Source organism: Hydractinia symbiolongicarpus, chromosome 12 (genome assembly GCF_029227915.1).
Source record: "Hydractinia symbiolongicarpus strain clone_291-10 chromosome 12, HSymV2.1, whole genome shotgun sequence".
NCBI classification, from domain to species: Eukaryota; Metazoa; Cnidaria; class Hydrozoa; order Anthoathecata; family Hydractiniidae; genus Hydractinia; species Hydractinia symbiolongicarpus.
Genome location: NC_079886.1, coordinates 5,779,195 through 5,849,145, shown reverse-complemented (window position 1 = coordinate 5,849,145; position 69,951 = coordinate 5,779,195). Strand labels below are relative to the sequence as shown.

At 33.6% G+C, this 69,951-nt stretch overlaps 10 protein-coding genes across 16 annotated transcripts in view; 2 read left to right on the top strand and 8 right to left on the bottom strand.

Annotated features, from left to right (window-relative positions):
- Positions 1-4,003, bottom strand: part of LOC130621792 (zinc transporter ZIP10-like) — a 9,106-nt gene extending 5,103 nt beyond the window's left edge. The window contains exons 1-3 of the mRNA XM_057437141.1: positions 3,539-4,003; positions 578-764; positions 315-484 (exon numbers count right to left, since the gene is read on the bottom strand). Of these exons, the coding sequence (XP_057293124.1) occupies positions 315-484; positions 578-764; positions 3,539-3,934 (753 nt within the window). The 5' untranslated portion in view covers positions 3,935-4,003. The remainder of the gene's footprint in view (positions 1-314; positions 485-577; positions 765-3,538) is intronic.
- Positions 4,004-11,210: 7,207 nt separating this feature from the next.
- On the bottom strand, positions 11,211-22,172 carry LOC130622095 (cGMP-dependent protein kinase 1-like). Its single transcript, XM_057437499.1, has 3 exons — positions 19,126-22,172; positions 13,133-14,124; positions 11,211-12,568 (listed from the first exon to the last, which is right to left on the bottom strand). The coding sequence occupies exons 2-3, from the start codon at positions 14,091-14,093 to the stop codon at positions 11,316-11,318; spliced, it is 2,214 nt and encodes a 737-aa protein (XP_057293482.1). The 5' UTR covers positions 14,094-14,124; positions 19,126-22,172; the 3' UTR covers positions 11,211-11,315.
- Positions 22,173-24,956: 2,784 nt separating this feature from the next.
- Positions 24,957-25,433, bottom strand: LOC130622430 (piggyBac transposable element-derived protein 3-like). Its single transcript, XM_057437894.1, has one exon. It carries the CDS (start codon positions 25,431-25,433, stop codon positions 24,957-24,959), a length of 477 nt encoding a protein of 158 aa, XP_057293877.1.
- A 2,523-nt stretch (positions 25,434-27,956) lies between these two features.
- LOC130622005 (calponin homology domain-containing protein DDB_G0272472-like) lies at positions 27,957-36,351 on the top strand. 3 transcript variants are annotated; one of them, XM_057437399.1, is made up of 5 exons: positions 27,960-28,437; positions 29,271-33,487; positions 33,656-34,628; positions 34,965-35,548; positions 35,716-35,884. In XM_057437399.1, the coding sequence occupies exons 2-5, from the start codon at positions 29,294-29,296 to the stop codon at positions 35,737-35,739; spliced, it is 5,775 nt and encodes a 1,924-aa protein (XP_057293382.1). In that variant the 5' UTR covers positions 27,960-28,437; positions 29,271-29,293; the 3' UTR covers positions 35,740-35,884. The 3 variants fall into 3 exon arrangements, with proteins under 3 accessions (XP_057293381.1, XP_057293383.1, XP_057293382.1); XM_057437398.1 differs by having other exon boundaries at positions 27,957-28,437; positions 34,965-36,351; XM_057437400.1 differs by lacking the exon at positions 34,965-35,548 and having other exon boundaries at positions 27,958-28,437; positions 35,716-35,905.
- Positions 36,352-39,707: 3,356 nt separating this feature from the next.
- Positions 39,708-45,163, top strand: LOC130621804 (major facilitator superfamily domain-containing protein 6-like). Its single transcript, XM_057437154.1, has 3 exons — positions 39,708-42,531; positions 42,723-42,875; positions 43,045-45,163. Exons 1-3 carry the CDS (start codon positions 41,538-41,540, stop codon positions 43,962-43,964), a joined length of 2,067 nt encoding a protein of 688 aa, XP_057293137.1. The 5' UTR covers positions 39,708-41,537; the 3' UTR covers positions 43,965-45,163.
- LOC130622429 (hepatitis A virus cellular receptor 1-like) lies at positions 40,387-41,174 on the bottom strand. Its single transcript, XM_057437893.1, has 2 exons — positions 41,129-41,174; positions 40,387-40,898 (listed from the first exon to the last, which is right to left on the bottom strand). Exons 1-2 carry the CDS (start codon positions 41,172-41,174, stop codon positions 40,387-40,389), a joined length of 558 nt encoding a protein of 185 aa, XP_057293876.1.
- Positions 44,865-55,763, bottom strand: LOC130621805 (checkpoint protein HUS1-like). 3 transcript variants are annotated; one of them, XM_057437155.1, is made up of 7 exons: positions 55,102-55,763; positions 52,599-52,664; positions 49,393-49,520; positions 48,088-48,261; positions 46,667-46,774; positions 46,415-46,489; positions 44,865-45,931 (listed from the first exon to the last, which is right to left on the bottom strand). In XM_057437155.1, exons 2-7 carry the CDS (start codon positions 52,648-52,650, stop codon positions 45,620-45,622), a joined length of 849 nt encoding a protein of 282 aa, XP_057293138.1. In that variant the 5' UTR covers positions 52,651-52,664; positions 55,102-55,763; the 3' UTR covers positions 44,865-45,619. The 3 variants fall into 3 exon arrangements, with proteins under 3 accessions (XP_057293138.1, XP_057293139.1, XP_057293140.1); XM_057437156.1 differs by lacking the exons at positions 46,415-46,489; positions 55,102-55,763 and having other exon boundaries at positions 52,599-52,690; XM_057437157.1 differs by lacking the exons at positions 46,667-46,774; positions 55,102-55,763 and having other exon boundaries at positions 52,599-52,690.
- A 495-nt stretch (positions 55,764-56,258) lies between these two features.
- On the bottom strand, positions 56,259-60,898 carry LOC130621637 (troponin C-akin-1 protein-like). 2 transcript variants are annotated; one of them, XM_057436963.1, is made up of 4 exons: positions 60,717-60,898; positions 60,014-60,574; positions 57,753-59,831; positions 56,259-56,592 (listed from the first exon to the last, which is right to left on the bottom strand). In XM_057436963.1, exons 2-3 carry the CDS (start codon positions 60,245-60,247, stop codon positions 59,547-59,549), a joined length of 519 nt encoding a protein of 172 aa, XP_057292946.1. In that variant the 5' UTR covers positions 60,248-60,574; positions 60,717-60,898; the 3' UTR covers positions 56,259-56,592; positions 57,753-59,546. The 2 variants fall into 2 exon arrangements, with proteins under 2 accessions (XP_057292946.1, XP_057292947.1); XM_057436964.1 differs by having other exon boundaries at positions 60,014-60,198; positions 60,717-60,816.
- Positions 60,899-61,049: 151 nt separating this feature from the next.
- LOC130621639 (putative gamma-glutamylcyclotransferase CG2811) lies at positions 61,050-68,068 on the bottom strand. Of its 2 annotated transcripts, none has more exons than XM_057436965.1 (3): positions 67,906-68,068; positions 63,403-63,592; positions 61,050-62,169 (listed from the first exon to the last, which is right to left on the bottom strand). In XM_057436965.1, the coding sequence occupies exons 2-3, from the start codon at positions 63,589-63,591 to the stop codon at positions 61,936-61,938; spliced, it is 423 nt and encodes a 140-aa protein (XP_057292948.1). In that variant the 5' UTR covers position 63,592; positions 67,906-68,068; the 3' UTR covers positions 61,050-61,935. The 2 variants fall into 2 exon arrangements, with proteins under 2 accessions (XP_057292948.1, XP_057292949.1); XM_057436966.1 differs by lacking the exon at positions 67,906-68,068 and adding an exon at positions 67,247-67,268.
- LOC130621636 (phosphatidylglycerophosphatase and protein-tyrosine phosphatase 1-like) lies at positions 63,885-67,220 on the bottom strand. The gene has a single exon (XM_057436962.1). The coding sequence runs from the start codon at positions 64,954-64,956 to the stop codon at positions 64,393-64,395; it is 564 nt and encodes a 187-aa protein (XP_057292945.1). The 5' UTR covers positions 64,957-67,220; the 3' UTR covers positions 63,885-64,392.
- Positions 68,069-69,951: the final 1,883 nt, after the last annotated feature.

Genomic DNA, 69,951 nt, shown 5'->3' with positions numbered 1-69,951 from the left:
CACAGACAGTAATCATGTGAAAACACTGCAATGCGTATGTTAATTGTATACTGTGCTTAAACAAAGTCAGAAGTTTTTCACTGTCATATTTAGTTTTGTGTTAAAAGTGTGTTATTTGGGTGTGGACGTTTTTTGTTCTTTTTTATTAGTGACACTGTTATAAAGTCTGGCTAGTATATTTTGCTTCTCTTGTGCCTCGAGTCTGCTAATACAGCTTAACTGATGATGATAACTCTTTTTTTACAGTGTTCAAATGTTTTGCATAATTATAATACACAGGTGTTTAAAATAGAAAAAATAATTAGACAACTTACATGTGGAATTAAGTGAAGCAAAGCATCACCAGATAAAGTGCCAACAGCCAATGCAACCAAGTAGGCCATCACTTTGTGATAAAAGGATTTTTTTAAGCATGGAATCATGCTAATGACGGAGAGTGATAACAAACTAATCACAGTAATGGAGAGTACGCCATAGCCCCAGACTGAAATAGAAAAAAGATATTATTAAATAATAATGAAAGTACCAAGCATTTTGTATTTAGGTTTAAGGTTATTTTCATATTAGGCAAAACTACCTTGACTTTTAGTTGGCTCTCCATGCGAACCATGCGAGTGTTCAATTTCTTTTACGTGGGTATGCACACATACTCTGCTATCTATCTGTTGTATCAAAGATGGACACAACCTGAGAAAGTCATCCCTGCTGATTTGACTTGTGTCATTGATGGCATGAATTTTGAAGAGGTCTTCTGCTTTCAAGCACTATTATGTCAAAATATATGTAGATTAATATGTAAAAGTTTCTAAGAACTTGTCAATATACCTTCTTTTAATTTTGCATTTAGAATATTTTTTACATATAATGGTATATTCCAATATTTTTTCAAAGAATATTGTATTCAGATTTGCATAGTCCTGTGGAAGAAAAATGTAATGAAAAATCACCAAAAAAAAAAAGATTTATAAATGTCATCAATAAATAAAAACCTGCATATGATTAATCAATTTTATTTAGAAGAAGAGGGATAATTTAAGACATCAAAGTTATTGACACGAGGCCACATCCTTGGTATGTGCATTACAAATCAATTACGTTGTGTCATAAGTGTATTGCTGTGTTTTTTATCACACTTTGCCGTATATAGTCCTTTACAATGGAAAAAAATGTTATCTGCAACTTCTCTCAGGTAAAGTCATAATTAACATTCAAAATGAAAACAAACTGACACTAAATGGTGTGTTGAGCCAAAGTACCATGTTATTTACCTTCAAATAAATACATGACTGTTTTGTTTCGAAGGGTTAATTTGATGTTGCATATCTACTTTTAACATGTAACCCCTTCCGAAGTTCTTGACTTTATGTGATGACAGTGAATACTTATTTTGAATAAAAAAACACATGAAACTAATTAATTAAAAGTCATGCTAATGCTAGAATTTTGATGGCAGTTTAGAGCAATGACTAAAAGATGCCTATCAAAATACTTTGAAGGCTTATCAAAAAAGCTACAATTTATGATGTAATTTCTATATGCATAGATGATGTAATCATGACCTTTCTTCCAATTCCAAAATTCTTTCATCTTAATTAATGTTGGAGATATTATAATGATTTTGTAATTAAATTAAATCAGTATAAAAAAATAATAAAGAAAACTAATTACAATCTTTATAAATCTATAATTGGCCAGCAAAGGTTTAAGCACATAATTAAAATTACATCACAGATACTATTATGAATAATAAAATTCTACTAACATAAGAAATGACAATTGTCTTTACTTATGTTATGCTAGGGTGCTACCCCTGTAAAGAAAATGATTAAAATGATTTTTAATATATTATATTATATTTTGTTTTGGAATGTAAAGGCCTACTGATATTGCTTAGATTGGATATCAAAGTTTTGTATATATTAAACGTAATTACTTCAGATATTTATTTAAAGTACAAGCAATAAGTAAAAAGCCAATATTTTTCTTAAAAGTGTTTAAAAACAGTTCATTATAGAGTGTACTGAGCTGTCATAACAAAAAATTTCAAAGAAAATTGGAAAATCTGAGAATCCCTAAAACCAACCAAGAAAGCTCATTCGTTAATTCATTATGTAGCCTTGACAGAAAAACGAAAACTTAAACCAGAAAAAAGGGCAATAATAAAAACTTCAAATTTGAGAACATAGAAATACCAAATAAGAAAATAAATAATAAATGGGCTGATGCCTAAATAAGATTGAAATACCCTGACCAGACAAGCTCTGAAAAACCATAAAATAAAAGAATATGCTGATTAGGCCATCCATGAAAAATTCTTTGGTTGATGTAACCGACCGATAGCTTGACAAAAATTTTGGGTCAGGGGGCATGTAAATTCTTTTTTTTGACCTTTTTCACCGACCCCTGAGTTGATTTTACCTAAATCGCTAAATTTTTTTCTTGTTGTATTTATGCTTAAGTTATATATACTCACACGAAATAAGGGCAGCAGGTTCGACCTCTATTATTATTATCATCATAAAAATTTTACTTTGATGAGGGTTTTTGAGAAATTTTATTGGTTGGAAAGAGGACTAAAAAAATAATTCCCCCGACTGGCCGACTTTTGAGTTCGGTTACAACAAGCGAACAATTTCTTATTATGGTAATTTGAAATTTCTTGGGTGTGATGGTTTTGTGCCAAAAAAATCAACAGGCAATTAACATTTGTTTTCATCTAGACAATTCAAAGTTTTTTTTTTAAAAGAATTCATAATGTACATGATAATGTCCTGTTTTTTTTTGTTTTGTTTTTTAAATGCACAGACCCACTGGTGTTGCTTGTATTGGATATTAAAGTTTTGGTACTCAACTTAAATTTCTCATAACTTACATTTAGAGACAGAACATTATTATATTAACTTGTGATTTTTGTAGATTTTTCCACATGTGATAATAAGTCTAATAAATTTTGCCAAATTTGGAAAATTTTGTAGTTTTGAGCTGGCCCCAGAATCTGGCAACATATTCTTTACATCAACATGCATTATTTATATACATAGAATAACTAATTGGCAGTGTATATAGTGGAATTTGTAAAAATTAAAAAAAATCAGCAATATATACAAAGATTTTTATGGGTAAGCTAACATATGCATACATTTGTATGCATATTGCACATAGTATATAGGACTTACAGCCCTTTTAATTAGCATGGGAAATTATCTATTAAAATTTACTTTTGCATCTAAAACTCTCTTATCAATTAAATTATTAATGTTATTATTAATATGCTTGCTTAAGTTCAGCACCACAAGTTTAAAATGCAAACCAATTTTCATGCACATTACAAGACATGAAAATTAAAGAAATGAAGTAAATTCTATGTAAAGTTTTGTTTGCATAATTTTATTTTGTCCATTGCACATTTTTATTTCTGTGTGAAATAATAATGAAAAATATATAAATACCGCTAAAAAATTGCCAAATCATTTTCTGAACGAATTTGAGCTTTTACTACATAATATACAAATGAATAAGATTTGAGTATGACATGTACCTTGTTTAAATGCTCTTTCCAGTGCTTTGTATGTTTTTCTATTTCTTTTTCATGGTCCTTATCTGGTACAGCTCTTCGTTTTCGCTTATCATATAAACTGTCGCGGTTAGATATTTTATTGGCACCAACACCATGGTTTGTTGCAAGATTTTTTTCACAATCAGTATCGCCTGCTTCACATTCAACAAACACAGAACCAACAACAATACTCTTTAATAATTTTTGAAACTGTTTGTTACTGATGTATGTGGACGAATTTCCATTGTTACCATACTTCGTAAATAACTTGTTCAAGTAAGATACTGTTCCAACAGTATCCTTGAGCTTACAACTACCTTCTGATTTCACAATAACAACAAAAATTCCAATAACTAACCATTTAATGTTTTTATACATTTTCCTTTTTTTATAATAATGTAAAATTAATCCCAGTATTTATAATGTATATATTACCTAAAGAAAAATAATATGCATGCTGAATTTCCAGAAAAATATTCTTTATGGTAAAATATGCATAAAGTGCACTAGAAATTTAAATTTATTCATTTGTATCACTGCCAGTGCCTTCCATTTTTTATTTGCAATTCCACAGTCTTTGCTTCATCTTTTTGCTTCTAGATTATTCATTATAGTTTATATAACTATATAATAATTTTCTTCATAAACTTGTACACATGGAAAATGTGCATGATAACTCCTTATATGTGAAGTTTCTGTATAAAAATCTTTTATCACATAAAAATTGACCCTACTGTTCATACAACTTTATGATACCACATGTATGACTTTCCCACGCTATTATAATACATTCTATAACAGCCATATAATAATGCTCGTCAAAAAAGAAAAAAGAATGCAAATTAATACAAATAAATGATTTAATGTTATAAGATTCAAAAATGATTAAAACAACAACTTTTCTTGCCCATTAACAACCAAAATACCATTTTAGAATAACAACATTTTAGCAACCTTAGAAGCCTTAATATTGTTTGCAAAATTTACAATTGCAAATGTCATTATTATAATTAATCTTATGACTCAATAAGGCTCTTAGCAGTGTTTCTATCAAAAATTATGCCATAAGGACTTGTTTATAAGAATACGATTGACCCATTAATATAGCTTCTGTTTAGTAGCTAATCAACTGATAGATAGCTATCTATGCTTTCTTATCAAACAGCTATCTAATTTCAGTAAGCTAAAATTCTTAATTTTTTTTAAAAATCAGGTATTATGGCTAGATTTAATCACAACATGTTGCTACAGCTGGCAAGCTAAGGACATGACTTTCAAACAATATGTCAATATGTGAGCGACCTTGGTATATAGCTAGCTATATATAGCATTTCTCTTTTAAAAGCTACAGATTTATTAAAATTTCCACAACAAATCAAGTTAGTGTAAAATACTCCTATGCTCCTAAATCATAAACTGACCAGAAAATCTCAAAAGTAATATCCAGTTTCTTTCAAAACTGACAGAAGAATGTCGCGATTTCTTCTTTTTCGCTTTCGTTCACTTGTTTGTTTTGAAATCGTATTTTTGTTAGTGTCCATTTCTCTTTTAAATTATGAATAACCATGGCGAAGAGCACTCTCCACCTTCGCAGTTTTACAATTAAAAAATAAGATAATGCTCGACCCCAGCACCTTTTACGTTGGCGGCAAGAACTGTCAGAAAGCGCAGCGCCGTTGGGAAGCAAAATAGTCCTGGAGACGAAGTTGATGAAATATGTAAAATATAAATTAAAAAGTGCAACCGAAATTTAGATAATAAACTATAAACATTTAAATGCATACGGAAAAATATGAGACGCCAAACAGAAGGCTTGATAAATCCCGCAACCTTGTACCCCAGCACATTTTGTTCTTCATATATAGTCTGTAAATTTTTATCTTCGTTGCACAAGACAGCACAAATACCATTTTACGTTCTCTACACAAAATAACTTATTTATTAAAACATAAGCACTGAAAAAAAACTTAGTTTCTCAACAAAAAATTGAAAGATCTTTGAAAAATCATTTGATCATTGAAAAATGTTGTTAAAAATAACATATATTCACACCCTACATAAATTTAAATAAACTATAACCACTACCACAATGGCTGAGTGTTAAGTTGTTCTCCACCAAATGTCACCCAGTTGTAAATAATAAAATCAAATTCTTAAAACTAAGACAAAAACAGTGTTACTTCTTCTTCTTTTTCTTAAAACTTTTCAGCTCAAAAATGATTAAGTACTTTTCTTCCTTTTACGCACTTCCTTTCTGCGATTCTAAGAAGGTCATTACACCTTTGTACGCCTCAAATTATTATTCAATGACCTCTTCACATTGTATTGTTACACTGCCATAAAGAGGAAAATAGTTGCATTTTCAAGATCAAACTTTTTGGAGCTGCTTTTTATTATTCAGTTATTACTTTTTGTTTGCATCTTTTAATTTGTATCTTAGAAAGATACAAAAGTTACTTCTTAGATGCACAATAACTGGCAGCATCTTTCTTATGAACATGAAAATACACACAATGGACACTGACGTTTAGATTATGTATAGCAATGAAGAGAGTAGTTGTTTTATAAAATAAAATAAATAAATAAATAAATAAACGCTTTGGTAAGACTGTTATATTCTTTTAACTTCCTGTCTATTTTCCCATAATTTCCTTAAGTTCCATATTTCCATTGTGAATTGTTGGCGAGATTTTTAAAGAACTAAATTTCAGAGCATCTTCATTTCCATGGCTTTAAGCCAGTGCCTTATATAGGCACAAAAAAATTTGGAAACAAAGTCGAAAAAGACTGAAAATGAGAACAAAGAGGTGTGAATGATTTCATGTAACTTGCAAAAAAACATGTGAAATTACCCACCGTGAATCCAGTGTCTATTTATTACTTTTTCAAACATATTGAAAAAGCCAAACATGTCCTGAGAACGAGGGTTGTATGTGAATATGGGATGCTATAATATATTATAGATCAGAAAATTTTAACGTTACATCCTGTAAAAAAAGATTATCCGGAAAGTACGTCCTGTTTTGTGTTTTAGCTAGGTTTCAGGAAGTACCAACCTCATTACCAGGGGTTCTTAATTTCTATATTGTCCACTAAAACATGGAAAACCCTGGCAATAAGTTTGCTTATGAGCTATATTTTGAAATATACAATACGTCCTTTGTTTCTCATTTCGTGAATATGCTTGGTGGTTTTACGTTAAATACAATCAAAAGTTGTCGTATTTTAAAGCAGTATGATTTAGCAGGAGGAATTCTCTGAATAATTTTCAACTTGTTGGTGATATTTTGACGACGAATATTTAGCAACTAACAAAACTTCTCGGCTTATGAAATACCAGAAATTAAAGATAAACTTAAATGAATTACACGCTCTTTTTATAGGAACTAGTAAAATTGAATATTTTTCGAGCTTTTTTCAGCCTGACTTGTTTTTTTTCGTTCTTAATAGTAAGAACACAACTTCAAAACTCAGGCTTATTTTTTCTTACTTATGTTTTGTTTTTTTCTCAAATTTCTTTAAAATGTGTGAAAAATAGGTGGTTTTTGTTACCAAAAGGCCTGTATTTGTTTTAATAATCAAGCCAACGAAAAGAACATACCACTTTATCATTAGAAATATATCCTGGATTGTTCTTATTTTATGCATAATTCACACTCGATTTGTTCTTAGTAATGAAAACTATGATTTAAGCCTGAAGCTGTTCTTAAATTGTTCTTATTCTTTGGTAGAAGCTAAGGCTCGTGTTCTTATAAAATTGTTCTTAAAAAAGAAAAAGCGTGTAATTGGCCCATTCTCATCTCCAGAGCTCTTTGAGATTGAAACCTCGAGGTTTATCTCAAAGAGCTCTGGGTTTGAGATTGTAGTTTGGCAGAACTTTCTATAATCCAGCTGCATATCATCCACATTTTTAAAACGTGTCGAATCATTTCACCTTTTTTTATTGAAAATATCTCACTTTGAAAATTATCAACTTGCTGAACCAACCCTCTTTTGTTAACACATGACTTATTACAGCCCTTTGAAACTTCTGAAATGTCAATCTCATCCACATAACTCCTTTTTTGATCTCTGACGTCGATGAAAGAAAAAGGGAAGTCTTTAAGGAGGTTGTTTAAAAGTGTATAATACTACTTTTATATCAGACTACTGCCAATTCTATGTCACGTTATCAAAACATTGAAAAAGAAATGATAATAAACGTTTTGGTTTGATTTTAATCATGTGAGACTTTAAAGAGATGTGGATTTTATTGGTCATGTCTTAATAAGTTCTTCCGCTTGAATATATTTTTCTCACGAAAAGAATTTTCAGCAAAACGTCAAATATTCTTTTAACAAAAGAGTGAAGCCTGTTAATGGATGTTGTTGTAATGTTTTAACCTCTTCCCTGGGCTTCCTTCTCTTTCAACATTTAAGTAGATATGATTATCTGAGTTAATTTTGTGCAGGACGCTGTGTCTATCATTATTATTGTTTACCTAGGATATTCTCTGTAGTTTTTTTTCTATTCAATGTGGGCGCACTTAGGGCTTCCATTTGAGCTACATAAGCACAGCTAAGCAACTGCCACAGATATCAATGTTAGTTAAACGCAAATTAAAAAGGATAGATGCATATTTTTATAGTTTCTAGAATGGCTTGCTCCAAGAACTAAACTCACGATCTTCCGCACTTGAAGCAAGCGCTTAAAGTTATGTTAAGTAAACCTGCGTATCAGTTTTTAAAGTGCTATACCATGACTTTTCCAATCATGACGATTCCATTTTTGTGTGACTCGCTTAGTCAGACGTTTGCACTGCTGTTACTATCTCTATTTAAATAATACTGTGTTGTTTGTGCAGATAAAAAAGTAGTGTGATGGGCACACAAAACAGCAATTGCGATATATTTTTATCCACTTTGTTTGGACGCATGAATTCCCGTGGAATGTTAACCCTATTAATACCGGGACAGGTAAAATCAACTCGCCTGCTATTAAAGAAGCCATTTTATCTAAATAATAATACGCCAGTTCTGTTTGACTTTTGCAAAGTGGAAAAAATTTCTTTGATAAAGTCTATAAAACATCGTCTATAAATTTGTTCTGTAAATTACCAAACTTTGACGTTAAAGCAATATTGACGTCAAAGGAAAGTATATAAAGATTAGTGAAGCCATTGCATTGCACTTTTAAATTTAAGGCTAAATAACTTGGAAACGGGTGGAAATAACTGACGTCATCTCCTGCATTGCTGGCGTCTGCAAAATTTTTAAACCCTTATATATCCTTAGTCGTTCGTAGAAAATAAATGATCCTATACATTATTTTGATCAGCGTTTCAACCTCTACACGTTACAGGCAACGAATAAACTAAATTTCGCCAATTTTTTTAGGATTTGCAATGCTGACGTCAGCAAAACGTATAAAACAACCGACTTTTTCAATGTCCTATTGCCTAAGTGGATTTTTCCACGGGTCTTTATCGACTAGTCTATGTAATAATACGCCAGTTCCGTGTCTCTGTGACAGGCAAATTGGATGTCTTCATTTTCCTTTGATGTTGCTGAAAAATTCATGTCTAACATGTTAAATTTCCTGACGTTACGGCGCGACGTAATAACACTACTTTAACGTCAATATCTCATAAAATTAGTGAAGCCATTACAGTGCACCTAAAACTTTGAGGCCAAATAACTTGGAAACGAGGTGATGACGTCAATGATTTTTCACCGCGTGGGTAACTAGGGACCACCTGGGACCAATTTGGGTAAATCCTTCCAAACCTGGGTCCCCGAATCCGTTTCGGAATGGACGGGTTGATGATGTCATCACAAAACCTTCAAACTCCAATATCTCTGCAACCGTTTGTCAGAAGTTCGTGTTCCTATACATTTTCTTGATCAGCGTTTTAAGATCTACACGATGAATGCAACGGGTGTACGAATTTGTAAAGAAATTTTTTTTGAAACTTTTGGTAGAGACTTTGCTGACGTCAGCAAAATTTTTAAACCCTTATCTCCTTAAGCGTTTGTCAAAAACATACGATACCATACATTATTTTGTTCAACGTTTCAACCTCTACACATTACAGACAACGAATGTCTAAATTTCACAAATTTTCCTTTCGTAGAAGCACTGCTGGCGTCAGCAAAAAGTCTAAAGCATTCTATTTTCCATTGTTCTTCTGCCTTAGTGGATTTTTCCACGGGCTTTATCGACTAGTAATAAAGATAAGCCAAGTCAAATTGAATTTTGGTAAATTTTTTGAGGATATTCTTTAACAGAATTTTTTAATAAAAAGTCATTGCAAAATGTTTTTATCGCCTTTTATCGGAAAGCGTGTTACACAAATTTGAAGTGGCAGACATAATCTGATCTTATCTGAATTTTTACCACATTACCATAGTTTCAAGCCATTATTTAAATTTTCACTAAAGTTTATGCTAGTTTTATATACTGCTGACTTTGCTACGCTTTTTTAGCTTGCTAATATATCCAAATAAAACAGGTATTTTAAGTAAGCATTTTTTTGGTTTTTCCGCTGTCACCTCTCTGCAAGACCGCCATATTAAATCATTAGTTTACAGACATGATTTCTCAATTTGGTAAACAAACAAAATAAATTTAAAAAGCCTTATTAAAACGTTTTCACTTGGATCTGTTTAACACAACTTCGTTCCCAGGGTCTTGTGGTCTCTATGTTATTACGGAGTGGCCAGACAAAAGTCCCTGGGAACGAGGATGCGCTTAACGTGTGGATAATCTTCGTCACATTTCAAGGTGCGTGTATTCACTCACCATTTATTTACATTAAAAATAATAATTCTTTAATACACGAGCAAAACTCCGTATCTTGGGACAAAGTTGTCTGATATTTCTGTAATTTGAAAAGGAGAAGCACCAACAATAAAGCACCCAATCTAGTCTTTTTTCAAAGCTCAACCATGGTGGACGGCATTTTGTCACCCCTCCGCTCAGAAAGCCTTGCCATCGATCCTCGACCTGCGGTAGATACCAGCTGCTGAAATCACATATTCTCTACAACAGTTTTTGTCTGCAGAATTAATGACAATCAAAGCAAAATTTTGATGTCATTATGAAATAATTTAAAAATCTTTTTGTGCTCTTGTATAGGTACGTTCTCATAAAGACTGTACAACTTATTTTCAAGCTTTAACAGAAATCCTCACACCTTTGTTACTAAGTTTTATAACATTGATAACAGAGCCTGTAACCGATTTATTATATAGGCTCCGGAATCGAGGTTGCTACGTTTTTGTTTGATAAGTATGTGAATTTGTTTTTGAATAAAAGATAAAATCATTAATTATACATACATCAAGTATCTATGCAAAAAAGAAGGCCCCCAAAAGAACTATACCAAACCTCGTGCCAGTGGTTCTTGTACGCCTATAATATGCTAAAAAGAAGGCTCCGTGTAAGCTGCTCCTAAAATTTGTTTATAAATGACCTTACAACAATATTACTGTCCATGAAATAACCACGAGGTATACCCAGACCCTAAGGAAAGAGTCTAGGTTACCAAGCAGTTTTTTCTGGTCAATAGCTGCTTTGAAAGATACAGATTAGACATCGAAAAGAGGAGCTGCTGGGGACAAATTTGATTTTTATGAACTTTTAGTGGTATATCGATTAATTAGAACCAACAATAGAAAAAGGAATTTAGTTGTTCTATTAAATAAAATAAAAATTAGCTTTACATGTTATAAATAAGAGTGCTTTTCTAAGCGGAATTTCTTAAAAAGTCGCTTATATATTAGAAGTCTTTATCCCATCCTGAGTTTTCATCCGGAGGAGAATCCTTGCTTGGTGAAAAATAATCAAAGTTTGAGTTGTCTAGAGGTCCTTTTATTTTCGGTTGAATTGGCGGTTTTAAAGTTCGACTTCGCACACCACTCCAATGGAAACCCTGAAACCATTTGTGTTTACGAACGTCCGTAAAACCATCTTTTTGGTTACCAAGGCGCTCCATCGGATTATCCTTACAAAGTTTCTTAATAAGGATTTGTGCGTTTCGCGTGATTAGTGGTGAGAATTCCAAAGCGTCTATTCCTCTTAGAATAATATTATATGTACTCATAGCATCGGAACTACTAAATGGCGGATTTCCGGTCATGAGCTCGTATATTAGGATCCCTAGCGACCAGCAGTCGGATGAACAATCGTGTCCTTTGTTTAAAATAATTTCGGGGGCTACATATTCTGGTGTTCCACAAAATGTCCAGGTTTTGCCGCCATTTTCAATTTTTTTAGCAAAACCAAAATCAACTAACTTTACGTAACCGATACTATCCATCATTAAATTTTCAGGTTTTAAATCACGGTATACGATACGTCGACTGCGTAAATAGTCGAACGCTTCAACAACGCATGCGATATAAAATTTTGTTGTGGGTTCGTCAAAATTATCCTTATCCCGCAAAATCGTCCAGAGCTCCCCTCCTAAACAAACTTCCATAAGAAGGTACACATGCTTCTTATCTTTGAACGTTCGGTATAACTTCACGATGAACGAAGAATCCAACTCCAACAAGATCTTTTTTTCGTTAAACACATGTTCTTGTTGTTTTGTTTCGACCACATGCTTTTTGATCAAATATTTTAATGCATATGTTTGATCCGGGTTACCTTTTTCGTGCACTAATTCTACGCGACCGAAACCACCCATTCCTAACGTTGCAACAAGTTGGTAATCCGTTACTTTTTTGTTTTGAAATTCAGGACGAATTGGGCAAACTTTTGGGATTGATGACCGAGATAAAGCAATGGCCTTTCTTGCTCTGTCACCGTAATCCTTTTCACGTATATGCTCCAAATCGCCGATAAAACTCATGAAATGATCCCTTTCGATAACTAAGCAGTTTGCGCCTCCCTTATTAGCAACGATACTTGCTGTTCTAAGATCTTCACTGAATAAAGCTTTTTCTCCAAAATAGTCACCTGAATTTAATTCACGTATTTCTTGAGGTTTGTCCTTACCTTCGACCAGTTGCAAAACTTTCACAGATCCTAAAAAAACAAATAATGTAGACCACAACAATCGACACTAGACAACCGGCAGCTGGTTGCTCGCACATGACGCAGTGTGTGAAGTCCACGAATGTTTTGTATAGCCAACATAGAAACCAGTTCTTGTAGCGTTTTTTGATAAGAAGATGCATTCTCAAATCAAAAAACACTACAAGCCCTGGTTTTGAGGTTGTTGTAGAGAAACAGCGCACATCTACTTTTCTGACCAATAACATACACCTAAAGAGGGACAGAATTACACACATCTTCTTAGGAAGATTTAGAATGTCCTGCGTATGAGGGTTTAAGAAAGCAATCTTTTTGTAAATCACCTTCCCCCCAGGGCTTCCAAGGTGTTGAGGATCCGTCCTAATTTCAGCAACATAAAAAATGTATGGGATGGAGTTTGTTTGTATGCTAAACAGCTATTAAAATCATTTTTATTTTGAAAAAACTTTATGCCCAGGGCTGCCTTTGTTCAAACTGACACTTACTCTATGCAAAACAAAAAACATTGAGAAAATATCGATAACAATTGTGTAGTTAATTGATCTAAATACGCACCTCCCATTATAATGAAGAAGGAGTCACCACGCTCTCCTTCTCGGATGATGTATTCATCCTCTTGAAAAACTTCTTCAGTTACAACTTCACCAATTTTATAGAGTTTGTCTTTACTGAAACCAGAAAATACACCGACACTTCTCAAGAATAAGAAATGTTCGTCTCGCCTCATTGTACCAGTTCTTTTCATAACAGCTTGAAATATTGTTCTCTCGATTGACCAAACTTCAACATCTTCCAACGCCCTTACCGAGGCTGTCCTTGTGCAGTTGTACAAAATTGCCAATTCTCCAAACAGCATTCCAGGGCCTAAGGGTTTGCCCAAAACTTTGTCACCTTGACGAACTTGTAACGAACCCTTGTTAAGGACAAATAAAGCACTTCCGGAATCCCCTTCCTTGATGACGTCATCACCTTGTTTAAATGTTTTCAAATCCATGCACAGAACAATTTCTCTCACTTGCGCTTCTTCCAGGTGTTTTAGGAAATTGTTTTTCAAAATTGCGTCACCGATAAGTTTTCTAGATTCAGAACTCTTCGGAATTTTTTTGAAGTCTGTATTTAAGGTTTCCGAGTTTTTTCCACTTTCTGCAGAGACAGCATATCGCTTGTTTCGCACTTTAGTGATAACTTCTTTAAATTTGCGCAATGAATCCGTTCGAGTTAAAGCGGTCACGTTCGAGTTAACATCCAGTTCTTTGCCTTCTGGAATTGAATCATATTTTTTAGGTTTAACCACGGTTGCTTCAAGAACATCTTTTAATTCTCGGATTTCTTTTTTTAAATTAGTAAGTTCGAATTCGTATGAGTTTATTTTTTTCTCCTGCTCGGATATTAACTCGTCCTTTTTCTTGATCTCTGATCGAAGTTCTGGATATAGCAATTTCAGTCTAGCAACTTCGATTCGGTCCCCATCGATCGTGATCACTGAACCAACTCGTGAGCTGGCCCCGTTACCCATAATGTTTTACTTTTTAAATTCTGACATTGCACTAAAAAGAAAACAAAAACATCATTAAAGATTTGAACATGGATAGAAAGGGAACGACAAACAAGGCACTTACCAACCTCATTTCTAGGGCCCTTTATGTCTTATTTACGGGCGTGATGTGACCGATAGCTGAATTTTTTAAAAAACTACATTTTACTTTTCTTATATAAGTAAAAGCACAGCTTGTTTGGACTTCATGAGTGATATTCCTACATCTGAACATTTTTACTGCGCTGTCGGTAGTTCAACAGTAAAAGTTAAAAAAACAGGATAAAATGAGACAAAACACTATGAGTTGCGGATAAAGATTTTCATACAGATTTGTTACGTATTATCCGTTGTCATGCAGAAATCTTCTCCGTTGTGTCAAAGCAAAATCTATTAACATAGCAAATTCTCAAGTGGAGTAGAGGAAACTATCCACACAGTAATGTTGTCTTTTTTAGCGATGAAAATCGTCTTGGACGCTTTCTCTGTGCGCGTTAAAATAACCTAGCGTAAAACAACATTTTCACCGCCTTTAAAAATAGTGTAAGTCGTTAATACCGAACATTTTGTGGCGCATAAAAGACGAACATGGTCAAATGTTGATATTTGTGATATTAGCATACTTTTTTAAAAATATCTTTTGACATATGCTTGTAATTAGTTTTATCGTCAAATTATTTTTACCTTTCATGTTTACCATTCGGATTTCAAAATTAATTAAAACGTTTATTTGAAGCGTTTTTTCGCCACATTTTATAACCAACTGCAATTGCAGAGAGAAAAAACCAAGTGTTTGGTTTTGATTAGCATACTTGCATGACAAAATAAGGAAAACACGCGAATTTGGTATTTTCGTAGCAGGAAACTCATCAAGCAGCACAAGTAAGTATCCGTTGAACCTGGAAACAAAACAAACTGGAGCAACATTAAGCTTAAGCCGAAGTTTTGTGTTGCTAGGGAGAAGAAAAAAATATAACCCGAAAAAGAAGTCTTGAAACGAGGTTGCTATTTAACTGAATTCTGTATATAATAAAAAAAGTAAATTTACTTAGTTATACGTTCAGCGCAACTTCGTCCCTAGGGCTTCTGATTTTCCAGTAATCTTCTGGGCTCTTTTCCTTTCAAGTATACGAAACAATAACCGATGAAGGTTGTTGTTTAAACTTGCAAAATATCAAACTTAGTTGATAAATCATCTACTTCTTTCTTTCGTGCAAAAACTCAATCTTATTCCTATAACAAGCCACTTTATAATTTATCTCAAAATAATTTTTTGGTCGATAGCAATTACCTTATATTGTATAAAAAACGTATACTGTACAAGTTGAATTCACGCCATCCAAAAACTTAACAACACTTCCCCACATTTAATTTATACACAGACTAGCACGTTAACAATAAACTTCTCCGCAGGGCTTTTCACATGTCTACCCTGCATTCAAAGCATCTGTGAAATTCTTTGCAACTCGCCATTTTAGGGTTACTTGGCCGTGTCTTCGTGTGATTTTTCGCTGTCAAAATGTTGTAAAACAAATACAGTCAGTTCACCTATAAGGATTTAATGTTTTAGTAGGACGTTATTTGGATATATCAATATTTTCACCGACTAAAATTTTTTACCGACTTTTTTTGCTGATTTTTTATACTTAATTTTTCGCTGAACAGAAATTATTCTGGCAGAAGTGTAGGTCGGATAAAAACAACGTATAAAATGCGCTCGTCAAAATGTGTGCGGTGTTCGTATTATGGAACAAATAAAAATCAACGCAACGGCCCCCTAACAATCGTCTTCAGGTGTTTTGTATTAGACATGTCAGAATCATTTCCATATTATTTGATCATTGTAAAGACAATTTCATACCGAGAAAATTTGACATAAAAACCTTGCGGGGCAAGAGCCTCCTTTCCAAGTTATTTACACTTCAAAATAATAGCTAGCCTCGTTTCCATGTTATGTTAACTACTCTAACCGGGACACCCCATGTGTTTTAATAACCCGGATTTTTCGAACTTCGATTTTTGAACAAATTTTTCAGACCCGAGAATTATCACCTACGCAAATACATCGTGATTACGATAGTGATTAAAAATTATTTAATACTAGTCGGTAGCCCGTGAAAAAATCCACGGGTTCGCCCGTCCTTTATTTACCGCATTTCGTGTTTCCGTAACAAAAAGACAAACAGACACACGAACAGACCAGACGAAATACGGCTATTATTAAAGAGACTAGTCGTTAGCCCGTGGAAAAATCCACGGGTTCGCCCGTCCTTTAAATTCACCTGTCGCAACAAAGTGGACAAAAATATATCGCAATTGCTATTGGTGCGCATTATAAAAATTTCGTGATTCCGTTACGGGACGTGGTTCTCGCGGACACAAGACAAAATACGGCTATTATTAAAGAGACTAGTCGTTGCCCGTGGAAAAATCCACGGGCTCGCCCGTCCTTTATATTTACCCGTTGCAACAAAGTGGATAAAAATATATCGCATTTGATATTCTTGTTTCCGTAACATCATTTTTTAACTCAGCGGGGGGGGGGGGGGGGGGGGGGGGAGGCACAGAGATAAAGAGACGGAATACAGCTATTATTAAAGAGACTATATACTGTGAGAAATATTATGTATTTTTTTTTTTTGTTATTTTAAGCATATAAAACTCGAAAATCCACTGCCAGTCTTGCCAACAGGTTGATTTTACTTCGGAAAGAAAACAAAGTTTTCTTAAGAGTCTTAAAATAAGTAAGAAAGAATATCATGTTAACACGTAGGTTTTCTGTTCGTTTTTCAGAGATTTTTAGGCAACCCTCGATTTCACAAACCCGCAATTTCTCGATCTTTTTCAAAAATTCGGGGTACTATACTCCTGTATATTGTATTCGATGTTTATCAAGTATGACTGACAACAACAGGTGCTAAATACTTTACAAACTGATTATACCTTTATCATAAATGGCATGCAACATCTTATTAGATTTGATTTTTTTAAAGGTACAAAAGAAATATTTCGAAATGTTGATAATGCAAGAATAAGAATGTATAGTTTATAAGAACAGGCTTGCTGAAATTTAAGAATTCCTTAAAAAAAATTGCCGAGCTTGAGTTTTACTTATAATATGTGTGTAAGCCTTTCTTGCAAAGTCCCTTTATTTTAATCCGCTGTTATTTCAAAGCAAGTGAAACTTTTCACATGTGTATAATTAATGACATTTCTGAGAGAACAAAAATGCTGTCTTTAAGAAGCTTTAGACTTTCTCACTGTTTATATCATGCTTAACCCTATTCGGTCCGAGGGCGGGCAGACTTCGCCCTCCCCCGTGCCAGTTTTTACTATGTTGCACAAGTATACCACCTGCTAAGTTTTGTATTTTTCTTTTACACACCAACTTGCCATTTTTTTATTTCCCATACCTTTTAAAACCTTAGATATTTGCCATTACTTAAAACTATCCTTTAAAATTTCGTTTATAAAATCCTTATGACCAGTGAAATATAATCCAAGGCTTCAGTTAAGAGAGAATCAGCATACTTTTATTTCATCAAGAGGAGGTATTGCACGAAGTTCTGATACGTCACTAATCCCATTTCTCGTTTTGGAGAAATGTCGGATTTTCAGACCAATAGTATTTTATTACAAAAAATATGTAGAAACAATCAGTAAATAATGTTAGCTATCGGAAACCAAGCAGAATGAAAAAATTCGTTCCAGAACTAAATTTATTACATTTTAAGTATAGAGTGTGGTATATTAGACACAAGCTTATGATGACGTCAAAGAAAAAAATTTGATTCCACACTTGGGAAAGCTGAACAAAAGTTATGAAGGAAAGGCGAAGTCAGGCTCTTCCTTCCCTTCTTCAGCCATAATATGTTCGAAAAAAACGATATCGAATGGGATTTAAAAAATAAGCTCTTAAAACATACCTGGTGACGAGGTTGAGCTCTTGTTATTACAAAAGGAAAATTTGAACACATATTTATAATTTAGGTTGCAGTATTTTATAACGTATTTATAAAAGCAATAACACTCATGATTTCAATTTTCGATGGCCAGATTAAACTTATCACCCTTTTAACAACCTGAAAACTTTATGAGAAGGACTGGGAACAAGTTTATACATAATTTTAACCTCCTTTTCAGTATTGAATCCTTTCAAAAAGATCTGGGAAAGAGGTTGGACGAACCCTTAACCTTTTCCTTAGTACTTACTAAAGTTTAGGAACTTGAAATCGTGATGAGAAGGTTGGGAACAAGGATGAACCGTTACAATTAAAATCAGTAGAAATCCTAACGTTGTTTTGAAGTATAGTTAAAAGACTTTTTCACACTCCCTCGCATGTGAACACATTTATTTTTTCTTTTGTATTTTTTATTCCGTCACCCTTAACTTGTGTGTTTTTGCACAAAGTTCAATGAATGCATTTTTTACATTTTTTTCTTGTGTACAGTCGTCCCCAGTCTGTCACGTTGTAGGTATACAACCTAGGAAGTTAGGTTGTCTACCCATGCACCAAAACAAGAAGCACCGAAGCATTCTCGTCCCCAATACTCCATGAAATAAAATTTCAAGGTTCATTTTAAAGAGTCCTGGAGACAATAATGGCACGAAACAAATTCTGTAACATCATCTACAGCAAAAAAAAACTTATTGGCGTCCTTTTAACAAAGTATATATTTTAGTCACGTGTTACGTGTCACATGGTGACGCTTACGTGCACTAAAGACACCATGGTCTTAGAATGCGAGGCCAACAAGAATCGCACAAGAAACAGTAAATATATCTGATGTTTAACGAATAATGTTTGATATTTGAAGCTATTCCTTAGCTAGTCTGATTAAAAAAAAGAAAAAAAAGAGAAATACCAATGGAGGAATTCACACAAACCTTTCCTCAAAGCTCAGACAAAACAACGCCATTTTTCCGCAACCTCGTTTTCATGTGAAACAAAGAAGACAGCAGTCCAGGCAAGCGAAGAAAAATGTAATACCAAATATACTTTACGTTACTTACGTCTTTCCACCATCCAGTTTAGTTTAACTTCTTTGAATAATATGTTTAAGGTTTTTACCAAATTATGTCTTCAAAGACTTTCCGAACATTACAGCGTTGTCACGATGGCGTATTTTTCGTTTAAATAGTTACCATAGAAACTGCCAACACAATGGCATATTTATTTAATTTTATTCTGTATTTGCTTTCATAAATGTTATATTTATACTTGTGTATAGGTACTTCTATATTTCAATGCTATTTTTAATTTTCTTCTGATTTTTAAAACGAACTTGAGAAAGTAATTTCTTTGTGTTTTTTCGTGTAGAGTTTTGTCCACCTCTCACTTCAGTTGAAAGAGCAGGCAGGGGAATTATTTTTTTTATTCGTATTCATTTAAAATTAATAAGCGCGAGGGAAATATTAACGAGAAAAAAATATATATAAAATATTGAATAGTTTAAAAGAAATTATTGTTTCAAATATTTTTACTCACGAATTGTTGGATATTTATATTTGTTTAATGTTCAAAGAAATTTCCAATCCACTCGCTATTTTAGTATATTAATAAGAACGTTTTTCCAACATATACTTCGCGCGACTTCCCCATTTAGTTGTAAATCAGTACCACAATATATTCAGAAGTGAATTTTACAAATTGGTGGACACAAAAGATTAAAAGTTATTAAATTTGTCCGTGGGTGATTTTGTCCGGAAAAGTTGTGTACAATACACAAGTTTTCTCTTACAGGTTTACTCTTTAACATTTTTACTTTAGTTCGTCTTCTTTTAAATATTAATCTTAAATTTCTTCTGCTTCTATCTTAGCTTCTTGCAACATTTTAACAAAATATGCCAATTAAAAATCACTTAAAAAAAATCAAAATACGTCTAACAGATACAAAATCAATTCACAAAGCAAAGAAACTATAAAAATGCACCTTCTTAAAAAGCAAAATGATAAAAAGTTCTATATTTACAAAATTAATTTTTTTCTTCCTTTTTTTTATTTTAAATAATAAAATATAGAGAAGTTAAAAAACAAATATTGCTTTTTCTTTTCTTCGTTAGTACAACAAAACAAAACTTATTAAATAAATTTACTTTTAAAATAAAAACCACAACCGACTCCTCATCATGTTTATCAAATTTAAAAAAGAAAATTTTTATTTTTATACAAACACTATATCATGTCGCGTAACTTTTCTCAAATTTGCCATTTCAATAATTTATGTGCAGTTGTTAGTTCAATTTATAATTACACCACAGGATAACTTTTCGTTGTTTGTTCATCTTTTCATTGTATTTTGTGATCCTACCGTGCGGGTTTTTTTTTACACCGTCAAACTCCCGATTTCTTCAGAATTCTAGTGAAGCGAAATGCAGTGAGATAGCAAAATACTAGAATCAAAAGGAATTATTTTTCCAAAGTGTTTTCCGAAGGTGAAGTAAATCTTCAAAAGATAAAAAGACAAACTAAAAAATAACTAAGGTATAATGTTTTGTCAGCAGTGGATAGCTAATTATGCCATTTGTTTTAAGGCGACAAAAGTGAAAACTTTAATTATTTCACCACTAAATGATTTTCGTATGTTATTTATTTCAGTTTGCCCCCCTTTTACGCCCCTTTAATGCTCAAGCACCATATATGTAGGGCGTGAAAATGTTTTTTGAAAATGTTTTAACAGCCGTCACGTGTAAGTTTCTTATGTCTGAGGGCGTGTAGGCAATAACTGTAGTTGTCTGTGATTTAGTGAAAGAAAATATTTGTGTCCAGGCTCTTCGTTTCGTATTCATTTTTCTGCCACAGATGTTTAACCTTTTGACATCAGTTGAACGCGTGTAGTGTAGTAATGTAGCTAATATGTGTTTGGTGATTGTCTAAAACTCAAATTACCATATGACTGATATATTAATTTTTTGAATTCTCAGTATTCTATCATTACCGTGTAAAAAAAAACAGTATTTGAAATTTTAATAAAAAAATAAAGTAGTGAAGCTAGTTTTCACGTTAGACCACACACAAACACAGAAATATCTGCCTTATGAAATCATTTTAAATTCTGCAATTTTTTAACAGATTCGCAATCTTAACTTTTAGAATTTACATTTTTTTCGACCACAAATTCTCGATCTTTAATTCCAAAATGTTTTCTTGTGCAAACCTATCTTCCCTTAAGGCAATCTGGACTGTTCGATTACTCGAAAAACAGAGATTTTAAGATGAAAGTTTGAGTTAATGATTTTACGCGCCTAAAATTGGTAAAGAGCAGGCATAATTTAAGAACCTTATATGTCCTGATCCCTGATTGGTAGCATTCTGAAATCGTATTTAGGGTTAAATGCACGAGATTCATTCACTCCAGGTCGCGAGTAAGAGGAGGTGATGGGCAATTATCCACCTATAACATTTGAAAAGTACAAAAAACTTTAATTATCCGAACAAAATAAAAATAAAAAAAATGTTTGAGTGATACGGTATTCGACTTTACATGAACCTTTTACAAAAAAGTATTAAGCTAGACCCCGAACATAAAAAAGAGTTTCAGAAGGGGTTAATTGGAGTCATTGAGTACTCTTCTTTAATGACGATTACTCTATCGTCATCTCTTTTACCATCGATAAAATTTGTATAAGTTCAAGTAATATTCCGATGATTCCTGTCTTAATGTTTATTATTCAACTTGTAGCAGAACAATAGAAGGGTGTATTTTAGAGGGAGGAGCCTATAGACGGAAGGTGTTTATCACAGGAAGTTGAAAGCTACGGGATAACCCTGGTAAAATAGTATGGAGGATGGTGAGATTACCTACAGATGGGATAAGTCAGAAAACGAATTTATTTGATGGACTGAGTAAGCTGGAAAATAAAGCTGGAAAATAAAACTGGGAATATAAACTAAAAAATGAAATTAGAAAATAACACTGCGGATTTTGAATCACCTGAAAAGTTATTCCATAAGGAAAAGTTTACTTTTAACGAAACATTGAACATATTAAAATAGAAGATGGTGTATCTTGCTCCTAATCTCAACCAGGCGCTGCTTCCCTATGATGTTTCTACAAAGAATTCTGCCGATCAAGAGCTACGCGAATATTAAGGAATCGTTCCTTATTGCCCTAGCCTGAATTAAGACATTCTATTGAGCTGCCGTTAAGAGGCTTCTTAACGCACTCTGTTTTCTTTACAATACTTTTAATCCTGTGCTAATACTTATCGCTGACCTCCAGCTGATTTATATATTCATGTTTTTATTTCATATAACAAAACCTTACACACGTACAATACTTATCAATTTTAGTTGTCTTCCTCCATATTGATTATTAAAAACAACATACCTCAAATTTTCTCCTCCATTAGTAAACCTTGAAATATTTTTTATACAAAATTTAAACATATACAATTTCTCGCTTTTTGTGTACAACATTAATGATTGATGAAGGTTCAAAATAGTCGCTATTCTTTAGAAGTTTAAACTTTGGTTGAGTTTTATTAAAGACAGTAAATATATGATCAGCAACTCAGTAAATTTATGACGCCATTAACTTGAAGATCATGTGCTGTTTAGACTACTGATTATACTAGTATATATGATCAAGCACTTGTTTTATAAGCTCACGGAGTCATTCCCCAAATTTGCAATACTTTCTCTTGTTTCTTTAAAATTAATATTAAATGATCAAGAGGACCATTCTTCTTGTAAATTTAGCAGGGTTTCGCCCTAATTTATAAATTTCAAAACTTTATTAGCAAACAAAATGATGCATGCGAATTTTTATCATAAATCGAAATCTCAATTATGGTGACATGCCACATTTATAAATTACATACGTCCAATGAAACTGCATAAATAAAAGACGACATATTTACATGTAGTATTCTAAAAAACAGTAAAAAGTTTATTGAAAATGTTTTATTGAAAAACTGTATTGATGTAGTGAAGTTAATAATACAATTCATTAACAACTTTCTAACAACTTCAATGAACAATGTAGTTCAATATTCCATTAGTTTAACAATTAAAATATTAGTACTTATATTTGCCAATGTTGTTTTTTAGTGCTCTTTGTCGTTTTCTTTGTGATTTCTGTTGTTTCCTGGTTGTTTCTTCTCGTTTTCTGTTTTAGTAAGTTAAAAAAACTGTCTCTCTTATAGATTTTTTAGTAATGCTGACAATGGTTGTTTTAATAATAAATGGTTAAAAAAAGTAAAAAACTTTTATAAAAATCGAACAAAAATAAAATTTTAGGATAAGTTGAATATACACCTATTCCATTGTTGTTTCCTTAAAAAAGGGCTTAATATTTGTAAGTTGGTACTAATATAAAAGAGGCGAACTGAGTATCCTTCATTAGATATCTCCATCAACCTGATAATTAATTATTTTATCACTTTTAGCAAAAGAAAGAAAAATTATCTGAAATCAAACACAAAACAAAAACATGTGTTAAACGTCAGCGTGAAATAATGAGAAAAAAAGTGTTTGTGCTTTTTCTGGCTCACTTCGTGATAAAATAATATGTAAATACTGATTTTGATTGTTGTGTTCTGATAAAATTAGCATAGAAAATAATTTTGTATTAGCTCTATTTGTTGAGATTCAGAATTTAGGGTAACAAGTCCGTAGACTTTTGGTAAAACAATTCTTAGCAGGGCGAACAGCCGTGGACGCGGCCGCTGATTAAAAATTCATGATGCCACAGTTACTTTCAAAGACCAAAGCCACTGGTCCGGAATGTCCCGCAAAAACTTGACAATCGCTTAATCTATATAATAATACGCTTTTAAAGCTAACATCAGATCAAGTGAAAAAAGGAGGTAATTAAAGCAGTTTTGTTAAAAAAGGTAAATTTTTAAAAAATAATAAACAAAAAAAAACTAGAGATCACAATAACAAAAATGCTTTTGGTTAAATAACACGACTTTTTTTTATGTTTGTAACAGAACTTTCTGAACAAATTCATGAGTAAAGATTTGTAAACGAAAGCTGAAACCGCCATTTATCTTAATTTGATCTTATTTTTGATGTTTATTGGTAAGTACATCTCATTGCTTCTTTTTTCCCTCACAGTCACAAAACTTTGCTGGAAGGAATATGGATATTCAGTCATGAAACATAGTTACTTGTACATTGTTATAGTTGTTATTTTTGTAGATTTTGGGTTTTCAAGTTTATTAACCCCTTTTTGCATGATTTTTTTTTTTTATGAAACCTATGTTATTTCAATTATTTTAACCAACCAAAAACATATTTAAATCATAATTTGCAAAAAAAAAAGAAATTTGCTGACATAATCAATTTTTTAAGACTGTATCATATATGATACATTATGCACAAAAAGTTATTAAAACACCAAAAAAATTTTTGGGAAAAAAGTGTTTTAAAAGTTAAAAAAGGCCAAAACTTGCCTTAAACTCGTATATGAATTGAAAATTTTATCATTTCAAATTTTTTTCCTAAAAGGACCAAATGTCAGAATTGGTGAACACCACCTGCTGGTGGCCAGTTGGCAGCACAAGGCGGAAAACGGGTAAACATAAATGGAAAAGTTATGTCAATTGAAGATCAAAACATATATTATACAGTATAAATAAATATTATAATTAGTAAATGTTACTCCACTCAAGCACTCTGTTTAAATCATGTATGGAATTTCTTAAAACAATTCATGTCCTTATTTAAACATAAAGCGACATTACATTTCTCACAACATACATAGGTTAATGTAGAGCATTTTTGGTATTTGCAGCGAGTGCGAGAATCATTGATTGTATTGTATTGGTATTTTAGGTCCCAGACGGTCAACGCCAATATTAATTGATGGTCGACCACGCTTTCTATTTGGAGTTTTCTAGTAATGGCACAATAAATCAGCAACAGCTAGTTTGAACTTTACTAAAGGCACATTTGGATCTTGGTTTCTCCATAAAATCCAAGCATTGACTACCATCATATCAATTAAGTGGAAGAAAATTCTGTGATACCACTTTTTTGACCGGATTTTGTTGCGGTAATACCCTAAAAGCGAATCTAAAAAGTCTACGCCTCCCATATGTTTGTTATAAATCGTAACAAGGTTTGGGCACGGTATCTCGATATGTTTGTTTTCTTTTTTTGAAAACCTCTTGACATATCTTGTTGGTTCGCTACCAACAAAATTAGATAGCAGGGTTACCACCTTATTATCAAACCACGAGACAACGCAGACATCAACATCATCTATTGTTGCGACACGTTCTTCATGAGTTCTGCGACCTTTCTTTTTCATTTCTTTTTCTGACGATACTGAACATTTTCCTATTCGGTTACGACGAACTGTCCCTACCATTTGTATACCTTTTGTATACATATACACGTTTAGTGGAATACTATTGAACCAATTATCAACATTGCTGCCTCAGTGAAAATTTATTGACACAAAAAAGTTTTTTGTTCACCTCCCTTTAAATTTATGTACATGCTAAGAAAACCAACATAATATGGAGCAGGTATGCAAACTTTTATATATATTGCTTGTTAATTTATCTAGGCCTAGGACGTTGCATCCCATGAACCGATGGTATGAATAGGGGTTATCAAGTAAAAAAATTCTGTTTACAACATGGTTTTCCTGGAAATATATTCGGTTTGCATCCTCTTACATGGCCTTAAAATAAGTCAGCCAGTCAGCCGGTCATGAAAAAACCATAGTTTATTTGATTTCGAGAAATCTGCTTTGCGTCTCGAGAGCACACACATCCTGCAACCAATAAGGTACAGCCTCAAAGGTAGAGTCAACTTAATGAAAAGAGAAAGATTAAGTAATCCAAATAAAATTTGGCATGATAATTTTTCTTCCTGTAAGAATAATGCTCAAATATACTATCATTGTTTTGGTTTGTCTTTTTTGACTTGCCCATTGATTCCTTTTGTTAAGTTGTAGCTACGGTCAGTAAGCCATTAAAATCTTTATGACAACATTCATTGTGTAATTTGTTAACACTTTTCACAACCTATTTGTCCATAACATTTGCTTTGCGTTGTAATCACAGCCAAATAAAATACTCAAAAAGTCCATATCGCGCTAATAATTAGAGTCGATTAAATTCAAATTTTTAGCCAAATTTGTCCATTTGCATTAATTGGAGCTCGCGTTAAATTTTTTCTTCATCGACTTTTATTAACTGTTCAACCATCGGTAGAGCATGTGGATTAGGGGCATATTCAATTGGGGTAGCGTGCATTGGAGATAACTGCCCTTTTACTTCTCTTCAAGACATTTTTTTTCGCAATACCCGTTGTTTTTTTTCTTTTGTCGTGTGCTGTCTCAAAAATCTATGACGAACGTCGTAAATATCGTTTAGTGGAAGTCCGGATTTGGGCACAATACTTGTGTCAGAGAGTGACCCAGATATAAAACAGCTCATCCCAACTATTGCCATTGCCATAAAGCAACCCCAGACAAGTGCGTCGAATCATAGTCATAAGAAATAATGGTCGAATACAACAGTCTTTTGTAAGGGGAGGGCGTGGAAATATTAGCAAGTGTGAACTAAATAATATACAAGTGTTTTAATCTTTTATGCTTAGCACCATACGCGAAGAATTTGTAGTTGTCCAACCACGCAATTGACGAGTTTATGCGTTTTTTGTACCTTGAACGGGAATGTCGAATGCACAAAAAACACCCTTCTATGAGAACAACCTTTGGGAATGGAGTGGTTGCCCTGGGTGGGTGATGATAAAACCACATAAGTAAAGAAGAGGATAAATGGAAAATAGTTTTAAGGTACGCTAATAATTAATTTGATATGAAGAATATGAAGTATTCAATGAGAAGAACTACTGGAATTACTTACAAATTACTGATTCTCATTTTTTCCAGTAAAATACAAAAAATAAAACTAAAAAAATACATTTCCTGGTCAAAAGAAGAAATATTCGAAGAATTAGTTGTGTGCAAATTTACGAACTTGCACTTGTCAAATAACAATGAAAAACTTGTAAGTTGAAGAAAGAAGAAGAAGAGAAGCTTTTTTGAATCAAGTTGGTCATTTAATACGGGTATTTTCAATGCAATTATTGACGCTTCTAAATTTTTCCGTATTTTAGTGTTTAGGGTTTCTTTTATTTAAAAATGGCGTGACGTGATCAGTTAATTATTTTTCTCTTTATTTCGTTTGATCTCTTAGGACCATTATGCTTTTATTTTGTATATACTAACTGAATAATTGTAACATAGTAACATTTTATATGTAATGACGATGGTTTTATACCGAAAAGCTTTTGCTTTATTTTAACTTTTTTAACCAAACAGTTGTTCGATTTCAGTCGTTAAGATAGGTGAACCCAATTCAACATGGAATTCACTGAGACTGAGAAAGGAAAGCGGATGTTAATTCTTGATGGCTACATGTATACATTCCAAAAAGAGCTGCCCAAAGAGTGAATTGTAAAAGTTTCTATTTTGCAGAATCAAGGAGAACACCGACCACCATAGCAAAGAAAAAGATAGATTGATTGTAATCAACACATCATTCGAATTCTTAATGATTATCCAAACCGTCAAAGAATCAATTATTTACGGAGTATTGCACGCAACTTAACATTTTGTTTTTTTTCAAACTTTTTTTCATGAACAATATTCAGATTTGTAAAGCAAGGTTAGCTATATTAGAAGAAATATTATGTTCATTTTTGAGTGTATTCACTTTTGTCCAAAGAATCGGAGAATAAACCATACAAGCATATAAAGTCCATTTTATTGATAACATTTTTGTCTTTTTTTAGGGAGAGGGGAATTATCCGGGAGGAGGCAAAACGATCAGGATGGGGGGCAATTTCCCGGGTGGGAATAATGTGGCTGGCAATTTTCCGGGGAACAACTGTCCAGGGGGAATTGTCACTGAACCCATTTTATATAAAAAAGCGTACGCACAGTCGAACATAAGAAACACCCGAAAGCAATTTTTTTTAGCCTTATATATAAACACTCATGCACAGTTAAACGAAAAAAAATCTCCGTCTAATGTGTGAAGACCTACTGTTCCTCTAAAACAGAAATGCTCTCGTTTATTCAACTTACATTTTCACAATAAAGGCGTTTGCGCATTTATTACATACATCGTCCCAGCATCTGTATAAAAACTACAACACTAAATCATACCGAAAGAGTGCAATAGAGATGCTCAATGTGAGTGTGAATACGCTATAGCGTTTGCAAATTTTTAAAAACAAAACAAAGTTTCGATGTAGGCCGTTCTCCAGAAAGTTAGCATAAAGGATGAAATAGCAATTTGTTTATGTAGAGAGTTTTTTGGGAATTGACATATTAGGTGACAGTGCTTAGTAATGTAAGTAGATGGTGTATTTTTTAGTCTATACATTCCACGTTTTTACACTTCGTTTTTTCATTATTCGGCATAATCGCAATAAAGCAATCGCGGTATACGTCCTCTTATGGAACCATCTAGTTAATAATTAGTTTTAGGCTAATTAAAACCCCTTTAAGCTTTGACTTTTGTGTTTTATGAACGTACAGGATTTTCGCAAGGTTGTTTTGTTGCGGCATGTCACCTTTAAGGTGCTTCTGTGTGTTATTAACTGCTATAGCAGATGGTATGCCATGTCTTCTTGTACCTTACCATCATAAGAGGTGAGGAACAAATGTTTAGGATAGATAAATTATTTCCGTTTAGACTTCTTGAGTCTGTCTACCAGACCCTCAAGGCCCTGTTCGTATTAAATAAATTGTGGTGAGTTTTCTTAAACCAACCCGACTTAAAACTAACCCCAACGCAAATCTGTTTGTATGTATGTTGAGGAAGAAATTATTTGCGGGAGAAAAGATTGTGCAATTTTATTTTGTGAATTGGATCTCGATAACTGTGCTATGTTAAAAGTAGAAATTGCAGGTGGGCCGGAAATAGGGTATAATGTAAAAGGAACAATTGCAAATCTTAGAAGAGAAATTAAAGTTTGCAAATAGCTAGAAATTCGCAATTATTAGTGCTGCATTTTTTTTCTTTTGAAATCTTCTCTTCTACATTTTACATATTTTGCCAAGATGTTTCTCTTTGCAACATTAATTACTAAAGTAACTATGATGGATAAAATATTTTTCGTTTTAAACAATTTTTTATTCATTACATATTTAAACAAATTAATGGTCAATCCATTCTTTTAGGTCACAAATGATTTGGTTCGTTGATGATCAAGGATTCGACTTCTCCCACCTCAGAAAGCAGTACTGCAATAATTAACAATCTCGATTACACAGACAGCGCACCTAAACCATTCTCTATTGCTCAACGACCGCGGAGAAAGAAATTATCAACCAAGGCTGACCGAGATAACAGAGTCAAACGCGCTAGTTCATTGTACCAATCAGTTGACGATAAATCAATATTTCAAGCTAGTGAGTGCGATCTTAACTTTATAGAACGACGACGGGCCGTACTAAGAAAAAAGCAGGAACTTCTCAACAGATCTGTAGTTGTTAATAAATCATCTAATGTATTGGACAAAAACCTAATTAAAAAACTTACAAGTCAAGGTAGAAAAAAAGACCAGAATAACGTATCGCTAGATTGCACGGAAGAAAACTTTCGCGAGGGAAACACTAAACTATTAAGTTCCACTGAAGATAAGGTCAAGGCTACTGAATTACCACAGAATATAAATCAGGTTACCAAAAAGTTATTCAGTTCCAATGAGAATAAGTTAACAACCTTTGGAAAATTTAAACAGAGTCAGAATAACACCAAAAAATCGAGCAACACTGCCAACGCAGAGAACGAAGAAAAGTTTGACAAAAACCAAAAACTTGTATCAACCGCGAATAAATTACAAACCAGACGAAAGGCTTCGAAAAAACCAACAGGAACAAAACAAGATGAGGTACAGAAAAGTAAACTTCGCGAAACGTTCTACCGACTTTTATGCTGTCGTAATTTCTACTCCATCGCTTTGTATTTCACAGTTCTCGTATTTGCTGCAGTATTTGCTTTAGCTTTATTCAAAGTATGTATTTTAATGAAGCAGGAACGACACAGACATCATTTCCACAAACACCATCAAAATCGCACCCACCCTATAAAGAACTTTCAAAATTCATCAAACTCGTTACACAACGCTACGGAACGAACTGATACTGATATAAGTAACAAGACAACATATACTAACATAAAAACTGGAGACAATGGAATCGAAAATAAAACTTTACACTCATCCACCAATAACATTGCAGCATCCACAAACAGTAGTTCAACTGAAGACCTTGCAACGCCTATCAATGATGGCTTTGCACAATTTCAAAATGGCAGTCTTAAAGATCCCGTCGTGTCAAAGCCATATAACAACACTACACACAATAACAGTACTGTTACTCAGAATTTTAGAAGTGAAATTCCAAATGCAAACAGTGGTATTATTCCCTTGCGTTCAAATGATAGAACTTCTAACATGAATTACCTACAAGATGGGTCAAAATTTTTAGACAGAATTGCAGAAAATAAAACTGCGCAAATTTCCTCTGTTGATATACATAACCAAACTGTTAAAAACGTCTCAACTCCAACAACAACAAAAACTACAACCGGAACGACAACAGCCAGAACGAGAACAGCTGGAACAACAACAACCGGAACGACAACCCCTATTCAGTCACCTTCCACTACAACGACAACGAAAACGCCATTTTTAAGATTACCAACAACAACAACAACAGCAGTAACAACAACAGCTACAACAACGCCATTTTACACGACGTCGCGATATTACGGTCGACCTGTTTGGAATGGATACACATGGATATGGCAAACAGAAAGTTTGAATAAACGGCAAAACATCCCTCAAGAACCAACATTACGAGCAACTACTCCAAACATCTTACCCTTGCCGGAAGTTTACACGACTATTGCACCCATGAGCATAGCACTAGCTGACAAGCTCGCCTCCGCAAGCATTGGTAAACTCTCTCCAAGTGTTAATGCTGGCCTAAAAAATAACCTTGCTATTAATGATGACGACGAAATGGCAGATTTAGATACAATAGGTAGCGGAGAGGACTGGAAGACACTCACACCGCGTAAACATTCACATGATGTGGGTTCTTACTATGATTATGGTGCCAATAGTGCTCCTACTGTTGTTCGGGATGACTTTCCGACACCAGTTCATGACGACGAACAAGTAGTCGTAACAACAACCACACGGCGAATTGTGCCAACTCATGACGATTTTGACTCAGACGATGATGAGGAAGACAACGACGACGAAGATAAAGCGATAGAACAACAGCTTATGAAACATATGAAAACGAGAGAGTCTAAGAAACAAACAAAAAATATTCATAAGAAAAAACACAAAGTGGAAAAGAAATCTAAAACGACAAAGAAGAAACAAGAAAAAGAAAAACAGAAGAGGAAATCAAAATCGAAAAAGAAAAGCAAGAAGCATGTAAAGCGTCATTCTACCACAACGACACAAGCCACTACAACAACGACACAAGCCACTACAACAACGACAACAACAACAAAAACAACGAAAGCTACAACAAAATCTACTGCACCAACCGTAGCGACAACAACTACAACCACGACAGTAGCAACCACGAAGCCGCCAACGACAACGTCGACTACAACCACGACCACCACGACAAAAAAACCTACAACCAAGAAAACCTCAACATCCACAACTACAACGACGCCAAAATCTGAAGCGTTTTTAGAAAATTCTATTCTAGACGATCTGCGTCGATTAAGACATAATAAACATGCTGGTACATTTGATGACGACAGTGTAGAAATATTTCCCGACAAGCTTCATTGGGACGGCGAAAGACGGAAATTTGTGGAAGCTGAAGAAAATGGCGATATAGATGACGAACAGTATGAGCGAGCTGGACACGAAAACAGCAAGAGAAGAAACAAAATTGTAGACGGCGAAAATAACGACGACGATGATGACAAAAATAACGGCAGAGATGACAACAGTAGCAAGAAAAAGCAGGACTTAATACACAAATTAGAAACATTTCATGAAAATATGTTTTCGAAGCCTTCCTTTGGGGACAATCTAGACTCACGAGGAAAAGAACTTCCACATCAAAAACTTAAAGCAAGTGACCTTCCTGGGTTGCACTCACACTCTTATAAAACTCTGTTCTCAGGATCACAAAATGAAGGTAAAATTGACCAGGATGATGATGAAGTTAGTATTGACGGTATTAATAAGGAAAAATCTAAAGAAGTGAATGATAATGACGACGACGACGAAAACTACGACGTTGCCATTCCAACATCTTCAATAAAAGCGTCAAAAATACACAGGAAAATCAGCTCTGCTAAAATGGTGGATAACGAAAATGCCGACGACGATGAAAACGACGAATCGAAAACAAAAAAAACAGACAGGCAGTTTGAAAGTTCGTTAAATGAGGACGACGACAATAACGACGACGAGAACGAAAAAAAGGAAAACGTCGGTACGATGTATGCCAAGAAGAAGGAAGCATCACCAACGGAGAATTTAATTAAAGATTTAAACGAATACGATAAACGACGTGGAAAAGAGACGCATGATTTTGACGACACTAGTAACGATGATGACGAAAATGATACGATCAAGGAAAGCAGTGTTGAGGAGGGTGGCGAAGACAATCAGTTAGATGAAGCTTCTGGGGATGAAACATCCGAAGAAAGCGAAGATGAAGATTTTGACATTGAAGAACCTAAAAAGCGTATGACGTATTTAGAACGCATCACATATCTGAAACGACAAATGCTCAAAACACGACAACGACACGCTAAGAAGAAAACAAGCAAAAATGGTGACGCACACAAACGAAAAGAAATACCAAAGAAAAAACATAAGATTGCCAAGACTACACCTAAACATTATAAGACAACATCAAAACACCACAAAACAACACCAAAACATCACAAAACCACAAAACAACACAAAACCACAAAACACTCTAAATCAAAGAAGACAACCAAGCATATTAAAGCAAAGAAGACAACGCGAAAGGAAATCAAAACGTACAAATTAAAATCATGCGTACGAATCAAAACGTTTTCGAGAGGAACAGGAGATGTGAAAAAAGTTGAAGGACCAAAGAAAAAGCATGGAAAGATATTTTACAAAATACGAGCATGTGGGAGAAAGAGCGGAAAACATAAAGTCGCGCGAAAGTGTTATGACATAGATTATAAAATATCTACCGGAAAGTTATCTATAAAGAAAGAAAGAGAAAAGGGTAAGAAGATCTTCTCTATTTATGGCTGCAAAAATGACAAAGGAGACAGCTCAAAGCGCAATTCGATACCATTTACGAAGAAGAGCACTGATGCTTCTGGGGAAGGCGAGTCTGATGAAAGTGAAAGTGGCAGCGGCGACCAGGTAAGATAACTGTTTAAATTAATTTTGATAAACTAAAATAAAATTAGCATCGTATTTTAAGAAAAAAATTAATTACCTGAAAAAAAATACACAAATTACGTTTCATGTTTCTCTATCCCAAGCTTTCGCTAGTTTTGCCCTACACTGACCATTATTTATTAAATTTAGATATTGGATGATTTCTCAGGAAGCGGCGATGACGGTACAGAGTCGCGTATTCACAAGAGTAAAGCTCACCATGATCTCCATCATAATGAAAAACAACAGAAACACCCAACAACAAAAAGTAGCAAGCATAAACGTGAAACTACGGAGAAGTCAAACAAATTTGGTGACCTCATGAAAATGATAACTGACATGAGAGAAGAAATGAAAAAGCAATCAAAAGAAAAAGTTAACGAGAAGGAACTGGTGAAAAGAGTGCAGAAACTTATGAAGAAGAAAAAGGAAGAGGAAAAGAAGAAACCTACATCGAAACATGGTGATAAAGAATATAAACATACCACGACGCGCTATAATGACAAATACTCCACAACAACACATAAACATGGCAAACACAAAGACAATGTTCATGAAACGCGATATGATGAAAATGATAAAGAAGATCAGGACGATGATGAGCTGTATAGTGAAAATCACAAAAAAGAACATGATGATGAGGCGCGTTATCGCGAAGATCACGCGAAGATACATGACAGAGTACGACATAATGAAAATGGGAAAGATGATGGAGATGATGATAAACATGATGTTAAAGCGAAAGATGAAAATCGGAATGAAAATCGGATTGATGATCGAGATAGCAATCAGGATCACAAAAGCGAACATAATGGTAGACATTCTAAGGAGCGGAAATCTAAAGATCGCGAAATACATGATGGAGATGAAAAATATTATGGCGATGACCGATATGAGCATTCTTATCATAAACACAATCACCAAAATGATGAAGAAAATAATCCCGATGATGGAGAATATAATAAAAACGATGAAAAGTATTCAACCAGAACAACCAGAAAGCATTCTTACGGAGATAATCGTGGTGACAAAGACGATGAAGTTCAGAAAAAGAGATCGAAAGATCAACACATAAAATTTGAGGAAAAAGATGAAGAGGAGGATGGAGGAAGCGCTGAGGGTGGTGAGTATTCCTTAATTTTACGATAAAGTTATATAAAGTTCGTATAGAAAGTAAAAGTGTTATTATTATGACAGCCTCATTTCTTGATGTACTCAAGTTTATCATGTTAATTTGGTTTTTAAATTTTTACGAATTTGCCTCGTTTTTACGGATTGAGGCTTTCTTTATCAAGTGTTATAAAAACACATTTCATGTTTCAACTTTATTACTAAAAGCTGTTCAATGATAATTTATACATTAGCCTTATGACATTGAGAACTATTATCGTTGAAACAAAACCAACCAACTTCATTATAATTCTCTTTAACTGGAATTGTATTATTGTCCTTGCTTTAGGCTTTAAACGAAAACAACGTCACTTCTCCAAATATATTCGATACCGACGTTTACGGCATCATGACTCAAACGACGAAGATAACAACGATAACTTCGATTATAATCCAGAAAAAAAGACTTCTATGCTCGACGCAAATGAACGGGATGACGGTAATAATGACGACATCATGAAACATCATGACGCCTATATGACGAAAAATAGTAACGACAATACGAACAGCATTGAAAATATGGTCGCTAAAATTTTACCGGCCGTTATGAAATCTGTGTCCAGGCAAACGTCTGAAAATAGTTTTAAGAGGAGCGGTATACCTACAGCTTTGCCGACGATGCAACCATCACGTCACCATACTACCGTCAAACGTACAACAATTCGTATACATAAAACGACGCCCCGACATACGCACGTCAAGACTACAAAACATGTCCCGACACATACTGTTCAAAAAATTCGACATACAACCATAGCAGCTAACTTAAATATGATTGTAAAAGGTCTAAAAGCATTGGGTATTTCACCGAACAGTCTGAACCAAAATAAACAAGCAGACAAAAGGAAGGCACCCACTAAATCTCCTCAATCCGTAAGTCCAAGACATTTTTCATCGCCCCGTCCGCACGTGGTTAATTTGCATAACCCGAGCAAGATAAGGATTTTATGTTTTGGAGATAGCTTAACAGCCGGTTATAACGCTCATGGAAAGAATTTTTATCCATACTGCGGTCGCTTACAAAACGTTTTAAATTATAGGTCAAACGTGCCCGTTTACACTGACACCAAAGGGATTGTGGGTGAAATGACTCATAAACAAATGACACATCGATTACCCATGGTTCTAGGCAACGCAACGTCGGAATATGATTGGATAATTATTCTAGGAGGAACCAATGATATTTTACATGTGAAAAACTTTGCTGACGATCAGGAGTTTCTGAACCAATTAGAAACGGTTTGGCAACCGCGTATAACAAAGGACATTGAAAAGCTACACCAGACCGCGTATAAATACGGCGCTCACACTGTGCTTCTAACTGTACCAGAGAACTCAATCGAAGTTTGGCCCGAGTATAAGCCATTACTAAAAATGAGACAAAGGATCAACGATGCTTTAAGAAATTTTGCATTTGCTAGTAAAGGAAAAACAGTTTTATGTGATTTAGCTAGAAAGTTACCGAGACATTCACTGGGTCCTGTTCAAGAGGCAAGACTTTGGGATGATCATTTACATATGACACCTGAAGGATACACAAAAATGGCGGGAATTATTGCAGACTGCTTAAAACCATACTTACCGCATTAGGTATTTTTAGTTTTTGTATATTTATATAGCTTTTTATAATTTTTTTTGTATATATTATATCTTTTGTTAACATATTTGTAACAACACTTTTTTTCATGTTTATCCCCATGTTATAAAAGGTGAACAGTGTTAGAAAGTGATTGACGAATTTTTTTCCCAAAATAATGAAATACCGTAAATGTTCGATTAAGCGTCCAGGCGCTTATTTAACATATTGACTTTTAGGATGAGCGTTTATTCGATAGGGGTAGCAAATTGAAAGGAGCGCGTATAAAAAAAGGTGGGAGGTTATTCGGGAGGGGTGGTTGGATGAGAGTGGGCGTGAGGTAGGTCACTTTAAAAAATGAGGCGAAGTAGCTATACGCTATAAAGACGAAAACTTGTGTTTTATGATATTTCATCCAGTGAAACAACAACAAAAATGGTATCTCTTTTAGTGAAACAACAACAAAAAGATATCTCATTCAGTGAAACAAAAACAAAAAGATATCTCATCCAGTGAAACAACAACAAAATGGTATCTCAATCAGTGAAACACCAAAAAAAAGAGGACTTACACTATCGGTTTAAAAGGGTCGGCAAAAAGTAACAACTTTTTGTACCAGTGGTGATACTTTGCACCAAAATCTAATGTCACGTACATTCATTTGTTGCAAACTTATGCAGCATTATACAACCTTGTACCCATGAATTATTATCAACAGGATACATACAATTAACGGATGAAAAATTTGCTACATCTTTCTAATTTCATTTCATACAAAAAAGACATGACAAAAATCCTTCTAAAGCGGACATGGTCTAAAACGGAAACCTCTATATAACAGACACTATTCCTTGGAACGGACTGATTTCAGGTCAAACTCTCACAAGAAAATCTCTATAAGACGGACAGTTACAAGGCGGACACTTATTTCGAACCAAATAAAATTTTCCCTTTAAAATTGTATGTAAAAAGCAGACACAAAAAAAAACTTGTTAAATCTCAATATTTATCTTTATTTTCGTACATTTTTTAACTTTTTTAATCACAATCTCACAAAACCTTTTTAATTTTTTTTGTCGCCCAATCAACGCCTTTATCGACACCTACCAACTCGCATAGAACTGTAATTTCCAGACCATAACCCTTCCTTGTGACTCAACATGTTAGTTTGGAATTGGGAATTTTTGTAAATCGGTTGAAGTTTTGCTGAGATTTTTAGGTACATGTGTAACTGTACGTCCCTCAAAAGTAATCGCCATTGCAAAGTTGTCGTGCACGTTGTCTTCTTCGTGAATCAATGAAAAGTTTTCATCTTCAATATCCGGTTCAAATGTGTCCATGTAGGCATGGTATGCTCGAATAAACGAATTAAAGGCAAATCGTTGTTCTTTTATAAAAATGACAGGAATTTCCTGCTCAGGAAAACGACTTGTGAAACATGTGCTCGCAAGAATCACCGAGAAAGATTCAGCGACAAAATTGTCAAAACCGTTAATATCCTCCAGGTTATTCGTTGACTGCAAGAGTCGTGGAAAGAGGTAACCTGTTTAACTATCAAAAACTGTTTTGACAAATGCGGTATCGTTAAATCCAATGAAGAATTAACTGTGGTCGAAGAAGATGACCGTGAATTTGAAGCTCTTGTACGAGAGTTCACATCTGAAATATCTGCTGCAGAGTATGCCAGTTTCAACGAAAACGTGTAAGTATCCGAGCAAATGATCAAGAAAATGAAATCGGTTGGCGAGGAAAAATGAAGAAAAAAGCATCAATGCATTTCAACACCCAGACCTGAGTATTGTAGTTCCCGACAATGTTTCAGCATGGACAGCATGGGAACGAAAGCGAAGATAACGAGGAGGAAAATCTTAGTTATGCAGAAGTAATCACCCTGTTCGATAGAATTTGTTGCAGTCCTTATATTGACGAGGAAAATCAACAATGCTGTCATCAGTTACGAAAAAAGTGGAGGGACTCCAAATATCAAAGAGAAAGCAAACTTCAATCCGAGATTTCTTCGATTAGATTATAAAACACAATGTATTTGTTAGTTGATATTTGTTTTTGTTTGTATAACAGTAGAGCGTATGAATAATACAAGTTCAAATTCATCAAATTATGTCTCATTTACTTGATTTGAAAGGAATAGAACAAAGAAAAAAATGTATATAAACAAAAAATAGTCTTTTTTTCGGCAAAATTTTCCTCTGAAAGTGGTTTTTGGACACAATCTCTATTAAGCGGACACTTTTTTTTGCACCAATGGTGTCCGCTTTAGAGAGATTCCACTGTATTTCTCTAAGTGTTACGATAAGTTCTTTTATTAGATTCTTCATGAAAAAATCATCGAAAGAGCCACTGTAGATTTTGAAGATTCAAAAAAAAGTAAGTTGATGAACACAAACCAATCTTACCATATCCGCAAACCAAATTTTTTGTAATCTTTTCAGGCATGGTTCCCCAATAAAATATGGATTTTGGCACTGAGTAAAATTTTATCCATTGAATAAACACTCACAATCATATTAGAGTATCATTAGATTTTTCTAAATTCTTTCCAGTTAACAACTTCAAATAACCAACAGAAGTGAGATGCTAACTTTAGTAAAATATAGTAAAAGATTTATAAAGGCTACACTTGTGGAATTTTTTTTAACATAGTTTGAAAATAGTTGATCATCAGAGCCTTTATTTAGTTGGGAAATCCACACTACTGGATTGGTTAGAAAAAATGTTTTGGACTAAACTTCTGGCAATGCTGTAAATAATAACATCTAATAGCATCTTTTGCGCAATATCTATTTGTTTTAGCCGAAGTATTATGGAATACGTTTTATGATAGCACATTGTAGCTATGCTTGTATGGCTTCTATCACACCAACCCTTCCGTTCTTAAAAGTAGGAGCAAGAGAGGAATGGGGTGGGAGGTGTTGACGACATAAAAGTTATTTCCGTCTTCCATAAATTCCCACTCCCACATTATGAGTGAGTATTAACAACTGTGGAAGGATGACAAGCTTCCAGTCGAAAAAAGTCTTATCAAGTCTTTTAAAATTTGCTATTTTGGTTAAATTTTTGTCTGCGTCAAATTTTGTTAAAATAAGGTAGATGTGACTAACCTCATCTCTAGGCCCCTTCGACGTTGGTGTCTGTTAGTTCTTAACTAAAAGGTGCTGGGTTCCAGCTTGTTGTATTTTGTTTTTTGTTGTTGTGAACTATCAGAGTTTTCTTCACCTCCAAAATCAGTATGAGAATAATTTAAGAGTTAAATTCTGGTTTTAATTTAAAGAATTTGAATTCCAATGAAAAAAATCAATTAGCAAGTAAACGTTTAAATGGACAAAAGATCAGACACTCTTATCGCCATGGCAACTATATTTGCGCATTCGTAGCAACGTGGTCGGTACAAACCCATCAAAGCAGTAAACAAATTTCAAAGTATACCGAAAATGAGGAAAGTCGAACATAGAAGGTAGACTTTTAGAAGAAGGTTTCTGAAATCACAGTGTTCATTCAAAAATAAAATAGTTTTTATTTGTAATTTAATATTGTTAATATTTTTCATTGTTTATAATTTTTATGCCATAAATGTATATCCACGCGTTACATTCAAACCTTGAGAGAAATGTCAACATCATAAAACATTCATTGCATTAAGATTTTCTGGCTATCACAAACTTTCGACACTGGCGATATTATTTCTTATATAAGTAATTTGGTAGTTATGCACGAATGTAGCAAATGATAGAATTTCACCAAGTCTGACATCTCAGAAGTTTTGTATTATGACTTCGTAATCATCAGCAGAAGGAGAAAATGTGGATGTGCAGTGGGAAATGACAAAGAAAAATTTCAAGAAAGTTTTTCTGTCTTCCATACCACAGTATTTTTTTGTCTTGTGTTGTAAGTGGGTGGGGTTTGCAAGTGGGTAGAGTGGTGTAAGTGGGTAGGGCGGTGTAACTGGACAGGGTATTGTAAGAAGGTAGAGTGGCGTAAGTAGGTAGGGCGGTGGAAGGGAATGGGGTGTTGTAACTGGATAGGGTGGTGTAAGTGGGTAGGAGGGTTAAGTAGGTAGGGCAGTGTAACTGGACTGGGTGTTGTAAGTGCGTAGGGCGTTGCAACTGGGTAGGGTGATTTAAGTGGTTAGAAAGGTGTAAGTGTGTAGGGTGTTGTAAGTGGGTAGGATGGTGTGTGTGAGTGGATAGGGTAATGTAAGTGAGTAGGGTGGGGTCAGTGGGTAGAGCGGTGTAGCTGGATAGGACGGTGTAAGCGGATAGAGTGGTGTAAGTGGGTAGGCGCTGTAAGTGAGTAGGGTGGTGTAAGTGGGTAGGGTGTTGTAAGTGGGTAGGGTGAGGTCACTGGGTAGGGAGGTGTAACTGGATAGGATGGTGTAAGTGGGTAGGACAGTGTAAGTGGGTAGGGCAGTGTAAGTGGGTTGGGCAGTGCAGGTGGGTAGGGCGGTGTAAGTGGGTAGAGCGGTGTAACTGGATAGGGTGGTGTAAGTGGATAGGGTGGTGTAAGTAGGAAGGGTGTTGTAAGTGGGCAGGTTGGTGTAAGTGGGAAGGGTGTGTAAGTGGGTAGGGTGTGTAAGTGGGTAGGGTGGAAACGTATTTAAGTGTAATGCTTGTTTTAATTTGATTTTGTGTCCTTTTTTTATTTTGTTTTAACTTACCACCAAAATAGCTCCTACTTCAAAAACCAAAACGTCCTGAAACAGTCAATCTGCGTTATTGGTGGAAAATTAGGGCGTAGTTTATAACTTACCTGCGTGCGTTTTTTTTTAAAAAATAATAACCAACCCCTAACCCTCGACCCTCGATCCTCTCCCAGTTAATACCAAACACCTGTCTAATGATCTGATTTTACAAACCACTAACTCCACCCTCCACCCTTTACAAGAGACCCGTTTCCATGCCAGGCCATATTAATTTTAAACTTTTTATATGTATGTATTTATTTACTTATTTATTTATTTATAATGAATATTTATACAGGACACGACATCGTCAGTAACAAATTACTGCTATTAAAATGTGTCCTGTAAATATTAATAAAATTCGTAAATATACAAACATGATACAAATGTAAAATATATAAAATAAAAAAATGTAAAAATCAGTGTGTCATAACCTATTAGGTAAACTCGAAAATTATTAATCTATAATGAATATAAAAATATATCAAGATATATTCCTTTTATAGAAAAACAATAAAGACATGAAATATTTGGATGAATTGTTAAAGAAAGAGAGAGTGGATAATAAATAAATAAATAAATAAGTAAATATGGCTGCAAGCAGTGCAATATTTAACATTCAAGCTACATCACCATCTTTATTATCCCCAGTATCAAGCTCAGAACATTTTCATATCAGCCAATCAGAAGTCTTCTTACCACGTGGTCTTGATGACGATAAATTTTACATAACAGGGGATGACAAAGTAAATGAAGAAGAAGAACAACAAATTGCACCACCCGAGGATGAGAACAAAAAAGTTCGAATAGCTAAAGATTTACTAATATATAAAGCTTTTTACTTCTTGTTTTATGGAGCTGTTGGTTCGCTATTCCCTTACTTAGCTGTATTTTACAAACAATTATACCTCTCAGCACAGCAAGTGGGCTTTCTTATTGGTATACGTCCCTTTATACAGATGGGAACTTGTCCATTATGGGGTGCACTAGCTGACACATACAATGTTAAGAAGGTTATATTGTTAATGTCAATAGGAGCTTGGTTAGCTACGAACTACAGCATTTCAATTGTTAGAGTGCCTCCTGAAACAGCGTGTAACGCTACAGGAGGAATAATAAATTTTCCACAAGTAGGTCGATTGGTTAATCCAGTGGATCACATTCTGAATAATTCCGTGTCACTACCTGACTACGCGAGGTCTAGACCTAAGGATCGAAATAATAAATACAAAGTAGCTAAATATTCTGAGGCTGTTAGGAAATTGCGACATAAAAGAAATACCATTCCAGCTGATGATGTTTACATGATCACACTTACCCATTTAAAAAGACAGAAAAGCAAGCTTGATGATACATCGACAGTGAATGCAAATAAGCAACGTTTAAGAAGATTTGTTGACGGATTTCTAGCTGTTATCTACTCAAGAACATTGCGCAGTGTAAACACGAAGTCTGAATTGTGGAGCAAAAAGAATTATTCTACGCAGAATGGAATAACACCTTTGGAAAGAATGCTAGCAACTGATGAAATCGAGGAAGAGTTTGACTCGCTTAACACAGATGATGAATATCCATGGCCGCTAGGTAGATATTTCTTTATGATATACTTACTCATCTATTGTTTAAACTAAAAAATCATAGGAAGTAAAGAAATCTGTAAATTTTAAGGATATATAACTTACGATCTAATAATCTGACTCTTCGCAAAAAGCTATTTAAATTTTCCCAGTTAAGAGGTGTTCGAGTTATTTTCAACAATCTTCTTTCTAATTTAGACAATATTGAATCTCTACCAGCTAATGAACCTTTGGAATCTACACAAAATGCATTAAACATTTTTATTGTCTTGATTATTATCACAATAATTGGAACCGTGCTCGCTTCACCAGCTGCCACTTTAGCTGACACTGCAACATTAGAAAAATTAGGTAAGTCAAATGGACTTAAATGTTGATATAAACAGTTTTTTGAATGAAATGTACTTTGTGTACACTTCGTGGTTTCCCACTGTACCACAGCTTCTAATAAGTGTGGTTTATGTTCACAACGGAGGAAGGTGTGTACTCCTTCTCCTAAATCTATCTTTTTTTTGTACAGGAGATCGAACCTATCAATACGGCTACCAAAGATTGTGGGGAGCTTTCGGTTGGGGTGTATGTGCATTTGTTGTTGGTGCAGTAGTTAGCAGCATACAAATTGAGGAATGCAAAGAAGGTCGCCATGTTGATTATATTTTAAGTTTTTACGTTTACGCAATTATGATGGCACTAGCGTTTATATGTGCAGCTTTTTTCAGTTTTAAACCCGTGGAAAGCAACGCCGACTATACGGAGTCGTTATGGGAAGCTATCAAAATGATCACCGACTCTCAGCACATATGCTTCGGATTGACTTTATTAACTTCTGGCTCAGCAATGGGCTTTGTTCATACCTTCTTGTTTTGGCATTTACACGACCTTGGCGGAACTCAGTTTTTATTTAGTGTGATATCGGCGGTTCAGTGTCTCTCTGAAGTTATAACGTATATGCTCTCCAGTTACTTGATACTTAAAATCGGATGTGAAAACGTATTATATATCGGATTATTCTCCAACGTTTTACGCTTACTGGCGTATTCCATAATAACGCAACCCGTTCTTTCGATAGGACTAGAAATTTTACAAGGTGTATCTTCTGCGTCTATATGGACAGCATCTATATGTTATATTGGGCTAATTCCTGGAACGCCGGTTACATTACAAGCATTGCTTCATGGTATATACTGGGGATTAGGCCACGGTGGTGGAGGAATACTTGGAGGAGTGATGGTGACTTACATAGGTTCCAACGCTTCGTTTATTATTTACGCTGTGATTTGCTTGATAAACTTTATGATATTAGTTGGTATGAAGTATCGGAGCAAACTCTTGGAGCTGTTATGCAATTATACTTATGTAGAAAACATTCCAGCTGGAACTTATATTTTGACGACGATGTCTCAAAGACAACCATCTGACGTGGAAAGTCAAATGGAATGATTTGAAAAAGTAATAATAACGAGTCGGAAAGATTATATATTGTTGAAGAACTACTTTGTTCATCACTAACATACTGCCTGGCAGTGAGCGGGATTCGATCCGCGGTCCCCAGAACTGGGAGCCGCAGACGAACCCACTACACTACGTGCGGCAATATGTTAGCAATGAACTCAGATAGTTTATCCGGATGGTGTGTATACGTAGGTGAATATTCACCTATGGAAAGATAGTCTTATTATTGCCTTAATTAAAAGGTGGTCATTTTGGGAACGTAGAATTTTAATGGGAAAAAAGATCATTAACGTTCTACGTAACAAGACGACTAAAAAAGACCAACGAAAAGAAAAACAGGTTTGGAAAAAAACTTTTCCAGGAGTTGGTCCATTTTTGTAAATTTCCATGAGTTTCAAGGATTTTTTAGTAGCAGCTGCCACCTCGTAATTGGCTTTATTTTGGTGTTTATACAAACTTAAATACCGACTAAAAATATGAATAAATGTGCTGCCCGTGAAATTAAATCCGCGCAAACTGTCAAAAAACAATATGTGATAAGTTTGCTTGCATCATTTGAGAGCAGCGATATACAAAATAACCAAAAAGGACTAACACAGAGAAATATTCTGCTAAGGTAATTTAAAGGCTACTTTCGATTAAAATGTTCTTTGCCGCACTTCCAACGTTCAGTATCTGGGTACGCGAATTAGAACTTTTTCGGGCCGCAGAGCCAGTATTTTGACAGCTTAAAGTATAGACTTTATCAGCCAATTAAAATTCCAAAAAACCCTGCCATCTTTAATGGAATAGAAATTAAACATATTAAGCGCCGACGTTCAAACGTGAGCTGCGGCCATGAACGCTTCAATGAAAACAGCCTAAAAGCATCCAAATAATAATAGAATACAGATTGTCGGTATTGTCAGTATTATTCGTTGTTTTTAAGATGCAATACAACAATCATAAAAACATTAAATTAATACAATATAAAAAGAGCATTTAAAAATCAGCAATGTCTCTTTATATAAATAAGGAAATTTCAGAATATTCTTACGCTTTAATAAAGCAATACGTTACCACGTCAACTTTTAACGACGATGTTGTTTTCAACAAGGACAACGTCAACTTTCAACAACGACAAAACATACTTTTGACAAGTGTTGGTTTTCATGGAGAAAAACGATAAATTTCTACGACGATAGCGAGGTACTTTTAACGACAGCAGCACGGGTTTTCAATAGCAACGTCACCCTCACAACGACATTTCCAAATTTTAACGACAATAACAACTTCAACGACGATAACGCCAAATTTCAAGCTCGTCGATTTTCACATTTTACAAGTGTCACGCCCTATCTTCATATTTATCATAAACACATTTTTACAAATGGTTAATAGATATCTTTAAGATAACTAAAATATGTCAGCTATGTATCATCTATTGGTATCAATCGCAGAGAAATATATAGCAATTGCAGAAGAACATCAGTGGAAATCAATAACTATGCAGGAAATGTAACCTTCTTTTCAAAATGCTTACACTCTGTTATTTCTGTGGTTGGTGAACTATGGCTTATAGTAACATACCACATATATTACTTTAAGCTAATTACCATGTTCACACTTACTTAAAAAGTTAGTAAACTGTGGATTGTAACGCATTAAGATATGGTCACATTCATTGCCGGCAAAAAATATTGAAACATAACATCACTACATTGTAAAAACATATGCACTGCTTGACCATGCACTAAAGCGCATATTGCTTTCGTTGGATTAAATTGCTGAACGTGAAGAAATGTGACTAACTTTTGGATATCGATACGAGCTTCAATCTCATCGTCTTCTTCATCTTCACTTGCGTTTCTCAAAGTGTCTCCATCCACGTCCATATTTTTAAAATGCGTTGTGACGATAACTTCGTCAGTATCCACGCTAAATTTCAATTCTCCATTTCTTTTCGCTGAGATAACCTAAAGGTGTGGTTTCACAAGGTGAGGTTACTTAATGCAAGAATAATAATCACAAATAATAAAAAAATAATATAAAATAAATAGTAATATATTTGGGTTTTTGGGACTCGATAGTCTCTGCTAAAATCTTAGGTGGGATAGCTCCAATTTTTTGGTGATTTTACGCCCTTTTCTAGTTGCTCTGTGTGACTTTTTAATCAAGTGTGGAGTCATGAAAGCAACGAGCAACAACTATGTAACGTTGAGCCACAACGTTTCAAATCTTGGTAATGGTATTGTATTTTACTTACTAAATTTTTTTAAAAGATAAAATATTTCCCGTAATATTATTAAAGCCAAAACATAAAATTATAACTGACTCTTAAATGCTTTTCGATATGACGAACATTCCCCCTGGCAAATTTTTATCCGTGGAAAACATCTACTTGTCTAAAACAATTTTGTCGGTATACCAACACTCGACAGTATCACAATTTAACATACCATAAATCCACTAATGTTCTTTAACCTTTCAACTATGTTCTTTATTATTTTTAACTGAGGAATGCTGATTTTAATCTAAAGTGTTATAAAAAAATAGATGAAAAACTACTAAGCGTGCAGCAGAATTAAAGATATTTAAGGTTTTTACACTAAAAAATGAGGATATGATGCGATTATGAATTTATATGAACTACAAACACAAGGATGATGTCGGGTCATAAAAAACAAAATTGATAACAAAAAAAATCTCACATCGTAATTAGGTAGAAGCGGCTTTTGAAAATCATCCCAAAATCTTGAAGGAATGACAGCCACTGGAACATCATGAACGACATTACGTGAGTGAGTGGTGAGAGAGGGCTATAAAATAAGGATTTTCTCAGTGAGTGAGTGGTGAGAGAGGGCTATAAAATAAGGATTTTCTCAGTGAGTGAGTGGTGAGAGAGGGCTATAAAATAAGGATTTTTTCAGCGAGTGAGTGGTGAGAGAGGGCTATAAAATAAGGATTTTCTCAGTGAGTGAGTGGTGAGAGAGGGCTATAAAATAAGGATTTTCTCAGTGAGTGAGTGGTGAGAGAGGGCTATAAAATAAGGATTTTCTCAGTGAGTGAGTGGTGAGAGAGGGCTATAAAATAAGGATTTTCTCAGTGAGTGACTGGTGAGAGAGGGCTATAAAATAAGGATTTTCTCAGTGAGTGAGTGGTGAGAGAGGGCTATAAAATAAGGATTTTCTCAGTGAGTGAGTGGTGAGAGAGGGCTATAAAATAAGGATTTTCTCAGTGAGTGACTGGTGAGAGAGGGCTATAAAATAAGGATTTTCTCAGTGAGTGAGTGGTGAGAGAGGGCTATAAAATAAGGATTTTCTCAGTGAGTGAGTGGTGAGAGAGGGCTATAAAATAAGTATTTTTTCAGTGAGTGACTGGTGAGAGAGGGCTATAAAATAAGGATTTTCTCAGTGAGTGACTGGTGAGAGAGGGCTATAAAATAAGGATTTTCTCAGTGAGTGAGTGGTGAGAGAGGGCTATAAAATAAGGATTTTCTCAGTGAGTGACTGGTGAGAGAGGGCTATAAAATAAGGATTTTTTCACAATATAAAAGTAATAAAATTTTTCACATGTGTGATACAGTAAAAATTTTTACTGTACATTACACATTTTTGGGACCAATTACAAGTTTCGCGGTATCGTTAAAACTGGAAAGATCTTTGCTTTAAATTTATTTCCTTGTGTCTTTTCAGTAAAATTTCAATCTGATCATTGTTCTTGCTTTGTTTTTATTTTTAATAATTCTCAGCTTCATTGTTCTCATAAAAAAATAAAGCGTATTATAGGGTGGCTATTCGTTTTAAAAAAGTAAATTCCAGCAGTCCTTTTTTCAGGAGCTACTTTGACAAAATCAGGGTTTTATAAGACTCAAAAGCTGCAGACAGATTTCATGGCCTGATAGCTATGAATAGTTTCGGAGAAGAAATAGATTCCAGGAGTTTCTAGCTTAGCAACCTTCCAAGAGTGTTATTTTGTTTGAGGTTGTTTCAAGGAGTTTCAAGGAGTTCTAAGTAGTTTCAAGGAGTTTCAAGAAGTTTTATGAGGCGGTAACCGTGTATTAGCCATCACATGCTATGCACCATGCAGATTTTATTCAATTTTAGAAACAAAACTTTAAAAAAATACAAACCAAAGAAATTTCAAAAGTAAGACATGGCGTTTGTTTCTTTGTTAATTTGATTTTAATGGATTGTGCATTTTGTCCAGATTTCATAGCACGAAGCAGGTTCTCGTTTACAACTTCCAAGTATATTTCATTTCTGTCGTCTTTTCCTTCAATTCGGTATTCATCAAAAAAATCTCCCTAAAAAAACAAAAAAAGGTTGTAAAATAACAATGAAAATAATAGTGTTAAACATTTGAAATCTTTACAGTTCAAAAAACAATAATATTATAACCATTAATTCGCTGCGCTCAACCAAAAATAACCTTTTTATTTTCTAATCTTTGAGACTGAGAAGACTCGAACCAATGGTGTGTCATCTTAGTTGCGCCTCTGGGAACTAACACAACATAATATGCCTACATGTTTGCGGACTATGAACCAATAAATGCTTTGATATTAAAAAAAGAATTTTAATGACGTCATTAGACTCAAAAATGACGTCATATGTGCAAAAAGGTTTATTATGTCATTAAGCTTGGTACATATGTAGAATATTGCATTTTAAGAAATTCAAGGTATTGAAAAAAATATAATGGTGTCATAGGGATCAGAAATGACGTCATTCGGTTGGATTAATACTTCCTTCAAATCAATTAATTGATTGAATAATTAGTTTAATAAAATGTAAACTATAAAAAATTTCTCTTGTTATTCCTTTATTATCCACCCATTTTGTGTAGCTCTTGTGAAAAATATTGATACACATACCGAAAATCTTAGGTTAGCATACAGTTTACAGTTCGAGAACTAATTGACATGCTTTCGTATCTTGCACGCGCTTTAAGAACTAAAAGCCACGTGACTTGCCATACATACGAAAGTAAATTCAATTAATATACTAAAGACTCGGACTTATTATGTTTCAAGTTTTCTCAAAGAAGTTTTGTCCAATCCAAATTTTTTTTAGCTTCAACTTTAAAAACTCTTTTGAACAAAACAGTTGACAAGAGTAACATAAGTAGTGACAGGATTGAATACTGAGGGGGTTGTTTTTACGTTCATGTACTGATTGTAATCTAAAACTGTTTGGTGGATATGAATCATTCCACAAACATAACAGCATACTTACGTACCCTACAAAACCAGTTTTAAACGTTTTATAGGATTATACTTCTTTTAACAACTTTTTTTAAAATATATATATATATATATCTACAAAAAAATGTGTATATTTCAATTTTAAAGAATTCCTATGTAAAAAGCATAAGCACTTAGCGCTGATGGTATTCAATAATATAACGCACGAACATATCTACATTATATACTAACCTGGTTAATTTCCACCCAGAGGTTCGTTCCACCACTTGCAACTCTTTCTGTCTGTGTAAATATCACCTGACCTCCTGATAAGCGTAAGGTGCAGGACTTACAGATCTTGGAAACTGTTGACAATATTTCTAATGTAAAAACAATTTGATTATTTCTGGCAAACTTAGCTTTCATGCAACTTCAGTTAGTTGATAAATAAATAAAAATATCTAGTGACGCAATTTTATGCTTATAATCTAAATGTAATCGCTCGTGTGGAGATCCTTGCAGAACCTGTTTGGTATTTTAGTTCACACATATTTTATTCTGTAGACTAGCTATGTCGCCATAGAAAATTCCAGTGTACTTCTCCGTCCAGCCATATGAAAGACACAAAATAGCAAGATATAAGAAGAAAAAAAACTAACAACATAACAGCTCCTATTTTAGAAAGTATTTTGGGGTATGTGAACACCAAAAAAACTCAGATTGGTCAATCAAAATGGTAAGGTTGGCTTTAGAATCACCAAACCAATATTTCGGATCCTAAACCACAAAAACAAACACAGGAAAATAATACATTATAATGCACAGACACAGTCCTTCCCCAAAAACGTTTTCACGAAGTACCAAAACTCAATCGCTCACAGGAAGTTGTACGAGGTCCTCATGATAAAAATTTAATGAAGTGTCATTAAATTAACAGATTATGAGGCTTAAAAAAAGAGACTTAAATTAGTACTTTCTTATTAGGACTACTTAAAATTGCATAATAATAGATGTATATAGAAATTCTGAATATTTTATACCGTTTTTTTTACTGTTTAATTTGCTTTTAGACCTGATGATGGGTAAATTTACCCGAAATGTATTGTTAATAAGAAAAAATTATTGTTGGTTTAATCTTAACTTGGAAACGAGGTGGTGACGTCAATGATTTTTCACCGCGTGGGTAACTAGGGACACCTAGGACCAATTTGGGTAATTTTCCAAAACTTGGGTCCCTAAATCCGTTTTGAAATGAACGGGTTGATGATGTCTTAAAAAAACCTTTAAACCCTGCAACCATTTCTCAAAATTACATGGTCCTATACATTTTCTTGATCAGCGTATCGAGATATATACGATGAAGACAAAAGGTATACAAGGTTTTCACGGGTCTTTGCTGATGTCAGCAAAATGTTTAAACCCTGATATCTCCTTAGGCGTTCGTTGAGAACATATGAACCTGTACATTATTTTAACCAGCATTTCAACCTCTACACATTACAGACAAAGAATAAGCAAATTTAGCAAATTTTTATATCTGCACTGCACTGCTGACGTCAGCAAAACATCAAAAACAAATTTCTTTTTATTGACCTTTTTACTAAGTGGATTTCTTCACGGGCCTTATCGACTAGTTCCTAAATAATACATGGGTATATTGTACTGTGGTTTTTCACCACAAAATTTCACAAAAAAAAGCAAAACCAACAGTATGTAACGTGTGAAACCTAATTTGACAAAAATAATATAATATATAATAAAATCGAGAACAGAAGTAGCTTTTGACACCAACATAATGCAAGGTGAAGATTTCTGTTCCTTTTCTTTCACGTCATTAAATTATATTTTTTTTACCCTTAAGAATAATGGGCTCAGTGGTTAACGTTACACAAAGCTCCTCTGTTGGCTGTTTGAGATCTTTTCCTTGTCCTTCATTTGTTTTAGCAAATGCAGGATCTTTACCTTTGCAATAATTTGCTGCTTTTTTGATTGGTGGATGCAGCAAAACATTCTGCATGAAAACCATAAGGAATGATGCATTATTTGGTGAAAAGAAAAAGATACCAGTAACGAATTTGTGTTGGTGTTTGGTGAAACTTATGTTGACAAAAACTATACTTGATAATAACTTCTACATTCAAACAGACAGAACCGTTACATGCAAGTACAACAGCATTGTTTACATCAGACAGACCAAAGATCTGGAAGAGATTCATTGATGGCGTATATGCCAAAATCAAAAGATCCCATGCAGAAGAGTTTCTATGAGCATATCAGCTGTCTCAACCAGCATATCAAATTCACTGTTAATTTGAATAAAACAGAGCATAGCTTAATCAAAGGCAAAAACTATTGTTCTTGCGTTTTACCAAGCAAGAGATCTCATTTTCAGTATATTGTAAACCCACTTACATCTTACCAGCACCTTAACTATGAATAAGACTATCAGAAACCTAAAAGAAAGTATCATGTCTAATTGTTAAATCGTGTCAACAGAATAGACACATGAAAAATTGATTGCAAATCGATAGAAAGTCAGAAGTTCCAACCAAGATTTGGTGACCAAACCTACAAGAGAATTCACTTGCATCCAGGTCTAAAAAATTACAATTACCTAAATTAACAGTAATTAACAGTTTGTTTTTGATTTTGGAAAGAGATTTCCAAAAAAATCACGTACCAAACTATCATGTTTAAGAAATAATAAACCTTTTTTTTGCAGTTTTCTAATTGTCTGTGTAGCACATTGTCATTTCTGTTTCTGGCAGAATTTGTTTACCAAAGGTGTTTACCAAAAATGCATTTTGTGGCATTTCCAACTTTTTTAATAAAATTCTCAAGCTATTATTACATTCAAGCCATTATTACATTCAAATCTTTATTATCAGGATGCAATTAAGCATTTAGCTGTTAAACGGCTATTTCTCAATTATAATAATTTTTACTCTACAAAATATGGGACTTGTAACCCATTTTATACATTTTGGTTTGAATCCTGAATATACACTTTATGTTTGGCCCAGTTTTGAAGGTTGTGTGCCTACACAAACCATACCACAAACTTGATTGATGCTCTTAGTACAGGTATTGGTGTGTCCAAAATTAAATTTAGTGGGGCGTTTACAGTAGTACATCATTTCTGGTCAAAAAAGAAGGCCAGGTTACAGCCTGTTGTTACCCAATCACAGCTTATTTAATAGATTAATAGCAAATAACACTGCTCTTATAAATTTGAGATCAAATAACTTGACAATGTCTATTAAATAATTGACATCTTTTTCAGCATAGGGTATGGCAAAAAAGTTTCAACCGTTTCAAAACCATCTCATGGAACTGACATCTTGTTTAATAAAAAGGAACTTGAGAAATACAATGCAATTTAATTTATTTATTATTGTGTACATTGAAGATAACAGGCAACTAAAAACATACTACTTGGTAGAATAAATAGAACATACTTATGAACTGCTGAATACATCCAATATCAACCAATTTTGCTCTAAACTTCATTATTTTAGTTTTCCCTGAAAAAAAACAATTGCATGCATAACACAAAGAAAATGTATAGAAAATCTGAGGCTTTAAAATATGTTAATATTCTATGAACAGCTTTAACATTGGTGCTTCGATAATCAGAACTACAAATTTAAGGCTTAGGGACCGTCTTCACTATTGTTTAATGTTTTATGCCAATTGAAACAATCATGGTCGTTTTAAAGTCATATAATTATTCTTTAAAACCGTTTACAGATTGGTTCCTGAAAAGAACAATATGAAACAATATAAAAAGCGTAATGAAACAATTTGAAAACAATTGAATTTTATTTTATTTTTTAATCTCAAAAATATATATTATATAAAGTGGAGGCAAATGGGAAACAGCTGGTATATGATTGGTAAACGATTTTAAAATGAATCTAAAAACATAGTCCGAATCAAATTCTGATACAAACTGTTTTCCTACAGTGCCGATTGCGAGTAACTATACACAAGTATATAAGTACGCTGAGTACACTGCACATGCGGAATTATTAAGGCATGCAATTCATTGCATGCCTCAATTACTTGTTTAAATAATGCCGTTTACCTTTCGTGCAGGCTAGCGAGTGATGTGTGAGTACGGTAGCAAAAATGTGCGAGTATTTTTGACGTACTTGTACGCGCAGTATACTCGTCGCGTACTTGTGGAACACCAACAGAAGAAATTAGTCGTATATCAAAGTAGTTTAATACTCATGTAAAACCCATGTGATAAAGTTATTATATATGCAAAACTATTTTCAGAATAGATGGATTGAGACGCCAACCCATCTGTTTCACTGAAAAAGCCTGCATATAGTATCAGTGCTTTTTCTTAGAACCTACCAAAACTTACTATGTCAGAAAGACACAGAGTTAACATCAAATTTACTTTGTCCATAAAAAAGAATTGTGTGGGCTAACCATGTCTTTCCTAGGACAGGAGTGTTCAATATATAATGGTTTATTACCAGCTGGACATTAACTATTGTATCCCAAAAGTGCAAAGAAGGAATTTTATTATCATGGTAAACACTGAGTGGCAGGCAGAAGGATACGGATGCCAATTTCTCTCTACGGAAAATTTGTTGAGGCTTTAAACTACTACCAAGTGTAGATGAATAACTTGATTGACATCCATTTATAAAGTCATAGTGATAATTTGTGTGAAGAAACAGACTAGAGTGGACCTCAATTCACCTAGCAAATCTATATCTTAAACATTAATAAAAGGTCTGTGTGTTCCATTTGGAGTGTGCAGCTATGCGGAGTACGGCTCCGTATAGGCATACGTATACAGAGTATAACTTCGTATAGCTACATGTTTACTCCATATAGGCGGAAATATTTAATTATCTCAAAGCCGCAAGTGGCGCAGACAGCTTTGAGAGTATAATGCCGAGACTGGTTTGGCTAGACATTAGCGAATGCAGCATGAGCATCGAAGTCTAAACTAAGCATTCTTATTAAAAATTTACTCTGAGCTATTCCAGTTTAGAAAATTGTGCCTAAAACAAGCAAATAATTTGTGTAAGAAGAAAAACGTCTAAAATATGAGACAAGCATGCAGAGTACCAATTACCGCAGATAACAGTTTCAGCTAATAAAAGTTCTAGTTAACCAGTGTTCGAGTTGCCGGCAGTCTAACTGTATGATGTAGTTCAGTATTTGTGTTTTGTATGAAGTTTATATTTTTGGCTTTCATATTCATTCTAAGCTTTATAACTTTGTTTTGTATGTTTCTGTATGCAATAAAACTAACCATACATTCAATGACTTTTTATTATGTAACTTTAAAATTGTATACTTTTATACCAGCCATTGTAAACCTTAACTCATTAAAAATACATCGAATTCTGTTCCTACCAAGCATGTCACACTCCGCATACTTAGCATGACACACTCCGTATACTACGCCTGTCACACTCTGTATAGCATACACGTATATTAAGCATGTCATACTCTCGGTATTTCACAATCTGTATGTCATAATCCTTTTTTTGAATCAAACTAATGTTCCCACACTCTGCATAACTACAATATACCTTGTATGCTTAAGATGGATAAAAAGTAGGAAAATGACGTGCTTGTCTTTTTAACTTGTTCTTAATAGTGATTATTTTTTTATTTTTTTTCAGAAATAGTTTTAAACAGTCATATATTGCAATATTTCAACTTTAAGAACATTCGTTGGCAGACTCCGTATAGCTAAACCAAACTCCGTATAGCAGCTATACGGGGTATTACTCCGTATAGAAACCACACTCTGTACGTCACATATGGAAGTAGAGAGTTTTCTGCATGGCGAAGGAAGATAGAAATAGATAGATGCACACATTTTACATTTAAACTCACTCAAGGAATAAACCCTGTTCGTTATTTCTAGGAGGGCCATGGCTTAAAGTCCTAGAGTATTTAATGCTCATTTTGAGCAATGCATACCTAATTAGGTTCCGCAATCACGCTACCAGAGAAATCCTTGCAACATCCAACAAGACAAACACAGTGGTGCCACCTCCCTAATTTCCGTCACAGTTGGCTTGGGTTAACCAGACGCTATGGCAACATCACCCACTCGTCTATTCTTAAATCACCCCCAGAGAATAGAACCCTTTCGTACAAAGTGCGAGAGTTTTAACGACTACCTAGCTGTATATAATGAAAATTAAACCGTGGAATAAAAATGCTGAAGGATAGAGAAATTTGTATTATGTTGAGGACCACCCCCTACTGAAGTCCAATTAAGAAAAAGAAAATTACATGAATGCTGATTTGTTCATGCTAGCTTAAATGATGGAAATAAACTATAGCTAGCTAGCTCAACATCAGCACGGTTTATTTCATCAAGTCAGCTAGCGAAGACAGCGAACATAGATTTTTCCCCGGTTTATTTTGTTTTGATTATTCCCGCCAGCAAACTTTACCCGCAAAACAGGGTTTTCGCAACATTACAAAAAGCAAGACGTCGCCCCTCCACGAAACACACCACTCTTGGCAAAACATGGCACTTCCAGCGAAATAAATAGCGTAAGTCTATTAATTTTTCGGATTGAAACACTAAAATTATCATCCTTTTGTAAAAAAAATACATTAAAATTTTTCTTTACAAGTTCACATAAATCGCATATCTGTGTATTTGTTCTTTGCCGAGAATACAGTAGACTCCCGGTAACTCGAACACCGGTTAACTCGAACATTTAACTCGAACTGTTTTCTACGGTCTCTTGGACATTTCTTAATACTTCCTTATAAAAACTACTTGTTAACTTGAACCCCGGATAATTCGAACATTCGTTAAGTCGAACTGTTTTCTCTGGTCCCTAAGAGGTCCGAGTTACCGGGAGTTAACTGTAGTTCTCTTCCATCAGATTACCGACCAATGACGAGTTGACCCGCGGTATTGGGAGCAAACAAACCGTACATTGCGTGGGCTGCATGTTAAACGGGAGATGCACAATGCTTTTTTCCGAATTCGCACTATACATGTTTTTAAATTCGAAAAAAAATTTCGAATTTAAAAACATGTATCACCCTTTTTTGATTCAAATTGAGTGTAATTGGTTGATTTTTTTATACAACTGAAAGAAAAGTGCAAACGATTAGCTGCTTTTTACAGATTTATTAACGTGTAAATGCAATGGTTGTGATACATAGGTTACAAGTCTAACACAACGTAAAGGTAGACTATATTTGTGTTATTATTTTATGGAATAAATACATACATACACCATGTGAAGAAAATTTTATTGATTTATAAAAAAATAAACTGTGTGTTCGTAAAAAACCTTATTCGTAATATTCCACCACGATGTCTTTCGTGTACGAATTCTGGTTATCGGAATAATTTAGAGTTTCCACTGTTTGCGTTAGATAATCCTCGCGTGCAATCCAATCATCTTTAGTTGGTTTTTTCGCATTAATGAAAGCTGAAACCTAAATATGAATAAGTAATCATAATTAACAGTGAAAAAAATTGACTAGCCTTTACCATATATTTTTAGAAATTTGGGGGGGGGGGGTTAAAAAAACGCGAAGTTTTTGCAATTTCGCAAATGATTACAAGAGTTTTTAGTACGCGAAATCAATATTTATTGGCCGATATGGATTACTTAAAAATTCTTACCGCAAAAAGCAGAACTTTGTTATTTTAGCAATCCAATCGGGTCCTGACTTTTAATGCTTCCAGTCATGAAATTAACGCGGTTTTTTCAAAATTTGCGTTAATCTAATGACCGTTAATTAAATGCAGTGTTAATTTAAAGACCGTTAATTTCATGACTCATTTCATGACTCGTTAATAAAAATACTATTTATTTGGTGACTTGCTTATAGTATGTAAAAGCCTAAATAATACAATTATTTTAAAAATTTTTTTTACTATTTTCTTCTCATCGGTGCCCTTTTTAGTCATCTTTTTTAAAATAGATTTTGTATTATCTTTATGCTTTGGTCCAAGTGGAAAATTAACTGAAAGTTTCCTTCTAAAACTTTAAAATTTTTAACACTGTCTTTAAAAACCACGTAAACTTTTATTTCAATTTCCAAACCGCCTTATAATAGAAAAAACCGCTTCACTATCTAAACCCCAATCGTGACGTGCAACCATTAAAGTTGATCTTTGCTTGTCAACTTGAAAACCAGAACATTCCGAAACTCATAAAAAGCATTTCCAAACTAAAAAAGGTCGTAACATCATCACTGCTGATTGGGGACTGCTGGGATAACAGAAACATTAAAAAGTGCCAGAGAAGCAGATAGCGAGATCAACATGGACCTATTCATGTAAAACTACAAATTCACACTATACGAAAAAAGGATACTGTTAAAAAAAATTTTCTCTTTTTTCTCAAATTCGCGTTAATTAAATGCATTTTAAAAAAGAACCTTGCTCAACTGCGTTAATTAAATGCCTTTTTCAAATTAATTTCATTGAACCGCGTTAACTTCATGACCGTTAATTTAATTAATTTGAAAAAAGGTATCACGTTTAAGAGAAAACAAACAAAGAGACTGTGTGTGTTCGTACAACATATCGAAATCAATTTCTTGTTGATTTTTCTTCAAAAAACAACAACAACAAAAAAAACACGTACCGAAACTTCAGGTGATTTTCTTGGAGGCTTCTTAGCACCTGTAATCTTATATGTTAACGGTTTATTTTTATTATAATCTTTAATCTGGTATTGAGTCTGTCCAAGTAGAATACTTGACGCGTCCATTATTGTTGTATCTTCAACTTTCACTGTCAACCACGAACCAGGTTTTAAAGTGTCTGGTGCTCCACCGGCAAATTTTATGCTCCCTGCAACATCGAAAGCCATAGCAGCTCCAAATAACAACAACGTAACAATAAAATACAACCACAACATACTGAAAAGCTTTTAATTTTCTTTCCGGCGTGCAGCACTATTGGTTTACCAACAATAAGACGTTTTTTTACTTTCTATTCTAAAATATATCAGTGATACATTTATATTTAATAAAACTCATATATTTAAACTTTTTCTACGAACAGATTTTATCAAAAGACAAACAATATTGATATTTCATGTTTTTAATTACTACGCCAAATCTAGAATTTGCATATAATCCTGACCAGAAAATATAAAACACAGACCTGTAAATTTGGATACACATTCATAAAGAAAATATTTCCATCATAACACAAACTATGTGCTCTTCAGTTCCCAAATATTCTGTATTACTATTTTTTCTTCCTTATAATTATTATTTGTTTTAAATTCAAAAAATTTGAAAAATGCAGCTGTGTCCGTAACTACATGTTTGATACCACAACTAAACAAAGCAGCTCAATCAAAACAAATGAAAAATAGGTTATTATAAGACGCCAGGGTAATTCTAGTATTGAAGGTATTAAAAAAGGACGTAATGAAGTTATAAAATGCAGTAAAAAAATTATTAAGTAGAAAAATTGATCATGGTAAAAGTCGTGCGTTTGCACTTGTTATTTAGTTACTACTTCTTCGCAGCTGTACCTAGCAATGTACTGATTATCCCTGTACCTAGCAATGTACTGATTATCCCGTGGACTTTTATTAGAAGCAATACGGTGGAAGGATGTAGAAAAAAAATAAAGTGCCGAATTGTACTCGATTGTTCGTGTAACGTGTGCTGCATTGTCAAAAAAATGTCGTTTAGAAATAATGATATTACTCTCCAACAAATTTTACTCAGCGCATTTTCCAGAAAATAATTAAAGCCAACAGAGTTTTCCTAATAAAACTATGCGTTACGGTACACTGCGACATCGTATAACTTGTTTTTACACCATGACAGTATTTTATTGATTGTAAATTATGCACGATAAACATTCGTAGACAAAATTCTCATTCAAGTGAGATATCACTGTTTTAAAATTGAACGAATCTGGTCACGTGATAAAAGATGGCTCACTGCGTTAATGTAATTCACAGATATTATTCAAGTGAGAATGCAGTTAACTACCAGATTGAAGGAAAGCAACCCCTTTAGAATGCTTCTAGATTCCTGATTATTACATTCACGTGGCGCCATAAAATCGTTCACGTGAAAGCTGGAATTTAGATACAACATATTAATAACTTCTTATTTCTAAAATATTATACATCTAAATATAATGATTATATTTCGATAAAAATTATAAATGTCACACCAATTATTGTGTTGATATAGCTGCAGAAAAAATTTCGCACATAAGACGTAACACATTTACATGAGCAAGCAAACCTTTAAAATAATTTAACTTCTCTGCAACATTCGAAACATTAAAACCTACCTCGGTAAATAATATATACAAACAAAACAAAATTATGTACATAACAATATCCGCTCAGCATAAGGGGCGTTTCCTTTATTTTTCTGTTTAACGATCCCAGTAGCCTTTATTGTTAAACTTTTTTAACTTCCTTGATCAAATCCTCCAAGGTGATGTGAAGTCTTTCATTTCGAGGTACAAACATTTCTACCCAACGACCTGAATAGCTTCGCAGCATTGGAAGTTTGAGCAGATGATCGTGAAATTCATTTAACACATACGTAGGACAAACTTCAAGCTGATCGAATTCAGAAATAACTTCAAGCCTTTTGACATCGTAGAAGGTACCAACACGTTCGACATTATCGAGACAATTCTGCATCTGCTCGTCCACCTCAAAAATTTCACCACAAACACGCTACGGAGAATAATAGTTACTTTAAAAATTGTGCGCTTTTTTCCGTGACATATATAAACAGGCCATTTTTTATCTGCGAAAAATTAAAGAGGATTGTTAAATTGTAGAAGACATGAGATGTTTCAGAGGATGCACGGTGACACTGTCAAATAGAGAACCAAGAGTTTAACTGTCATACCAACCTCTCCAATACCTTCTTGGTTTAAAATGAATGGTATTTTTGCTGTACTTGCAACCACCAAAGGAAACTTCTTCACCGTTACTGCATTGCAAACAAATTTAGCTACACCATTTTTGGGATTATGCATGAAGTGAAAATTCGGAAATCCCTGTTTTAAAGTTCCATACACAAAAATTCGCACCATATCTAAAATGAAAAACAAGAACTTGCTATCGTTGTTGGGTAAGAACAACATTACTTTTTCTTTGCAATTAATGTGTTATGAATGGTTGCACATACTAAAGGTCCGACAAACCACGGTCATACTTACTGAACATAATTTCCCAATATAAAATATTACCTGTATTCCATCAGGAACATTTCATTTTCTGGCGTACTATTAGCCTCAATTACCTCAAACCTTCGAGCAGGGCTGTATCTGTATGTCTCAGTATTTTAAGGTTTACTGTTAAAACCCAAAGTTTAAGTCTACACTTCACGACACATAGTTTTAAGTCTTTACGGACTTACTATAAACCACTTGATATGCTTCAAAGCACATGTTCAGTGCTCTATTTGAGGACTATAAAGATTTAAAGTGAAAAGTTAACACATTGTCTGGTAATCGAGTAAAGTCAAAGTTAGGCTCCTCAGTACCTAGCTTTAGGTTATCTGCAACAATGAAACAACATACAGCAAAAAAAAGACGAATACAGTGAACCTACCTATTTTTGAAATGAAACCAGTGAAAATAACAGTATATTTTAATAATTATTTTGAATCTACAATAGTAAGAAAAATGGAATATCTATTTCACCAAAAAAAAAAAAAAAAATTGTACGTTTTCCATACTTGCACCAAGTTTGAACACATGGCTGTTAGTTGCTTATGTGTTTAGAAAAAGTAAATAAATACTGTCTAGCTTTAGAATCTCGAGGATAAAAAAAATATTCTTAAGCAGCAATGGAAATGATCAATTACATGGACAACTAAAGCTGTCAAGTAAATGCAAGTACTACATCCATTAAATTCCAGACGTATAAAATAAAACAAAAAAGTTGTCATCCAACCATACGTGATCGTTGTCCATAAGAAAAACAATGTAGATTAAAAAAGTTATGAAAAATTTGCAATTTACAAAGTTGACAGGTACATTATTAAAAGCAGATAAAAGTCTTTAACCTTCTATCTGGTTGAATGAAACATTTATAGCTAAAATATGTTACAACAACATCAAAAATTTATACCTATAGAAAAATCCACAAAAAGAATTCCAGCTAGTAAACATGCCATAACTATACAAAAATAGAATATGACATCAGAGCGCCAGACACAACAGTTGAGTTATGTAGCAAGAATTATAAGAGCGTAAAAGAACTAAAAATGGCCTTCTTTCCATTCATTTGGAGATGTGTATATAAAAATAAAAAACTAAGAATTTTTTCACCAATCCAAAAATTATTTTAACACAATTTATATTATAAAATTATAAAATATATAAAAAACATTGATAAAAATTTGTAAACTCCTTCTGGTATATATATTATCAAAACCACTAAAAATATTGCATAATAATATATTCTTTAAATGACCTAATTATACCACTCATGAAAGATGAAAAAATATTTGTGATATTTTTGATGACATCATCAACAATTTACCCACAATCCAGGTTTTTTTTACATAATTATCATAATGATGATAAAAATATAATACTCAAAAGGTTAAAAATTTATTCAAGTAAAAAAGCTTATTTGATAATGTCATCGTCAAACATTTTTGGTCATGATATGGGAGATCGAACTTTGCTTTAGAAAAATTTAATGACTTAAAAAACTTTTTTATTAAAGTATGGTTTTTACATTAAAACAATGTCTCTTTGGCTAAAAATTTATCCACCTTGCATGAAAGTAAACAGATCAGCGTAATACATCCACTACAGCATCAATAATGAATAACATAAGTTGTTGCTAATGAGGAGGAATAAGTTTGAAAATACTCAGTCCTTAATAAATTATCTTTTATGCCATGCATGAAATATGCTAAACATTCATGTTCGTTATTTGACTCGGTGACTGCAATTAATTTTAAAGAATCATACAGGACACCAACTACTTCAAACTCATCCAGATTTTTTAACATTTTCTCATCAACCTCGTATACTTCACCAGCAACATTCTGAAGAATGAAAACATATACACACTTACTATCCCTTTCATAGTAATGTATGCATTTATTTTATAATGCATGGTCCAGAACAAAGCTAGTTTGAAAATTATCCAAAGTGAAATTAGACTAAATTTTTCAAATACTGTGATGTAGAAAAAGTTTTAAGACGCACAAATATTTTTGAAAAAGAAAGGTTCTTCTCGATGAATGTATTATCAAATTTTTTTAGGGAAATCAATAATACATGCATAAAAGATGGTTTTGAAGTAAAAAAGGTAACTTTAACTTTTTACATATTGCAAGATTTTAAAGTAAGAGGTCAGCTTTAAACAAAATAACCCACAATCTTCTGCACTGGAAATGAAGGCCCCACCACAAGAGAACCATTCTCCTGAACCGCACCTCCCCCTCAAAAATATAAATTCTTAAAACACTGGTGTTTTAAGTGTTTCTTGTTGCCGAATTTAAATATAAAGGGTGTAATTAAGAATATATAAACAAGTTAATTTTTATGCAAAACTCATTCAGTATGTTGCCAAGATTATATCCCATAAAAAAAAACAATTCAATTTTACAGGACAGAGCTTAAAAAGTTCTTTTAATTTCTTTAAAACAATCTTTTTTAGCTTTTTATAAGCGCTAACATTTTACAACCTCGTGATTTTAATAGCTTCTGTTAGTAAAAACTTTGGGTTAATCATGTTAAAAGAATTGGTGTACTGGTCAATGCAATTTCAACTGGCATTGGCATGTTAAATACGGTATAAAATGCTTACATCAGTGAATTTACCTAATCCTACTTTACTTAATCCTAAATTTTTCCTTCAATTTTAAATTAAATTTTATTTTGCCTTTACTTATCATTCCTAATAGAAAGAATCATAATCTGTTGATAAAGGAAAAGTATTAAAATTATATATATATATATGAATTAAATATGATATATGGAATGCGAACTTTCTAAAGGCCTAAACAATTCCAAAAGAACCTTGAAAAATTTGTTTACCATTGTTTTCCTGATTATAATATAAAAATAAATGTTTTGTCTATCTATAATATCCAAGAAATATTACCCAAACTCAAAAGTATGCTGACCAAAGGCAATAAATCTCAGAAAAATTATCAACATTTCTTTTTGTTTCTCCAATTTAATGTTCCAAAATCTTAAATTTAGTGCGACTTATTTTTAAGTCTGTATGTAGATTTTACGCAATCAGTTAAAAATATAATATACAAACCTACATAGCCATTTCCAGAAAGGTGTAATAAAAATGGTAGATTTCCTTGATCAGCATCTATAACAAGTGGATATTTATTTTTCGTTACTGCTTTGCAAATATATTTCGCTGTTCCATGTTCTTTTGCATTGAGAAAAAAATGGTTCGGAAAACCTTTCTTTAATGTGCCATAAACAAACACTTTTGTAGTCATGCTAAAGAAAGTTAAAAAAATTATTGATCTTAAATAGCATCAACAGGCTAAGTATATAAGAATATATACATGTTATGTTCAGTTAAAAATAAAAATAAAGAGTGCTCAATGAAATATTCAGAGCGATTATATGTATGGTAAACACAAGTTAATAACTACAAATTATAGCAACTTCAGAAAAGAATTGGAAAGTCATCTGGTTCAATCCACCCTATAGCATAAACATAAAAACAAATGTTGGCAAGGAGTTTTCAAAAATCATTAAAAAAACACTCCAAAGGAACACACAAGTATCACAAGATCCTTAATATTTTATATTTCTCAGATGTATATACTATTAAGATACAATCTTTCTGATCTAATTGGGATTTATCGTTACAACAAAGCATGATGAATCTAATCAATAACAGATTATTCACACAAATTTTTACCACAAGGTCCTCTTAAAAAAGAATAAAAACATGCGCATAACTTCTACGTCTGCTCCGAATTTAAAATATTTTACATGTATTAAACAGTGTTTTGATAGAGGAAAAAGCAAATTGACATAATTCAAGGCAGGGTGTAATCCATAAATTTAAAACAGAGACAGTTAAAGATCTAAACTAAAAATTCCATTAAGGATCTTAAAAAGGTTGTACCATAAAAGACTTCTAATCCTTAATGTCTATTATGGTGATTTGAGTCATGAATTGGGAAATTCAAGATAAATTTTAGCTACTGAGGACGCTGGATTACATCCTGATAAGTATAAACTTGTGTAAAACATCCATCGGTATTCCAATAAAAATGTATTATTTACTACATTCTGTAGTTATTAAAAAAATTATCTACTTGATTTGTTTGTGCCTGTCCAAGCACTATGTGTGGTCTTTTACTTTTAACAAAATCAAAAGCTGTCGTTGGATTTATGTCATACTGGGAGATCAAATAACACAGCACCACAGTGGCGCTTCTGCTTCTTCCAGCCTTACAATGTACATATACTGATTTGCCATTCTCAACTTCTTTGATGAATTCTATACTAGTTTTAATTTGTTGCATTGTTGGTGCATTATTGTAGTCAACTGTTGGAATACAAATCTGTTGAACACCCATTAAGTTCCATTCATTTTCTGTTGGGCATATGCATCTTGTTTCATAACTTTCATTTAGTGTGACAACCCTTGTAACATTTTCAGTATCTACTAGTTTCTTTACAGTGGAATGTAAGGGTAGAGCACCCAAGATGACTTTATCATTTATTCTATCATACCATCGTCTCTCACCACTAGTTTTCATTATTCCAAACAGTAATGTTGGATAGTACAAAATCCGTGCCCCAATAGGATGTGAACAAAAGGGAGATAGCCAAGAGGTAGCCATTTCACTGATTAACTTTATTTCTCTATTTCATGTTTATAGTATAAAATCATTTAAATTACTCTTTGTTACTTAGAACTGTAGCCTTTCTAATTCACATTTGCATGTCTAGGTGAATGTTGATGTGTTTTTTTAACTTGCAAAAATTTGCTCAACTTTTTTTTAACTTTACTTGTTGTTTGTGTATCAGAGCATGTAATCACAAAAATAAATATACAATTGCTCACCTGAAACACGAATTTAAAAAAGTAATGCAGGTGAATAAATTTATGTTTGTAATTTTTTGCAGACATTAAATAAATTAAATTAAAAAGACTTAACTATTTATTAAAGGCACAAAACAAGTTTTCAAAATGCAAACAATGACCACAAAAGTGTTCTATCATACATTTTATTTATCAACTTTGGACACAGGACTGACCTGTCAAAAGAAGCGTTCGGAATTGGGATGACCCATCTATTAATGAGCCCAGCCCAACTTTGGACAAATTTATGCAAATTGGTCTTAAATTGGTAAAGGCCAAACTATTGATAAAGAAATCTTTCAGTTCTAAAGAACAGGTCATCAAATGGGACAAACTTGATTGTTTACAAAGGACTTTTGCAATTTTAGAAAATGTGTCATAAGATGGGACAGGCGCAACTATTGACACTTGACACTTATTAGAGACAGCTATAACATGATAAAAAATTTAAGACAGGCCAGACTCAACTGTGGACAAATGCAGTCTCTATAGGAGAGGACTAAAGATGACAAAAAATGCATGGATGAGAATAAATCTTGAATTCTCTAAATAAAATCTATTACAAATATACTATATTGCTAAAGTAATGAGCAATACAAATACCTTGTCATAAATTCTGCTAGCTAGCTATAATACATATAACATTACACTACACCAAGCTGAATGTTATATCTTGGTATCTGAGTCATAATTATTTAGATAGTCATTATGCACACAACCATCTGGTTAAAAACATTTCCAATGATGCAACAAGCAAGTCTTTACCTACTTTGAAAAATGCATTCGTTATTCAATCTTGTCAAGGATGAAAACTAAAGATCTAGTCTTGCACCAAGAATTTCCAAGTAGTGTTGTTTTTGCTACACACAACAAACATGAAATGCATAATTCGATTTAATCTAAGCCAGCTATATACAACAATATACGCTATAAAAAGTTGTTTTTTCACTTTATTGAAGTTAGTTTAAGTTGAATTCAAGGTCTTGATGTATGCAAACATCCTTTAACGCCATGTTGCAAGCTGGACCTGCATCGTCAGTTCACAGGGCAGCATGTCAAAAGAAGAGCCACTGTGTTGAAAGATGGGTAACCGTGTCAAAATATAGTCCGCCCCGTCTTTAGACGAGCCATGTTCTAAGTTGGGTCAGAATAAAAGACATTGGAAAAATTTACAACAAAGAAACTATATACTAGTCAATAAAGCCTGTGGAAAAATCCACAGTGCAGATTAAAATCGAAAAAGAAGTGTCATTTAAATTTTTATGACGTCAGCAACCCATCCATAAAAAAAATAATTTAGAACCTTATTTTCACGTTGCCTCTATTGGTAGAGCTTAAAATGCTGATCAAGAAAATGTATATGATCATGCGCTTTTGATGAGCGGTTAAGGAGAAATAAGGGCTTAAAAATTTTGCTGACATCAGCAATGACCCGTCAAAACTGTAAAAAAAATTTTTAAAAATTTATATACCGTTGCCTTCAACGTATAGACCTGAAAACTAAACATAACCATGTAGTTTTTTCTATTATTATCTTTAAGAATGTTTGACTTGAAAGAAATGGTACATTTAGATTAATATATCTCTAAAAACGCTGATCAAGAAAATGTATAGGATTATGTACTTTTGACAAACGGTTGCAGAGATATTAAGGTTTAAAGGTTTTTGAATGAGATCATTAACCCGTCCATTCCAAAACAGATTTGGGGACCCAGGTTTGGGAATATAACCCAAATTGGTCCTAGGTGGTCGCTAGTTACCCACGCGGTGAAAAATCATTGACGTCACCACTTCGTTTCCAAGTTATTTGGCCTCAAAGTTTTAGGTGCATTGTAATGGCTTCATTAATTTAAAAGTAGTGTTATCGACGTTGCGCCGTTACGTCAGAAAATTTAACATTTGAGACATAACTTTTTTGGCGATATCAAAGGAAAATGAACATATCCACTTTGACTGTCACAGATAGACACACTCAGCGTATTATTATAGATATGCATACATACTAAAATACAGTACAAAAAATATCTTTATCATTGGGACCAACGTACTTGAATTGAGAATCTTAAAAGTATTTAAGATTTGGAGATCAATCCAGGGTACCTAATGGATTTAAAATTTATCATATCACAAAAAGATGATCCAGACGAATGAGTTTTATTTAAAAATACTATATATAGATTAGTTGTGAATGATAAGTTGCGCATGCATTGTTACGGCAATAAAAGAAGGACCACATAAAAAAATTGACTATTTCCTTTAATTTATTGATTTTAAGGAAAAAACGATCTAAAAGGAGCTGGAATTAGTTTTTCCTTACTATCATTTGAAGTAAGTTGTTTTCTAACTTGATTTGTTCAATCATTGTGGTCTGTTCTTTATATTTCTTGACTGTGTGCATGCGCGCACATGCCTATTATTTTAGACGCAAAATCAAAACAACTACCTCACGCTACGCTCTGTTAATTCTTGAACATATTGCACCACAACTAAGAAATATATTTAGCTAGCTATAGCTACCTAGCCTTTTTTTGAGCAAAAGGGTTCCAAAAGAGTATGTTCACAGAAAAAGTAAGCAAAGCAATAGCCTAGTTAGCTAAGTAACCTTTCTTCAAAGATATCAAATTAACTGAAAATTGAAAACTAATAGCAAATTTGAATTTGAATTGGTCAGCTGGCTTGCACACCAGGTGGCTATAATAATACTCACCTATTCTACTGCATAATCAAATTAAGTGTAAACAGAATAAAAGGCAAGACATTTTGTGCTATATGAAGTTTTTATATGCAAATATTTATAAAACATGCTAGCTAGCTATATCCCTTTAAACACGCGTCGTCCGATTACGTTCATGATGTACAAAAACAAATTCTGATGCTTCTGTCTGATATCAGAAGTTGGTTTTGGCCACAAAACGGCCCTCCCGGCCCGATTGTTCCGTACGGGAACGACCTGTTCTGCCCCGATTGCGAGAACGGCCTGTTTATAAACAGGACGGCCGGATTATGTACGCATGGCCCGGTTATGATTCTTTTGCCCTGATTGATATAGTAGCTGGCCCAGAAAGGCTGGTGATTGGCATTTACTTCGAACATTGATGAATGATGATGGATTTCGCGCTTTATGCACCTGAGGAATTTTATTTTATGTTTTACTTAATTTTATAGCTGTGAATTTCGTTTGTAAAATTGGTTTTGACTTTGAAGCTTAAATCTTTGTTTTTCTCTTTCATTTATCGATGTTGAACATGATAATTTATAAATTATTATTCATATTTACACAGGTTGACTACGTCAGAATATATACATATCTGGTATCAATGCAGGACCTGTACAAAAATAAATGAAAGTAAAAGCTAAAAATACTATAAAAATTTTGGTTTCGAAGAGGCATAGTTAGTAAGTGTAGCACTCTTGGATAAAGACGAGTGATGAGTAAGCAAGTAGGCACGTATCAGGATAAGTCACTGTGAAGGAGAATGGCATAGTTGATCGTAAGTGTGAATGTGTGACTATATATATATTAAAATGTGTCAAAATAATCAAATAAATAAATAAAATTTTCAGACACTGAGTCGAAAAGAGGCATCAGAATTGTTAAAACACCAACTGAGGTGAAATGCTATGACAGACTACTAAGAAAGCACAAGTTCAGACATCATCATACACAATGATACTGTTTCAAAAGAGGCGTATGGTGCACAATTGTTCAATACACCGAACCTGGTGTATTAATAATTACAAAATGTTCAAACCTTAGAACTAATCAGTGGTAAAAAAAGTAGATTAATATAGCGATTTAAAATTTATTTTGATTTTCCCAACCACACACAGACTGTTCTTGGAAGTTTTCGCTTTAAGTGAGAAATAATATAAGTGCACCCTCATCCCAAGGGTTTTTTGTCCTTTTGATATGAGAGAAGACGATATCAACAAGTCAAAAAATCCTGGGGACGAGGGTGATGTGAGTGTTGTACATAAGCCGGCTGATTATGTAGCCCGATTATGTATTTTCTACCCTGTTCTTAAACGGGGCAAGCTGCCGTAAATAATCTGGCTAGCGTTCATAATCATTTATGAGAAGGCGACGATTGCCTCTATGGCTCACTTTTCTTCCAATTTAAAAGCACTTCTCGTCTATGATCCAAACAGTTCTCCTCTGCATTTTCACACTTCTCTTTTGTATTTTGACGTCTGCACTTAACACTTCCCTTCCATGTGGTCTTAAATTTTCCCTTCACAACTAAATTTAAGAATCTGGTCCGCAATTTTACTTCATGGTCTGTATATTTCTTCACTTTTTGCAAGTATGCTTTGCTAAAACGTGCTCAATTTACCAACAGTTTTATATTGTAGCAGGTTATATTGTGCATGTGCATATTATAATAGTATCACAATTCAATTCAGATCAGTAGCAGAGTAGGTAATTTTATTTATCAACATACTTTTTCTTTATAATAAATGTACCTTATAAGAATATCAGGCTGAGATTTTGAATTAATACAATACGCATTTTGTTTAGAACAATGAAAAAATAAGAATTATAACAAGCCTGGTTAAAATTTGTGTAAAAAAGACGAGGGGTACTTCGCAATCAAATCAACCAATAATTACATGCGCAGGGCATGCGCAGGGTGTGCTTAATGACCACGAAGTCTCATCAGAGGACAAAAGGCACCCAATGGAAGAAGGAAAAAAAACAATATGCATTATCATATCGACAAAAAAAAATGATTTAACATAAAAAAATACAAAT

What these genes read in the sequence shown, in the direction of transcription:
- LOC130621804 (XM_057437154.1), top strand. Translation starts at nt 41,538, where the DNA reads ATGGCTGCAAGCAGTGCAATATTTAACATTCAAGCTACATCACCATCT. An exon ending in TGAATATCCATGGCCGCTAG is followed by an intron (nt 42,532 to 42,722) that starts GTAGATATTTCT and finishes TTTCTAATTTAG; the next exon opens with ACAATATTGAATCTCTACCA. An exon ending in TGCAACATTAGAAAAATTAG is followed by an intron (nt 42,876 to 43,044) that starts GTAAGTCAAATG and finishes TTTTTTGTACAG; the next exon opens with GAGATCGAACCTATCAATAC.
- LOC130622429 (XM_057437893.1), bottom strand. Translation starts at nt 41,174, where the DNA reads ATGGCCTGGCATGGAAACGGGTCTCTTGTAAAGGGTGGAGGGTGGA. An exon ending in TGTAAAGGGTGGAGGGTGGA is followed by an intron (nt 40,899 to 41,128) that starts GTTAGTGGTTTG and finishes AAATAAAAAAAG; the next exon opens with GACACAAAATCAAATTAAAA.
- LOC130622430 (XM_057437894.1), bottom strand. Translation starts at nt 25,433, where the DNA reads ATGGTAGGGACAGTTCGTCGTAACCGAATAGGAAAATGTTCAGTATCG.
- LOC130622095 (XM_057437499.1), bottom strand. Translation starts at nt 14,093, where the DNA reads ATGGGTAACGGGGCCAGCTCACGAGTTGGTTCAGTGATCACGATCGAT. An exon ending in CTTCTTCATTATAATGGGAG is followed by an intron (nt 12,569 to 13,132) that starts GTGCGTATTTAG and finishes TTGTTTTTTTAG; the next exon opens with GATCTGTGAAAGTTTTGCAA.
- LOC130621639 (XM_057436965.1), bottom strand. Translation starts at nt 63,591, where the DNA reads ATGACTACAAAAGTGTTTGTTTATGGCACATTAAAGAAAGGTTTTCCG. An exon ending in ACCTTTCTGGAAATGGCTAT is followed by an intron (nt 62,170 to 63,402) that starts GTAGGTTTGTAT and finishes TTCATTCTTCAG; the next exon opens with AATGTTGCTGGTGAAGTATA.
- LOC130621636 (XM_057436962.1), bottom strand. Translation starts at nt 64,956, where the DNA reads ATGGCTACCTCTTGGCTATCTCCCTTTTGTTCACATCCTATTGGGGCA.
- LOC130622005 (XM_057437398.1), top strand. Translation starts at nt 29,294, where the DNA reads ATGATCAAGGATTCGACTTCTCCCACCTCAGAAAGCAGTACTGCAATA. An exon ending in AAAGTGGCAGCGGCGACCAG is followed by an intron (nt 33,488 to 33,655) that starts GTAAGATAACTG and finishes TATTAAATTTAG; the next exon opens with ATATTGGATGATTTCTCAGG. An exon ending in TGGAGGAAGCGCTGAGGGTG is followed by an intron (nt 34,629 to 34,964) that starts GTGAGTATTCCT and finishes TCCTTGCTTTAG; the next exon opens with GCTTTAAACGAAAACAACGT.
- LOC130621637 (XM_057436963.1), bottom strand. Translation starts at nt 60,247, where the DNA reads ATGTTGTTCTTACCCAACAACGATAGCAAGTTCTTGTTTTTCATTTTA. An exon ending in ACCAAGAAGGTATTGGAGAG is followed by an intron (nt 59,832 to 60,013) that starts GTTGGTATGACA and finishes TATTCTCCGTAG; the next exon opens with CGTGTTTGTGGTGAAATTTT.
- LOC130621805 (XM_057437155.1), bottom strand. Translation starts at nt 52,650, where the DNA reads ATGAAGTTTAGAGCAAAATTGGTTGATATTGGATGTATTCAGCAGTTC. An exon ending in ATGTATTCAGCAGTTCATAA is followed by an intron (nt 49,521 to 52,598) that starts GTATGTTCTATT and finishes TTTTTACATTAG; the next exon opens with AAATATTGTCAACAGTTTCC. An exon ending in TCTGGGTGGAAATTAACCAG is followed by an intron (nt 48,262 to 49,392) that starts GTTAGTATATAA and finishes TTGTTTTTTTAG; the next exon opens with GGAGATTTTTTTGATGAATA.